Genomic DNA, 72,089 nt, shown 5'->3' on the forward strand with positions numbered 1-72,089 from the left:
CCAACTCGGGGCTTTCCTGGTGGTCCAGTGGTTAAGACTTCATGCTTCCATTGCAAGAGTCACAAGTTCATTCCCTGGTTGGGGAACTAAGATCCCACATGCCATGTAGCCAAAAAAAAAAAAAAGAATGTGCTTAGGTTTGATCCATGGTTCAGGAGGATCCCCTGTAGAAGGACATGGCTACCCACTCTGGTATTCTTGCCTGGAGAATCCCATGGACAGAGGAGGATGGCAGACCACAGTCCATGGAGTCGCAAAGAGTCAGACGCAACTGAGTGATTAAACACGACAACAAGCCATCCAGTGTGTCATATTTTGTTACGGCAACCTGAGTACACTAATACAATGGATAAATCGCAGCAAAAGCGGGAGATGGGAGAGGGGATCAGAGTGACTGCATTTTATAGAATGAGTACTCTTTGGGAGTAAAATAAAGATACAGATTATCTTCATCAAGCATATATTTTACATAGCAGAGCATACATGTTAAAGACAAAAGAGTAACTAAAAGGAAGGAAAGAATATTTTTCCTCTGATCTCAACACTTCTGACCCCAAATGTGTGCAGGTTTTTTCTCAACACTAATTCTTTGTGTTGTCTGGATGTCCCAGAATTCAATGACGATACTAACTGCCTGGAGTTCGTGCAGGCTATATAGGTTAAGGGCTCAGTTCTTCAAGACTGCCTCTGCTTCAGATGCCAATCACGGTCTCAGGTTGACACCCAAAGATCTCTGATTTACTTGGCTACTAATGGGGGTTCCCACAACCTTCTCCTCAGGCTTAATAATTTGCTATAGGGAAACACATTTATCAATTTATTATGAAGGATATAATAATGGATACAGATGAACAGTCAGATAAGTAAGTACATAAGGTGAGAACCAGAAATGTTCCAGGGGCAGTGGAATTGGGATGAGCCACCCTCTTGGCACACGGATATGTTTCCCAACTCACTCCTTTTTAATTAATTTTGGCTGTGCTGGGTCTTTGCTGCTGTGTGGGCCTTTCTCTAGTTATGGCAAGTTGGGGCTACTCTAGTTGCGATGTGTGGATCCTGGACCAGGGGTCAAACCTGTGTCTCCTACAGTGGCAGGTGGATTCTTTACCAATGAGCCACCAGAGAAGTCCCTATGATTGATGATTAATCAATCTGCAGTCCCTCTCCTCCCAGGAGGATGGCAGGGGCTGAAAGTTCCAAGCTTCTAGTCAAGTTTGACCTTCCTGGTGACCAGCCACCCATGAGTCTAGCAAGACTTGTCTCATTAGCACAAAAGATGTTTCTATCACCTAGGAACTTCCAAGGGATTTAGGAACTCTGTGTCAGGAACCAAGAGCAGGGACCAAATATATATTTCTTACTACATCACAGTAACCAACAGAAGAATAAAAATAGAATGTATATATTCAAAACTGGTGAATGGAAAACAAGGGAATAAAGAAAACTCAATTTGGAAAGGCAGGAAAGAGGGGGAAAAGAAGCAAAGACAAAGAGATAAAGCACAGAAAATGAAGATCAGTAAATAAGATGATAGAAAATAAACAAACATGAATCAGCAGTTACAAATTTACCTTAAACATGGAGTGGTTTTAAAAAGCACATAAAACCTGCATCCCAGCAGAATCCAGATAAGATGGCTTAGGGACAAACCACGTAGGGAGGTGGAATTCAGGAAATAAATAGGCAAGAAAAACAGAGAGAAGCTGCTGCTACTCTCAGGAGGAATAAGTTTTGTCAGACCCCAGAGTATGCTTGAACCCCAAGGCGAGATCTCCATCAGCCATGGAGGAACATGGCTTCCACCAGATAATGTAGCTTAGATGGAGGAGGGTGGACCAAGAAATATTTGACCTCTTTCTTCTCCATTCTACAACTCCTGCCTCCCACTGGTGACCTAACCACAAGGCAGCTGGCAAGAGAGCTTGGCTGATGCAGTCTGTGGGCCAGAGCGGGGAAGAGAAAGCGGGGAACGTATCTGGAGTCGGGGCAAATGGCATGGCAATCTTCATACTGGATAGGAAGGACTTTAAGACAGTAAACATTATTAGGGATAAAGAGGAATTTTGCTTAATGGTAACAGGAACAAGTCACTTGGAAGATATAACAATCCTGTAGCTGTATGAAACTAACAGCATAGGCTTCTCATATAAAAATAAAACACCACAGGGGTTATAAGGAGATAACAGCAAATATACTCTCATGTGGGAGGTTTTAAAATATCTCTCCCAGAAAGTGACAGACCCAACAGACGACATTTTCTAAGTCTATAGAAAATCTGAACAACACAAAAAGCTTCATATAATGGATGTATATCATCTTCTACTCCCAATAATTTAAAACACACAGTGTTACTGAAAATCTTACAAATGTCCTTCAGCTGGTGAATGGATAAACAGACTGTGGAATATCCATACAATGAAATACAATCCGGCAATAAAAATGCATGAATTATTGACACATGCAACCATGTGGATGAACCTCAAATGCATTATGCGACATAAAAGTAGTCGGACTTAACAAGTCACATAGTTTATGATTTTATTTACATGACATTCTGCTGCTGCTGCTGCTAAGTCGCTTCAGTCGCGTCCGACTCTGTGAGACCCCACAGACAGCAGCCCACCAGGCTCCACCGTCCTTGGGATTCTCCAGGCAAGAACACTGGAGTGGGTTGCCATTTCCTTCTCCACTGCATGAAAGTGAAAAGTGAAAGTGAAGTTCTTAGAGAAAGCAAAATGAAAGGAGCCGAAGACAGATTAGAGATTGCCAGGTGCTGTGGCGGTGAGGGAAGAGGTTGGCTACAAAAGAGCAGTAGAGGCTGCTAGAATGGCTCTGGTTCTATTGTGGTAGGCAGTCACTGGACTCTGCTCACTTGCTAAAACTTAAAAACTATACTCCAAAACCAGGAACATTATGCATATAAACATTTTCCAACTGAATCCTAAAAGCATTAGTCTATTCATGCTAAGTTGCTTCAGTCATGTCTGACTCTTTGCAACCCTATGGACTGTAGTCTGCCAGGATCCTCTGTCCATGGAACTCTCCAAGCAAGAATACTGGAGTGGATTGCCATGCTCTACTCCAGGGGATCTACCTGACCCAGGGATCAAACCTGCGTCTCTTATGTCTCCTGCATTGGCAGGCAGGTTCTTTACACTAGTGCCATTGGGAGTCCGATAAATTATCTACACTTTTGACAAAGTACGTGATCACAAAGGCAATATTAAAACTATCATGCACACTAAATTCACTAACTACAGTATAATATAAACTCTAAAGCAATTATAAAAATTTTGCTCCCAGGGAATTTGGGGGAGAATGGATACATGTATATGTATGGCTGAGTCCCTTTGCTGTTCACCTGGAACTATCACAGCATTGTTAAGCTGCTATACCCCAGTACAAAATAAAAAGTTTAAAAAAAGAAAAATTTTGCTCCCAAACCTCATACTTTTGGAAACTAAGAAAAGACATTTTTAAAAAATCAGTGGATCAAAGAATATCATAATATAAATCACAAAATATTTAGCACTGAATAATAACAAAAATGTTCTTTATGAAAACTTGCGGAACGTAGCTGAAGTGGCATTTGTAGTAAAGAGCGTAGCCTTGGAATGTAATCACAGATATATTTATATAGAAGACAGGAATTTTACAAAATAATAAGCTAACTATTTTGCTCAAGAAGTTAAAAAGGATAACAAAAATTTTTAAGTAGAAAGGAGGAATTCTTTTTTAAAAATTAGCTGTAACTGTAAATAAAGGCACCTTGTACAGAAGACTGTTAATAAAATAACAATAGAACTGTGGCTATAGCCAAACAAGAAAACTATGAGAATAATGTAGGAGCCAATCAAGCAGGGAAAAAGATAATTTAAAGCCGGTCAAGCGAAGAAGGAAGTTAGGCATATTCCCACAAGGAGTGTAGAATTTCATTCCCCTAAATCAGGTGATAAAAAATGGAAAGAGATTGCAATCAAAATTGGTGCCCAAAGGGACAAGTGAAGCACTTGTTTATAAATCTTACCCCACCTGAAAGGTTTTGACTGGGCTGCCCACGCCTGCCCAGTCCCTGGCATAGACTAAAGGGCCAGTCTAAAGGATATTTAGTATGGGCCAATCTATGACTCAGACAGAACTGGCCTAGAACACAAGTTCCTCAGACCCCAAAGAGGTTTTATTTTTCAGGGGTTTTAACTACCATGGTTAGATAGCATCACTGACTCAATGGATATAAATTTGAGCAAACCCCAGGAGATAGTGGAGAACAAAGGAGCCTGGCGTGTTACAGTGTATGGGGTCACAAAGAGTCAGACATGACTTATCCATAAACAACAACAACAAAATAGATAACAACATGGATAAACCTCAGGGGGGAAAATCTTTTGAATGAAAAAGGCAAGTGGCAAAAGAATAGTGTATACAATGTCAGTAAATTTTTTGAGGCAGAAAAAAAATTAATTGGCAGAAACAGATCTTTGAATGCCAGGCTGACAGACATTTCAGTAGGCAGTGAGAATTGATTGTTGAATGAATGAGTCATCAAAAGATTTTGAGCCAGAAACCGACAGTTGTGCTATAAGAATTATCCAGCAGGTTCTTAAACTGGAGTCCACAGACAAAACTCAGGGGGCTTACGTCCTTGCATGGGGCAGGGGGGTATACTTTTTTATCTTCAGGAAATGGAGTGCTTCCTTCAATTATGAATATAGTCAACAAAGCATAATGGTATTGGCAAGACCTGTGATTTTGTCACCAAGAGAAATCACAGATATTTTCATGTCACATTACCTCATCACACTTTGAAATTAAACCAGGCATTAGATCTGCTACTAATGAGCAGACTCATGACTTAATGAGCTAATAAAGAAGTACATACAACACAAGTCTGATTTTTAAAACATTTTAAAAATGCATTTCAACATAAAGATTTCTTTGCAATTCTATGTGCTTCATTTATACATTAAAAAAAAAAAACGATTCTGAGAATGTCCATCAGCTTCACCAGACTGCAAAAAGCATCCATGATTGCAAAAAAAAAAAAAGTGAAAACTAAGTAAGATGGCTAAGAGGGGAAGGTGGGGCAGATCCTTGGAGGCTGGGAAAAAGTCTGAACCAGTGATAAGAGAGCTGGAATGAGAGGGTGAAGGACAGGAGTGAACTCAATCCGCCAGGTGTCACTCATTTCCTGCCCAGACCCAGCACCTTGAACAGTGCTTGGAACATGAGGCCACTAAGTCAAATTTTTTAAATGAATGGAAAATGGAAGTGGCGTGGAGGCAATTGTGAGGTGGAATATACTGGGCTGGTCCACTGAGTGGGCTTATGAGTGTAGAAGAAAGAAGGGTCAAAGGCGTAGAAGGTGTTGCACGAAAGCTGGGGCATTCAGTGAGGTCTGGCACTGGAGTAGGTGTAGCAGGTTGGAGACTAGCAGTGAGCTACCACAGGGGAAGGATTTATTCATCTTCTGAGCCTCCACATCACCTGGAATCACGCACTGATCTTAAGTTTTAATTTCACCCATCTGGTTCTAAATTGCTTTTCTCCTTTACAAATGAGACTCTAGAGCCATTGTCCCAAAGCACATTTGTCAATCTTCCTGAATGTCTTCCACAAAAGCATGTTGGAACGAAGTTTTTCTAGCCCAGAACACTTAATGCAAGGCATGACTTGCCCTATATGATACCACCCAGGCAAGTCTTGGATCCGGGACCAGAATCATAAAATTTAACAAGAGGCAATTGGCTTTCATAATGGTTACTTTTGTGTGTTAGCTTGACTGGATCTTCAAATGCTCAGCTGGTTAAACAAATACTGGCAGAATGGGGACAGTGTACTTTCTGCATGACTGTCTTAGAGCTGGGACATTAGTCTTCTCCTATCTTCAGACATGGACTCAAACTGAAACATCGAAATTACACCATCAGCTCTCCTGGTTCTCAGGCCTTCAGCCTCAGACTAGAAGTACAGCATTGGTTCTCCTGGGTTTCTAACTTGTCAAAAACAGCAGATCCTGGGACCTCTCAGCCTTCCTAACCACATGAGCCAATTCCTCACAATAACTCCAACTATATATATATATATATATATATATATATATATATATATACTCTAAATCATCCACATAAAAATGTTACATACCATAAGTTCAGAGAAAAACTCTGAACTTTAATTCATTAGAGCAGCAAAAGAACATTAAGAAACATGAGGTGATGCACTGCAGTGGGATTTAAGTTTGGTTCAAACAGTGAAGGTGAGGACTGCTTTAGAAGAGAGCAGGAATTAAGGTCATCTGGGGCATATGCCCACACACACCTGTTCCACTTCCTCCTTAACCATTCTTCATGACCTCTGGCAATTTGGCTTCCACCGTGAGGCTCCATTATTAAACCTTTACTCCTGGTCATCTCTAGTCTCTCCAAACTCCAACCATTCCCATCCACTAATGATGTATATCTCTAGCCTTAAGCTTTCAAAAATAATGGAATCATAGACAGATGATAACTACTGTCCCCATTTCACAAGTTAAAAACAACAACAACAACAACAACCTGAGGATCCAGGAAGTCTAGAGATGTGTTCAGGGTCATGTACCTGCTGGTAATTAGAGCTGAGACTAAGAAGTCAGGTTTCCTAAATATTAGTTTAACATTCCTTTGGATAACCCAGTTGTCCCTCTGGTCTATGAGCAACTATGAACTATCTCCAATTAGATATGCTTTGTTCAACTCAAAGACTTCAAGCTGCAACATGCAGTCAGAAAGACAGCAGTAGCTTGTAAAAATGCTGAGTCTTCAATGGAAAACTGGGGAAAAGTATGTGTCATATAAGACAATCAAAGGGTTAATATCCTCCATTTGTAAGACAGCATTCTGTCCATTCTGTCCATTATATTTATTGAGAATTTACTAGCTGCTTGACTGTGGTAGACACTAAGAATATCATGGTGAGTAAAAATAGCATGGTTTTTACTTGCATGGGATTTACCATCAAGTTGGCAGAGACAGACTCATCAGAAATCATTGTTGCGGAAGACAGTCACATGCAGCTTCCTGCCTCCTGCCTGGAAGGGTTGCCCTGGGCCTGGAACACTTCCTTACAAAGAGAGAAAAAGCCCTACAGCCTGTACCAGTCATACTTCTTTGTTTTGGAACATCTTCCCCTGTTCCAGGTTTGATGTGTACTTTTTTGTTCTGCTTGGGCATCTGGCTCATTGGCCCTCAGGCATGTCCCCACCTTTTTGAATTTCAAACCCATGTGTGGGAGAGGGTGTCCTTCACCTGCAGCAGAAAAGGGGTCCATGCACCATCTCCCTGTCTTACTCTGGGCTGTGGAGTGAGACCCGCTGACCACAGAGGATGGATGCCGGCTATTAAAGCTGCTCTTGTTCTGTCTCTTTGCGGGGGGAAAGCATTGTTCCATCCAGAGCCTGTGTAAGTTCTCTCTTTCTTGGCGACCCTGACACCTGCAAACCATGCAGTGGGTTGACACCCTGGTACTGCTGCTCCTGGTGGGAGGCAACAGGTGTCACTTGCTCCACAACTGCCATAATGAAACCACAGCTGAAGGAAAGAAAAGCCCACTTGAGGGAGCATGTAACTGAAGGGTGGATGCGACTGAGCTGAGAATGGAAGTATAAACCAGAACTAGTTAGGGAAAAATAAAAGAAGAGGCAGACACTACCCTGTCCCTTAGGCAAAGGCAAAGGAAATTATGTGCAACTGGCCTATGGCAGGAGGAAATACATTCGAAAAACTGGAGATTTCCCTGGTGGGCCAATGGCTAAGACTCCACATTCCCAATGCAAGGGGTCCAGGTTCAATCCCTGGGCAGGGAACTAGATCCCACATGCCACAACTAAGCGTTTGCACACTGCAACTAAAGATCCCGTATGCCACAACTAAGACCCCGTCCAGCCACATTAACAAATTTAAAGAAAGCTGGTGTGCCCTTGGGGCATAAAGTAAGAAGAAGAATGAGACTAAAAGAGGCAGAGAAAGGAAGGCTGGGACCAGACAGAGCAGGACCTTTTAGGTTATATTGAGGATTTGAGTCTGTATTGGTTGAGAAATGGCTGGCACACAAGTGTCTGTTAAGGGCGGGGCTGACACAGTGAGATTTGTCTTTTGAAAAGAGGAGGGTGGCAGCGATGGGAAAATGGATCGGAAAGGAAGAAAGTGAGACCACTGCCCATGTTCAGGAGAGAGACAAGGGTAGCTTAGGCCAGTGGTTCTCAAACTGAGAAATTTTACCCCTTAGAAAACACTTGGCAATGTCTGGAGACATTTTTGGTTGTTCCACTATGTGTGGATGGATGTCACTGGCATTTAGTGGGTGAAGATCAGGGATGTTACTAAATTATGATACACAGAACTGACTCCACAACAAAGGATTATCTGGCCTGAAATACAAATAGTGCCAAAGACCGGGAAACCCTTGCTCAGACTGTGGTGGTGGTGAAGATAGAGTACATATTGCAGAGATAATTAAGAGGTTAATATACACAGTAATTAGTGGCTGATTATGAGGAATGAGGGAAAGATTATCTAAGATAACCCTCAGGTTGCTGGCTTGCCCAAGTGGATGAGCAGGAGTGGCATCCACTGAAATAAGAAAATTTTGGAGGTGGTGATGATCTGGTAGGAGAAGGAATTCAGCTTGAAGCCTCATAAACTGAGATGCCTTAAAAAGACATCCAAAGAAGTCAAACAGCCAGTTCTCTAAGTCTACAGCTCAAGGTGGGAATCCTGAGCAGGAGACATGTATTGGAGGGGCTTTTGTGAATAGAAGAGAAGGTGTGGGCATGGATGAGATTACCTAAGAAGGGAGTACAGAGTGAGGAGGAAAGAGGGCCCAGGACTACTTGTTGAGAAATTCCTGGGAGAAGAGCACAAACTAGCAAAAACTTTGAGGAGGTGGGAACAAAACCAGGGCATGTCACATCCCAGAAGCTTCAAAAAGGCCTGTTTTCCCCACAGCTTCTCCAACATGGAGTGTCACTGATCTTTTTTGGTGGTGGTGTTATATTCATTAGTTTGTTGTATTTTTAGATTTTATATATAAGTGATATCAACAGTACTTTGTTTCTCTCGGACTTATTTCACTAACCACAATGCTCTCCAAGTCCATCCATTTGCTGCAAATGGCAAAATTTTGTTCTTTTTATGGGTAATACTATACACACACCCATACACATCACCGTTTCCTTAACCATCCATCTGCCGATGGACACTGAGGTAGCTTCCATATCTTGGTTATTATAAGTAGTGCTGCTATGAACATTGGGGTGCATGTATCCTTTCCAACTTAGGGAAACTGCTGGATCTTATGGTAGCTTTATTTTTAGCTTTTATGAAGAACCTCCATACTGTTTTCCACAGTAGCTGCACCAGTTTACATTCCTATCAACCATGTATGAGGGTTCCCTTTTCTCCACATCCTCACCAACATTTGTTTTTGTGCTCTTGTTGATGAAAGTCATCCACAGATAGTTTTAGCTTTGCTATTACTTGGCTTAAAAAGTCTAATTTAAAGATACCAAAGTTTTAGGCCCAGGAAACTCTTCTCAGCTGCTGGGAAAACCTAGGGGATGTTAAGGTCAGTTAGTCATCCCTGTGAGCCAGTGTTGACCTCAGGTCTAGGGGCAGCGTCAGCAGCTGTTTGTGGGTTTATGACCCCCTGGGTGCAGAGAGTCCTTCATCTTTCAGTCCTAAGCCTTGTGTTTCATTGACACACAGCTTTCAATGAAAAGAAGCCTTGCAATTCAGCAAGTATTCACTGAATGCCCCACTCTAGACTCTGTTCAAATCCTGTTCAACAGTCCATGTCCATCAGATTTAGGTGAATGACTGGTGCCCTTGCATGCTCTGTGTGTGTGTGCACCCACATACACACACCCAGCTTGGGACCCTCATCTTTGGGCTCAAAAGTCTCAAAAAACAGGGGTACTGTTCTCTGAAGGCCCTTTTCTCTCATGAAGGGTTTGGCCCTACCTGCATAGGACAGAAAACTAGTGGCGCACAGGACCTAGCTCTCAAGGACACTGTCGAGGTCTCAGCAATTCCTTTCAAAAATTCAGAAGCCACAAAGAGGGATGATTCAACAGAAGCCTGCTTATTAAGCATCTTGCTGGGATCATTCCAAGAGTCCTTGGGGGTCACTCAGAGGGGCCACAAGGCTACCTGCTGGTGCATTAAAAACAGACTCCTGGGGCATGTGAATGGCTGCATCTTTGTCACTTTTCCTATTTGGCCTCTTCTAAGAAGTGCTTGGACTGAATTTTGGCCTACAAAATGCAGTGAGTGAGAGCATTGCTCAGTAACTAGTGAGAATGTCCCTGGGCATAGTGAAGGCAGTTCTGCTAAACTAAGAGGGAAGGACTCATTACTTTGCTCTCCTGGTCCAAGTGACCCAGGGGCCAGTCTGCTTACCTGTCTCACCCCCACCATTACAGGTGTTTACAGGTGTCCTCGACGTCGCGGAAAGATGACGCACACCCACAGAGTGCCTAGTCTCTGCCCTGCCCTGACCCCACTTCCCCTCTACTGAGGCTTGGGGTAATAGTGAAAGAAACTAACAGATAAGTCAAAAGGCTCTTGGCCTTGACATCAAAGAGGGCAGCACGTAGAAGACATCACCCCCGCCCCACTTTTCCCAGGTAGGCCCGGGCGGGATCGCTAGTGAAGAGCCAAGGCCCCGCTGCGGTTCCCAAACCTCCCCGCCCCCTCTCCGCATGATAGTGAACTAGAAGAGGGAAGGTGAAGAGGTGCTTGGCCAGGACCAGGGGGCGGGCCTAGGACACGGAAGCCCCGCCCCGCCCCGCCCTCGCCCCGCCTCCGCAGCAGCCCCTGGCGCTCTGGCTGCCGGCTAGCACTGCAGCAGCGCCAGTCGCCTTCCTCCGGTCGTCTACGCACAGGTGAGGAGAGGACCCCGCGTCTGAGCCGCTGCAGGAGTGGGAAGCTTCGTGGGGCTGAAATCTGGAAGGGAAGGAAACGGAATCGAAATCCTCAGGGGGCCGGAGGGAGGGACAGAAGTACGCGTGCCCCACGTCCTCGGGCCGTGGGGAGGTGATCCATGCGGCCCCCGGAGAGGTGGACGCATCTTTAACCGAGCGCTTCTTCGAGTCCAAAGGAGAGCCGGGAGCTTGTATGCCTTGACTGTTGTGGGGATTCAGTCCAGAGTGGGGCCTCCTAGATCCTGGGGCGCTGGATGCCGGGGACCCGACATCCTCTTGCAATGGTCGCCAGCCAGCAGCGACAGATACTCGTCCTGGATCTTGAAAGGGCGACCTCGGGCTCGCAAGCCGCGAACACACAAAGAAACCTCCCTTGCTGGCGTGCTTTGAAAAACAGCCCTGCCTCAGACTGTGAATGTTGATAATAGGTTGAAGATTTGTTCTGCCCCAGGAGGTGTGTACAGGTGGGAAAATCTGCAGAAGAAGCTCGACTTCTTCGAAAATTTTTTGAATTTAAATTTTCAGCAAGTCCGTTCTTCCTTTTTGCATGGGGGGAGGTGGGGGCTGGCGAGAGATGACTCTAGAATATAAGCCCAGCCTTGGGTCTGCCTGGGAAGTTCTAGGTTCATCTGACCCCCAGAAGGCTTTCCTTTGGAAAAAGTGAAGTGGGTTTGTGCTTTAACGCGGTGCAAGTTTTCGGAACTTCTTAAGTCAGGGACCAAGTTCGCGCAGTCATTCTATGTTCTCTCACCTGCAGCTGGAAGGAGAGATGTTCACGGTGCTGACCCGCCAACCTTGTGAACAAGCAGGTCAGTATCACTCAGCAGGCAGCGAGTATGATTTTGTCGCATCACGCAAGAATCCCAGCTTCAGCCCACAGGCTCTTTCATCCACGTCCCCGGCAAATGACGGTTTAACTTCTTTGGTGGAAGACTTAGTCTCCACCGGGCTTTTACCACCGGCATTCCACAGATAAAAGTAATTCTTTTCGTCAAAGCGACACAAAACCAGGACTAGCATGCTTGTTTCGCTTAAATGGTTTTTCCGGTTTGCATAATCCATTAATTTGGCCCTTGTGGTTTCCCTTACCCAGCTGTGTGTAAGGTCTGCTTTAGAATATTGTTGATTTTGTGATGAACTGTAAAGTACTTGGAGCTTGCCTCTCTTTCCATCCAAGTTACTGCTGGCCTGGCGCCTACAGCATCCCTTACCCCTCCGCCCGCCTCCCGCCCCCCGCCCCGCCCCCGCCCCCGTGGTCAGCGTTGTTACCACCTTTTACTGCAGGCACATGAGTAGAATTTGCACACACACGCACACACACATACACACACACTTCTGAGCTTGTCCTGCCTGCCTCTGGAGCACATTTTGCAGTTGCTCTGTGTGGAAGCCTAGAAGGCTCTGGCCTCTCCACTCTTGGGAGGCACCTGGTAATTACAGTGTTTGTCCAGCCCTAATGACAGCACAGCTCTAGGCTGCAGTTCCCTAAATGAATGAGACCTGGTCTAGTCCACTTTGGTCTACGATAGGCTTTTCTGCTGGAGCAAGGGTTTGCTTAAAGTAATCACAGCTTTTTACCTGAAAACTGCTGAAGCGCAGAAGACTGAGGAGGCTAGGCTCGTGGCTGTGGTCAGGAGACTGCTTACGTATCACCCCCAGTTCGGCCCCATGGGCAGATGTTCTTTAGTGGTGCCCCTAAATTGGTATTCAAAACACTTTGATAGTTTAACACATATACTGTAACATCACACATGCAGACTAACTTGTTACATTCCTTCCAAAGGACAAGTTTAACTTGGTAGATTAAACTCCTACCTTGTCTTGTATATAACTGACCTGGCATACACACTGTTTAACAGTTGATGCAAAAATTTGCCTCTGTGGATAAAACGGTTTCTGTCTGGGTCACATCCTTTGATCTGGAATCACAGAAAAGTGAGCCAAGACCCCTTCAGAGGCTCTGAAGGTTAACTCCACAGTAGCTGGCCTCCCTCCAGGTGCTATGACAAACGATTCCGCAGTGAGTAACTTGGTGTACAAGTCATTTAACACACTTGGGACCAGTTCTGTAGAATAAATTCCCAGAAGTGGGATTGTGAGGCAGATGGTATACACACTTGCAATTTTGATACATGCTGACAAATTCCCCTCCAGTTCACTCCCAGTGACAAGGTAGGAAAATTAAGGCACCTTGGACATCAGGATGTGTCTGCGGCAGTATTGATACTGCAGGGGAATCAGGTGAGGTAGTTAAGAGGTGGCTCTTCTGAGATATTGAGACCCACTGCATGACTGACCTCCCCAAGTAATGAGCACTGTGATGCGACTGGATATTGAGGCTGAATCTAACTCTATATGGTAGTAAATACATGCTCTTTTTTTTTCTTCCAAGAAAATATCTCCTAGATATAATGTAAATAATAGCTTATGATTATCTAAAAGTAGATGTTCCAGAATAGGACAGGTTCTACCCCATTGCTGTTCAACAGAACTTTCTGTGATGGTAGAAATGTTCTGTAATTATACTGTCCAATATGGTAGCCACTTTTGACTATTGAACACTTAGAAAGTGGCTAGTGCAACTGAAACTGAATTTTTAAATTTTATTTACTTTTAATTAATTTAGATACTCAATTGGTGACACATATTTGGATTCTCTGAATTCATTGCTCTTCCTGTTATGCTAGTGTTTATCATAGTTCAGCCATTTGAGTCTCACCACCTATGTTTATGCTATAATAGTTCTACCAAGACTATTATTTAGTCAATATTTTACTTTAATGTCTTTATATCTTTAAAAAAATTAGGTATAAGTTATATATATAGTGATAGGTAGTGGTGGTGGTTTAGTCGCTCAGTCGTGTCCGACTCTTTGCAACCACACGGACTGTAGCCCACCAGGCTCCTCTGTCCATGGGATTTCCCAGGCAAGAATACTGGGGTGGGTTGCCATGCCCTCCTCCAGGGGATCTTGGGACCCAGGGATCGAACTCGGGTCTCCACATTGCAGGTGGATTCTTTATGCTGGTAAATGCAGGAGACCCACGTTTGATTCCTGGGTCAGGAAGATCCCCTGGAAAAGGGATAGGTTACCCACACCAGTATTCCTGGGCTTCCCTTGTGGCTCAGACGGTAAAGAATCTGCCTGCAATGTGGGAGACCTGGGTCTGACACGATTGAGTGACTTTCACTTCTTTCATATATAGTGAAATGGATAGATCTTAAGTTGTGTCCCTAAATTTGGTATTCTCGCCTTCTGGAAGGATTATGTTTTTAGCAAATAGACAATTTATAAGAATATTTTTTAAGGGAAATTGTATCTAAAGGAGCTGGTTTGCTGTGATTTTCAGTTTTTTTCCAAAGGACCTTGGAAAGTTTGATAAATTTTGAAAAATGCATAAACTCATATACCCCACAATCCTATTTAGATATAAGAGCCTTTTCACTTCCCTAGAAAGTGCCTGCCCTAAACCCCTGTGCAATCACTGTTCTGATTTCTATCACCTGCTTGTTTTAGAGCTTAACATAAATGGAATCATTTCAGAAAGTTTCTTTCCTTCTTTTCTTTTTTTAAAAATAAACATATTTGCTACTTTATTTATGAAATTTTCATTAGCCCGCACTGGTATGTTAAGACCCAAGTAAATATTTGCTCATAATCATCTGGTTAGGAAATATTAGCTTAAATTTAATAAGTAGAAATAGTCCATTATGATATATTATATATAATCATATATTACATATAATTATCTTTACTTAGAGGCTATATATTTAGTTGACAACTCATATGCTACATTTTTTTCTTTTGCATTTACATGTTATGATTAAAATATAAAATATAAACCCCAGAGATTACATGACCCCTTTGGGAGGGAACATGTGGATTGGGGTCTACTTACTCTTCATCTGTAAAGATGTCTGTGTCTTTACTATAGACACAGGGAAAATGACTGAGATTGAATTCTTACTGGGCACCCACACATCTTCGGAATTCAGACACATTACCATTTGTTTGACAATGTCACCACGTACTAAACTTTATAATCATTGATTGTATCTGAAATACAATAGGAATTTCTTATTTATCTGAGGTTATTTTTAAATGGAATATTATATCACCTGCTTTAATAGAAAACTCATAATTTTCAAGTGTACATTGAAATAAATGTTGCTGGAAATCATCTCAGGGACAACCAGTAATATGCATAACACACTTTGGGAAATACCAGAGAGCTAGCATATGCACACCCTCCTTGCAAATGCTGTTTTAGTCCACTCTTTGGAGGAAAGATACTCAAATGGGTATTTGAGCCCAGTTGTAGTTCTAAATGTTTGGGTCTCAAAAAAGCCAGAGGAAGTGACTTATGCATGCAGCTAAGCACCCAATTAAGCACCCAATTCACAGATTCTACAAAGAAGGGCAGGGCCCTGCTCCTGATTCCCCCTCACGTGTCTTCTGGGTTTCCTCATTTTAGGCCTCAAGGTCCTCTCCCGAACTCCAGCCATCATCGCCTTGGTGGTCTTGTTTTTGAGCATTGTGGTGCTTATGGCTATCACACTTATCCAGACACACCAGAAAGAGGTCCTCTTTCCAGGACCAAAGGTAGGTGTGAAGGGGTTGGCACTGAAAGGAAGAAATGGGCTCTGGCATCAATGACTCTCAAGCTATGAGTTAGAAGAGAAGAAAATTCTTGCCCTTCCTCACCTCCAGCTGGAGCCAGGGAAAGGTGGGGTAAGGCCCAGGGAGAAAGACTGGACATGCTAGGTTTGTGCTGTTTGAGGTGACAGATTGATAGTGGTGACACCTTCTCCTAGGATGATGTGGTCTTGCTTTGACTCCTGACTGTTGGAACCAAAGCCAGACTTTGTCACCAAGAATTATGGATGGCTACCAAAGATTTACCAGCTTGTCAGTCTCCCCAGATGACCCAACCCTGCTCATGAGCGGAGACCAGGAGACTCAGGCTCTTCTTCTGGCCTAGCCTGGGTAAACAAAGCCAAGGACCTGAAAAGTCTCCTTGATCTGTGCTGTGCTACCTCTCTTAAGTCTAGAAGTATGCCATGATCCCTCTGACTCCTCCCCCAACTGAAATTACTCAGGACCTTATGCTAAGTTCCAGAGACCTCTGTCAGCCCTCGATAAAACCATCCCCGAATGGATGGACTCTGGGAGACAGAACTGTACACAGCCTCTCCCTTGGCTGTAAGGGTGACAGGAGGTGATCCCCTGAGGGACTGTCAAGTGAAAGGTGAAGAGAATCAGTGAGTCCTTCAATTATTCTGAGTATAAGTCAGCAAACTTCCTCCATAAAGAGCCAGACAGTACATATTTTAGGTTTTGAGAACCATTTATAGTCTCTATTGCATATCTTTTCTTTTTCTCTTCTTATGACTCTTTAAAGCTATGAAAACCACTCTTAGATGGAGGGCCATAGGAACCACATTATTTGAATCTCATTTAGAATTTATCTTTGACCTTGGGTCTTTTCTATATCTTCCTGCTGTTAGGGATTGTTCATAGGCTATATTTGATATAGAGGTTTTTAAAAGATAAAAAGAACCATTTTTGCCTTGACTCTGTGGTTGAGTTTGATCTACCATCCAGAGTCCACTTTGCTAAAGGATTAGAGGAAAATCTGTTTCTTTCTTTCTGTCTGTCTGCCTTTAAATTAGTTAATTAAATTTTTTCTGGCTGCAAAAAGAAGCTTGTGGGATCTTAATTCCCCAACTAGGGATCCAACCCAGGGCCCCAGCAGTAAGAATGCTGAGTCCTAACCACTGGACTGCCAGAGAATTTCCTAAAATCTTTCCTAGATAATAGAACTTTGTTCTTTTATATTTTACTTAAGAATCTCATCCTCCCATGAATAACATGAATAAAAAAGAAAAAGAAAAGCCTCATGCAGCTGTCCTGTGGTGAGAGGAAAACAAATTATCTGGCTGTCCAAAGACATTAGCTAAGGCCTAGAGAAGCTGTTTTCCCAAGCTCCAGGCACTGCCTTCTTCTATAAACTGTATAAAATCAGGAGTGCAACTAGAGGAAATACCATCTCCTTACTCTTTGTAAATTGCTAGTCAGTTGAGTGAGCATTTTTCCCTGAATTATCTCACTGAAATCTTGTGCCAACTATGGAAGATAGTCAAGCCCTGTCACCACCATTTTGCAAGTGAGGAAACATAGGTCTGCTCAGTGGATGAGCAACATTCCTTTGCCCACCACCAGGGCTCTCTTCATTTACTTCCGACTGTTCCTTGATCCTAAGTTCTGAACAGGGAGCCCAGAAGAAGATACTGTCCTCTGATAGGAAAACATGTCCTCCTTTGCACAGGAGGGGAGGAGCAGAGGACGGGCACAGAGACAGGAAGGTGCTGAATTACAGGAGCAACTTGGGGGGCAAGTAACCATTCTCAGACCCTAGTGCCACCCTGTGCGTGCGTGATCAGTTGCTTCAGTCGTGTCTGACTCTGCAACCCTATGGGCCATACCCCACCAGGCTCCTCTGTCCATGGGATTTCCCAGGCAAGAATACTGGAGAGGGGTTCCATTTCCTCCTTCAGGGGATCTTCCCAACCCAGAGATTGAACCCATGTCTCTTACATCTCCTGCATTGGCAGGCAGGTTCTTTACCACTAACGCCACCTGGGAAGCCCAGTACCATCCTTAGACCCCATAAATCAAAGGAACCAGCTCTAGCTGCACTCTGGGTACACCTCTCCACGGGACAAGGGAATGTGCCCACCAAGAGCCATGCTTCCCCTTCTAGAACATGCTTAGGACCCCAGAACCCAGGGTCTGTGTGGGCCTTCCTGAGAGCAGACCTCACCACTGATCTGAGGGGTGGCAAAGGGGCAGCTGCTTGCAGGGAGACTAGACAGAGCGTGGGCATGGTCTACAGTCTGAGCTAGCCCACCTTCTACAGTCAATGTACAGGTGCATGAGGCTGTTCACACTGTGGATTTGCCTGTGGACGAGAAGAAGACAGGTGGCGGGGTAGGGGAGGGGGCAGGACAGGGCAGAAGTCTTCATTTATAAAAAAGTGTCCCTTGGGCCCTTCAAATGTGAGGGATAAGCTGGTTAAGACAGTTGTTTGGGGAGATGAGAGGTCAGTTCAAACTGGAGGGACATGGAGAAATTAGAAGACCTGAAGAGTAAACTGAGTAGAGAAAAGTGGGTCCCCAAGCAGTGTGGAGCGTGCTATTGAAGGAGACCATGTTTAGTTCCACTGTTCAGAGGGGTTTCCCTAGTCAAAGGTGCCTGTGCGAGATAGGCATCTGGGGGTGACCCCAGGAAGCACTGTGCAGCGTAGAAGTGAGACAGAAGGGAAGGGGCTTCTGTCCCAATGGAGGGGCTGATACCCAGCAGGTTACCACTGTGGGCAGCTGGGACTGCCCTGGGAGCCAGTGCAGAACTCACCTCAGGGATGAAATCTGTCACGGGCATACAGAACACCTGGCTCGGTCATCCGAGTCCAGGGCGTATTTACACACCAGCTTCCATTAGTCATCGGTTGAGGGCTGCTCCCTGGGGGACATAAGCCCTTTAGTATTTCTGGCATATTGTGCGCTTAGGTTGGCTGGGCCAATGGAGACGGCCTTCAGGCAGGTAGAAAGTGCATACATAAGTGGACATCACAGGGGTGAGGGAACCCTGTGACTGTCACCCCGTAGGTAGACTATTTTCATTCCAACTTTGAAAACGAGAAAACAGAGGAACAGAAAGGGCAAACAGCTTCCTGCGATTATACAGATTAGAAATAACATAATTGGCATAGAAGGAAGAAAAAAAGCAGAGAGCAAAGGCCTTAGGCAAGAGTTTGGAAGGATCGGTATGTATATCCTCATTAGCAGACACAGCTCAGAGAGGGGATTTTTAATTTCTTCAGCCCCCGCTGTAGGAGAATGAGTTCTATGACATCAGAATATTGGCTCAGGGGCTCATCCTGTTTCCCTGAGAGAGTTAGGTGTGAGAAAAGACAGATGTTGTGGCCAGCTGACGTGGAGTGGAATGACAGCTTGGAAGGGGGCCCTTCACATGCAGCTTTTCTCAGGCTGTCCAGAGACCTGTCCTTCTGTTGTGCAATGTATGCTGGGAGTGGGAAGGGCAGTGTGGAGGTGGAGGCAGTGAATATTAAAAAAAAAGAAAAAATATATAAATTTTTCATTGTCTGTGTTTTCATACCTTGCCTCATCTTGCCTTTGTGTGCAGCTGGTGGTTCTGAGGGGCCAGCTCCATGGTGGTCTGCCTATATAGGGGGCCCTGGAATGTTCCTCAAGACCCATATGAGAGGTCAAGATATCTGGCTATTAAATCCAATGTTGGCCCACCTGACCTTATTTTATCTAAGTGTTCCATTCAGTTCAGTTCAGTTGCTCAGTCATGTCCAACTCTTTGTGACCCCATGGACTGCAGCACGCCAGCCCTCCCTGTCCATCACCAACTCCCAGAGTTCACCCAAACTCATGTCCATTGAGTCAGTGATGCCATCCAACCATCTCCTCCTCTGTCGTCCCCTTCTCCTCCTGCCTTCAATCTTTCCCAGCATCAGGGTCTTTTCAAATGAGTCATCTCTTTGCATCAGGTGGCCAAAGTATTGGAGTTTCAGCTTCAATATCAGTCCTTCCAATGAACACTCAGGACTGATCTCATACAGTGGAACTATTAAAATTTAGGCAGTGATGGAAATATCCCCAGTCCCTTTATCACTGTTACTGGTTTGACCTGCTCTATCAGCTTGAAGAGTAAACATGACAACGTTGCCTTTGTTTTCCACCTACCCTGGCGCTTTATTATCATTAAGTCTGATATCTGCCTCTTGAGGCTTTACCCTCCCAACGCCGTCACAGTTGCTGAGAAGCCCTGAAGCCTCTCAATCCCATCTGATCAATATCCCAGCGCCACTGCCACTGCCGCTTGCACCCACATGGTGTCACTGTTGAAGAAGGGCATGCAGAGTCCCAGGTTTCAGGGACACTGCTTTTCTGCCATGACCTGCTCAGGTCACATTAGAGCCCAGGTTGGGTCACACAACTCTCCAAAGCACAACAACTGGACTGGGCTGTGTTAAAACCATCTCTTTCTAACCCCCATCCATTCTCAGTCATCAGCCTGGGTATCAGGTGCCCTGTGGCCCACCCTGGTTTACCTCTTGGAAAACAAGAGTTGGGTAATTGGTTTCTTCCTTTCTAGAAAGCCCTGGCTCCTTATACACATTGGTCATTCTCCTCTCCACCCAGATCTGCACACCACTTAACTAAGAGTTTGCTTTCAAGGGTCTTTTGTCTGAACAAAGTCTACCATACCATACCAGGCACCTTCTTACTAATCAGTCACCCTGTTAAGACTTGTTTTTCTTCAACAAATATCATATATTAATGCATCTCTATGGAACCTAGAAAGATGGTACTGCTGAACATATCTGCAAGGCAGCAATGGAGACACGAACAAAGAGAACAGATTTGTGAGCACAGAGTGGGAAGGAGAGGGTGGGACGAATGGAGAGAGTAGCAAGGAAACATACACATTACCATAGGTAAAGTAGAGAGCCAGCGGGAATTGGCCGTAAGACTCAGGGAACTCAAACTTGGGCTCTGTGACAACCTAGAGAGGTGGGATGGGGTGGGAGGTGGGAATGAGGTTCAAGAGGGATAGGGCATATATATACGTACAGGTGATTCATGCTGACGTATGGCAGAAACCAATACAATATTGTAAAGCAATTATCCTTCAATTAAAAATACATTTTTAAGAAGACTTGTTTTTCTTAGAACTCAGGGAAAGTATAGGTGCTATGGGTACAGGTTTGAGAGTCAGACCCCAGCTTGATCCCAAGTCTGTGACCTTGACTAATTATTTACCTCTGTGAGCCTCAGTCTTCCCATCTGTCAAGTGGGGATGATGATAACACCTGCCTTATAAATGTGACACTAAGGCCCTTTCTGCACTGCCTGACATATTATAAGGGTTCAGCAAATGCTTATTACTATCCGTATTCTATTATAGTAAGAGTAATGATGATGATGATGATAAACACATCTAAGAAAGCTGATCATGTGATCTTTGCTTTTGCTTTTCCTAGAAGCTCACACAGTCCATGACCATGGGTTAATATGGAAGACTGTTTCTTTTTGGTTGACCCACTGAGTGTGTCTTCAGTTCTGCATCAGGCCAATTTTTTTTTTTTTCTGACGGTGCACTAAACAGAGGGTGACTTGCTGCTTTTCACCCAAACATCACCCACTTTATTGAACTGAATGAAATTCATTCTCCTCTTACACCTTCCTCCATGGAACCATATTGAGTTGCACTGATTTAGGCAAATGAACTCTGAAAACTGGTTAAAGACCAATTTTTCCACTTTTGAAAATGACAGTGAAAGATGGTGGGGTGGGGGTGGATTGTGTTAGTGAGAAGTAGCCCTGGGCCTCACGGCTGCTGTCAGTACATCAGCAGGTGCACAAGGGGCCGCCATCTCTCCTGCAAATCTCAGAGCAAAGTCACTGGAGGCACCCACTGTGGTGAAAGCTAAATCCCATTTTTCTGCAGTTACAGATCAAAGTGGACATTCTTCTTTCTTTCTGATCTTGGCCCAGGAACCCTAAGCGTTCTTCATGAAGGGTTGGAATAAAGAAGATTTGGGGGTAGACAGTGTGGTATTCTCTGGAGTGGTTGCCTTCTTACGCTCGCTCTCCTATCAGTGCCTGGCCTGGAGGGGCCGGTGGAGGGGTAGTGAGCAGGCTGGCAGCAGAGGGAGGGAAAGCAAGCACTGACACGGAGGCTCAGACCTCTGGAGTGCCTGATTTCCTTCAGTTCCAACCTGTGCTTTAATCTCATGGGGAGCCTCTGCCTGGAACAGATTGTGAACAATGCCTCCCTTGTTTGCCATCGAGGGGTGTCATGTCAGGATCCCAAGCAATACGCGTCATCAGACTGAAGAGCCAAGTTGAAGAGGCTGTTCAAGTTCAAATACCAGTGTACACAGGGTGTTCTAAGTCTTAATAGAATGGAGGAGCTGGAGTAACACTTTTTTATTTGCTCCTATTTCAAATGAAGCAGGTGCTCATGGCAGAGTTTAGAATCAGGGGATTGGTTAAATGAATTACTGTACATCTCACAATGTGATGAATGTCTTAAAAATCATGATGTCAGTATTTTTACTGATAGGGAGAGATGTTCTTGATATACTGTTTTAGTAAGAAAAGAGCATTGGAGAAGCTTCTGTGTAGCATAGTCCTGTGTTGATTTAAAAACATACAAAACATAAGTGTGTATGTAGTTGTATGCACAGAAGACCATTGGAAAAGATATATAACAAGGTGTTAAAACAGTAGTTGGGTTTGAAGAGTGTTATTCACTTTTCTTTCCTCTTTTTCTTGCTTTGTAATTTTATTTATTTTTCTTACTGGTTTTTCTATGTAGCCTGTATTTATTGAACAGCCAGTAAGCATCAGGCAGATGGTCTCCTATTTACTTCCGAAAGGAAGTTGTCTGAAAATGATGGAATCCAGAGAGGTTAGGTCTCTTACACAATATTGGAAAAGTAGGAATCCATCTGATTTGACCGGCCTCCAGCACCCAACGTCATCTTCCTCTCTGAGACAAGCTAGGCTAACTCAGTGGCAGAGGAATTGGGGAAAAGCTGCCACCCAGAAGCCGCTGATGCCCTGGGCTGACTCCCCCCCAGCCAGGTACTGACCTAGGTCCGCATAACTCATTCCTGTGCCCCTTGGCTGCTACGGCATGCTCTGTCCTGGGCAGGTCCGGTCCAGGGCCTGGGCTGGGCCACGCCTTCAGGCAAAGCTCTCTGGCAACTGCCCCAAGCTGGGTGAGATGGCTGGCAATACCCTCCTGTCCATTCTTCCACACATGAGTCACCAAAGTGAGATGATATATCAACAATCTTTCGTATTTTGTTTTTTCCTCCTTAAGTACTTCCTACCATGGTTTCCTATTGGTTGCTTATTCCCAGGCGGATAGTCCTGGAAGTTTGGAGAAGAAATGGTAGCAGGTGACTGACAATTCATTTTCCTCCTGAGACCCAGCTGGCTTCTGACCTCCCCCACCTCCACCCTGCGGAAGCTGGATGAAGAGAAATCAGGAGATTGTCTTTGCATGCACAGTCCTTGGGGTACTCATCTTTAATCTTGGATGCATATTGGAGTCACCGCGGGAGCTTTAAGAACTGTTTGTGCCTGGGTCGATTGACAGAGATTCTGATTTAATAAGTCTCGGGTGTAGCCTTGGCATTGGGAGCTTCAAAAGCTCCCTAAGTGATTCCACTGTGAACCAAGGCTGAGAACTGTGGCCTAGAACACCTGACCCACCTCCGCCCCACCCCTCCCTCCAGTCTACAGAAACAAAGTTGGTTTGGAGAAAATAGTTTTTTCTTCTTGGTCAGGTTCTATAAAAAGGAAGCGGTGTGAGTTAAACTCTTGGGACGACTCAGGGTTCTCAGTGGGTCTCTGGGAAAAAGGGTCCTCAGAGAGGCTGAGCCTGTAATTAACTCTCTGTCCCCCCTTTTATTCAGTATGGAATTGTACTTGATGCCGGGTCTTCCAGAACCACAATCTACGTGTATCAATGGCCAGCAGAGAAGGCGAATAATACTGGAGTGGTCAGTCAGACCTTCAAATGCAATGTGAAAGGTAAGGCCCACGGGAAGAAGGGAGAGTCCTAATGTCCTTTGGAGGCCTGCAGAAGTCCTGAAATACTGCCTGGAGGCGAGGAGTGAGCACTGGGCTGGGTGTCAGGGAAATATGAGACCTCTTGTTAGCGCTGCTACTCTTCAGTACAGTGACCTTAGGCTAGCCCCTTCCCTTCTCTGGATTTCAGATTTCTCATCTGTAAAAGGGGAGGCAGGGGTGTCAAGAACTGTGAATGGTGTGGTTCGGACGCTGGTGAAAGACCCAAAACTCCTGTCAGAAACACAGGAGAGTTTATTGCTCACACAAATGCCCAAGGATCAGCGTTTTCTTGTCCTGGTTCTCTGAGCCCCAGTTTGCACAGGGTGATGTGTAGAGAGCACCAGATGGTACCTGCTTGCACAGTGGGTTGTATTACCAAAAAGGAACCCTGAGATTAGAGAACCTGAAAGATTTATAATGGGAGGGAAACACTATCCGTATCTTCTTAGCCTGTTCATTAAGCAAATATCCCTGAACAGATAGTCCAGAACAAGAGCAGGGAGTGCCTCTGCTCATAAGACATGCAGAAATGTGAGAAACTCATGGAAAATTATACTCCAATAGGAAAGTTATACTCCAGTTGGCTGTGTATGGTGGGAGGGGAGGGTAAAAAGAGAGAGAGATGGACCATCTGTAAAGAAACCGGCTTGTGTGGCTCTGTTCCAGTAAAGCTTTCTTTATGGACCCTGAAATTCTGAATTTCCAATAATTCTCAAATGTCACAAAATATTATTAAAAAAATGTTCAACACCATCTAAAAATAATGCACGAGTATCTCAGTTCATAGGCTGTATAAAAGAACGTGGTGAACTGTATATGGCTAGGGAGCTGCCAACTCTGAAACAGAACATTATCAATGTCTTTAATGACCCTCCACGCGCTTCCTGCTTCCTCCACAATATATCCTGAATGTTATGTTGACTATTGACTTGTTCTTTTTTATAGTTTTGTCCTTATGCATTTAGTTTTTCCTGGTTTTGGAAATGGAATCAAGCGCATATTTATACAATCGGAAGCAAACCTTTATTCTGTAATTTGCTTTGTTCACTACCACTTGGTTTTTAAAATCCATCTCTGTTTGTATGAGTACCTGGTTCATTTTTCCCTGTTGAGGGATATTTGTATTTCCCTGGTTACTAATAAGGTTAAGTATCTTTTTATATATTTATGACTATTTCTGTTTCTGTGAAATGCCTGTTCATGTCTTTTGCTCATTTTTCTACTGAATTGCTTGATATTTTCCTATTGTGTTGTGGAATTGTCTTTATTCCAAATATGAATGCTCGGCTATATTATTATTATATTGTTGCTAATATCTCTCACAGTTTACAGTTTGTCTTTTTAGTTTTTCATGATGTCTTTTGACGAATAAAAGTTCTCAGTTTTTACGAAGGTACAGCTATCAGTCTTCTCCCTTTTCGTTTGCTCTTTTGTATGTTTTATTTAACAAATCCTTCCCTAACTTGAAGTCATAAAGATATTTTTCTGTCGAAAGTTTTGGACTTCCCTGGCAGTCCAGGGGTTAAGTCTCCACACTTCCACTGCAGGGGTCACAGGTTCAGGCCCTGTGGCACAATCAAAACAAAAAGGTGTCATAATAAATTTGCCTTTTACAATTAAGTCTTTAGGCCACAGAATCAAGCCCAGTTAGTGAGTGTATATGTATGTACCACCCTCTTTAGAGCACTATGACTTTGGACTTGGTCTGGATCTTCCCAATGAGTGTACAGCATAGGTTACAGGGATACCTTCAGCCCAGAGGATGAGTTAGACTCTGGGCCAGTCACCCCAAGCAACTTCCTTCATTTCCCTCAATAAGCTGCTCAAATAGAATACTCTCTTGCAGATTGTGGTATAGAAAATGTTGGGAAGCAGAATTAGCCTTTCCCGTAGAGAGACCAGGAGTTGTCTCTGGATAACCAGGGTGCATTCTGATCATCTGCCCTTCCACGGAGGGCAGCCAGGAGCTTGCTGACCCTGGGACATAGGTGTCACAGTTAGGGTCTTAAGAAGCAGATGCGCAGACAGAGGCTGGGGTGCAAGGGAGTGATGAGTGATCCATACCCGTGGAAAGGAGGCAGAAAGAGGAGGACTGCGTAGAAAGAGAAGTCAGATTGCAACTCAGGCGTAGCAGAGCTCCGGCCAATTAGAGGTGTCCTGCACTGGCTATAAATGGTCAGAAATGACTGGATGGTGATTCCTCCTGTCACTGTTAGTTATTGGATGTTGCCAGCTTGGGAAGAAAGTATTGACCAAGACAGTTTTCTGCAGCTGAAGAAAACCCTGAGGGATCTAACCTCTAGACACTAAGCCTTATTTGAAGGGGCATCTGTGCGGCACTTCTCTCGGCTCCTCACAACAGGGAACTTCCATGTCGTCTGAGCACTGCTTGCATCGTTACCTGCAGTTCACCAGCAGCAGCAGCCTTTCTGAAATTCAGCCAGAGATCCCATCTCTGTTCTCCTAACTTCTGGGCTACTTCTTCACTCTGAAGCATGAAACAGGATGCTTTTTTAGGAAAGACAGACCAGCCACTCCAAGCAGAGATGATAATGTAGGATAGTGATTAAAACATCACCCTCATCCCTACTACTAAAGCTCTGGAACCTTATCTGAGCTCTCTGCATCTTGACTCCCTTATCGCTAAAATAAAAAGCATAACAGTAGTACCCACCCCACAGAAATGATTTGGATTAAATGACATAATATGTATAAAGCAGGTCCACGGGATTTTTCAGGCAAGAATACTGGAGTGGGTTGCCATTTCTTCCTTCAGGGGATCTTCCCGAGAGCCTGGCAGGCTACAGTCGATGAGGTCATAAAGAGTCAGACACAACATAGCAACTGAGCACCAGCACATATAAAGCAGGTAGCAAAGCCCTGGCATACAGCGGGCACTCAATAATTGTTAGCTGTTAACTACGTGGCACCACACTTTAGAATTCTCAGTGGATATTCTTGCTAAAAGTCTGTTCTAACATAGCTGTCAGATCTGCCTCTAGCCCTGGGAGGACAGTTCAGCGAAGTCAGTCGTGACGGCCTCAAACTGTAGGAAGAGGTGGCACTTTCGTGGGGAGAGACCCAGGCAGTCTCTCAGGGGCACGGGCCCTTGGCCCACCCTGGATGTGATTTAGGGGAGGGGCAGGGTCATGGAGCCCACACCACATCCATAAATGGATCTTCTCTCTTTGATCACAGTAGCCTCAGGGATCCATATATATACTTGGAATGACCAGAAGACCACAAACTACAGCTCAAATAACAGAGCTGAAGTTTGGCAAGTGTCATCCACTGGAAGACAAGTAGCTTCGCCAAGCATGCTCTGGGTTTCCAGTTTCTCGGCTGCAGATTTCCCCAGGACCCCCTGCCTTGGCCAGTGTGAGGGAGTGGTGAATGTGTGCTTGCCTAACGGTGTTTCCTGAACACCCAGGGCCTTAGAAATACCTTTCTCAGGGCATTCGTGGTGGGCGTCCATCCTCAGGTGCTGCTGTTTTCTGTGAGCTCAGTGGGTGCTGCTTTAGCTCCTGCGCGCCATGCCAGTGTCTGTTACTCTGGCTGCTTATTTTTAAGCCATCCTCTGAGGGTCACTGGTTCCTTGCCTGTCCCTCATCTCTGTGCAGGATGCACTGCTCAGGCTTCCTGCTGCCTACTCTCAGAGGTGACAGTCATGTTTTCCCTTTACCCCAGCAGTTAAAAATGTTTTTCAACTCCACTGAGACTAGACTTAACCATCTTCATTGAAATACCTTAAAAAGTTGCTCTAGGAACTTTCTGGGATCACATGTACACCCGTGGTGTATTCATGTCAATGTATGGCAAAACCAATACAGTATTGTAAAGTAAAATAAAGTAAAAATTAAAATTAAAAAACAACAACAACAACAACAAAAAAAGTTGCTCTAGGGACCAGGTCGCTACAGTGTTGAAAACCATCTTTTGTTCAGAACATGTCTTTTGCTCCTGTCCCACCTCAAGTAAGTCTTATGCCAGTGTCTAGCCCTCTCCTCTCAGATTGGAATCGCAGTTTTAGCTCTTTCGTTGGAGTGCCCCAGTATTCCATGAGCCTGTGAACCCAATCTCCTTTTCCCTCTGGGAGGCTTAAGGGAACCTTATGAAAATAGGTCCCTGAGGGACATGCTCAAATACCCCACATTTCAACATGCTAGCAAGGCTCCTAACCAGTTCCTGTCCAGAGATCAGCTCTTGCAGAAATATATTTTGTTTGCTCTAGATTGAACTACACAATCCCCTTCCTATAGTGTGGTGGGCTTGATTGATTGATTCATATATTTAATAAATATTTATTTGGGTACTTGCTATTTGCCAATAACTGTTCTTGACACTGGGAATTCTAAAATAAGCAAAATGTACAAAGTCTCTACTGTTACAGAACTTACAGTCTAATGAAGGAGAGACAGCAAATAAGTGGGTATATGATGTCAGTCAGAAATGCTGTGAAGAGAAAGTAAGCCAGCTAGGTGGATAGAGAGTAATCACGCGATTTCATGGGAGAGCAAAGAAGGTGACAGCTAAGCAGAGAGCAAAGTGAGATGAGGGGGTGAGCCATGCATATGTTTGAGGGAAGAACGTGCTAGCAGAGGGCATGGCAAGAGAAAAGACCATGGGTGGCAGCGGCTCAGCATTTTCTAGGAAAAGCAAAGGGGCCAGTGTGACTGCAGCAGAACGAGTAAGAGGTTCAAGTGAGAAATGAGGCCGGAGCTGTCGCAGAGGCCAGCTCAGGGAGGACCTTGAGATGCAGTAAGGGGTTTGACTTCTACGCAAATGAATTTTGTTCAAAGTATATTGAGAAGCCATTAGGAGATTCTGACCAGGGAGCTAACATGAGATGACATCATTTTAACAGATCGCTCTGTCAACGTAGAACATGTAGTCAAGAGATCAAGATTAGAGGCAGGGAAACCAGGGTTACTAGAGCAGTGCAGGTGGGAGGTGATGTTTGGGTGGTCTAGCCTAGACGCGTGCTTCTCAATGCAGGGCAGTTTTGCCCCCCAGGGAACATTTGTGGCTATCTGGGGACATTATTTTTTTAATTATTTTTATTTATTTAATGGATTTATTTGGCTGCACCAGGTCTTAGTTGTGGCACATGGGAATCTTAGTTCCCTGACTAGGGATTGAACCCAGGCCCCCTGCATTGGGAACATGGAGTCTTAGCAACTGGACCACCAGGGAAGTCCCTCTGGGGACATTTTGGTTTCCACAACTGGAGTCTGTGGTGCTGCTGGCATCTAGTGGTAGAGAACAAGGATGCTGCTAACCATCGCACGACTTGCAGAACAGTCCCCACAACAAAGAACGATCCAGTCCAAAAGGTCACTAGTGCGGAGGCTGAGAAACACTGATTGAGAATGGTTCTGGGGAAGGAGTGAGAAGTGCTGAGATTTGAGCGGTATTTTGGAAGTAGAGCCAGCAACATTTTACGATCATTTTAATGTATGGCATCCTGGCTGATGGCACCTGAGTGTCAGTTCTGACCTGAGTGACTCTGTGCATGAAGGTACTGCCTCCTGAGAGGGGGCAACACTCAGGGTTGGGGCTGTGGCATGGATTAAGGAATCTGGTTTTGAATATATTAAGCTGGAGGTGCCAATAAATCATCGAAGTCAGGGGACAGCAAACTTTTTCTGTAAAGAGCTAGAGGATAAATATTTTTCATTTGTTGGCCACGTGATCTCTGTTGTAACCATTTAACTCTCCTACTTTAGCAGCCATAGACCATCTGGAGACAAATTAGCATGTATGTGTTTCAAGAAGACTTGATGTATGGACACTTATATATGCCTAACAGGATATACCCTAAGGACAAAAAGAACTTCAAAAAATTTAAATTGTTTTTAATAATCCTACAACTGGTGGTAGTGCTGGTATTGTCATTGTCATACGGAGACTGTTGCATGTGGATTGTGAAATAAAGCAAATGAGTTATTAAGTTGGAAGGGCTGGGGAACAGGATTTTTAGCATAGGAAAAGGAAGATAAAGATACAAGATCAGTGAATTCAAGGGAAAAATTGAAGTTCTGAATTAGAAATACCACTAAGAATTCATGACGTTTTCTCCTGAAATAAAGTTTTCTCTAGGTCTGTCTTCTGGAAAGGCTTGCAATGAGCAACTTGACTTCTAAATTTTGGATACTAGATACTATTACTCAATAAAAGAAATCAGGATTTCTTGGAGAAATGGCAGATTCCAGATCTGGGGCAGGAAGTATATAGTTCACTGATACATCTCATCATATCAGAAAGCAGAAAAGTTCTTAAAGGTTTCTGGGATCATGTCAAAAGGTCTCAGCTGCCAAACTGAAGAAAGCACCACTGGATAAAAATGGGCCATCAATAAGAATAATAACTGCAATATTACATATCAAACATATCTGTAGATTCATAAGCCCTTAAAGATATTCAACAAACAAATAAAATCCCTCATTGGTTAAGTTAAGAATATACTGGAGATGCTATTATATATATATATATATACATATATATATATATATATATATATATATAGCACATATATAAGTTTTAAAAATTTATTTGGTCACGTGGCATGGGGATATTAGTTCCCCAACCAGGGATTGAACTTCCGCCCCCTACATTGGAAGCGTGGAGTCAACCACTGGACTGCCAGGGAAATCTACAATCAATATTTTTTAAGCTGGTAAATAAAGGGAAAGAATCAAGCACATATCTATCCAGCCTTCCCTGTACAAACTGTATTATAGGATAACCAAGTAGTTAATGATGGGGAAGTTTTCTTCTTTTAAAAGCATTTTAGATGAAAAGTGAAACAAGAATGACGGAAATAAAATATCACCATTTCACAAACCCTAATAGGCTAATGGATCTAAGCAATGATCATTGATGCCTATTAACAGCACAAAGAGAGAAAACAACCAGATGCTTGTGCCTCTTATTAGAAATGCACATCCCTACAAATTACTCTTTCTGAAAAGTTCAGACCTGAATCTGATTAAGCCTCTGTGTTCAGTTACCAATTTATAGAAAACACTGAAACCAAATAACATATTAAATGAACCATGGAGATGCGGTCAGCAAATTCTAGACTTTAGGAAACTATAGGACAAATGAAATTGCAAGGGAAAAAGTGTTTAATTACAAAGAAAAATTTGAAAGAGAGGGCAGAATCTATATATTAAAGGAGACTTAATAGACATGGCAACCAATTATAATCGATGGGATTTATTTGGGCCCTAGTTCAAACAAATTAGAGGTAGAGGGAGAGAAAAAATATGAATATGCAGGAAATGTTAATCTTAATTAGATATTTAATTATATTAAGTGATTATTTTTTAAACTTTTAGATAGACTAATGAGACTATGGTTATGTTTCTTTAAAAGATCTCTTATCTTTTAATGATACATTCTGAAATATTTATAGAATGAAATGATACCATGTCTGCAGTTTGCTTCATGAGGAGAGACTGGGAGCGTGCAGATGGGGCAAGACTGATCACTGTTAAAACTGCAAGATGGGTGCATGGGTTTGTTGTACTCTTCTCTCTACTTTTATTTATATTTGAAATTTCTGTAAGGACAACCTTTTTTCAAAGCAGGTCTCAGCTCATTTTTTTTCACTTTTGTAATCCTTTCCTTCTACATTTTGGGAATTGACTCATCTGTGTGGCCACATGGAACTTAGCACATACACTGTTTTCAATCCCCTACAAAAACCCATTAATTTCCAGAGCTGATTTGCTTTATTTAAAAGTTGTATGGCTCTTGTTGGTTCCTGGGAATGCTAAGAAGTGATGAATGCTTGCTCTTCAGGCTCTGGGATCTCCAACTATGCGGAAAACCCCCAAGATGCCCCCAAAGCCTTTGAGGATTGCATGCAAAAAGTCAAGGGGCACATTCCAGCCCGTCTCCATGGATCCACCTGCGTTTACCTGGGGGCCACAGCTGGGATGCGATTACTGAGGTAAGAGCTGGAATGGCACAGAGGAGCCCATTGGACCAACACAGCCAGGAATGTGTTGAATCTTTCCAAGAATATAACTGTATTTCTGGGAAAGAATCCCATATTCTGCCATAAATTTAGGCTTTAAAAGTTGGGAAACTTTTAGTTTTAATACTCAGAAAGAAACAGTTCTATATTTGATTCCCTTCCCCATGGTGATTTTATTCAGAACTCTGAAAAAAAAGGAAAGTAACATGAAATCTAGTCATGGGATGTACCTCTAGTTTTCTTGAAAAGTAGAAACTGTTTTTGACCACCAAGGATTTCCCTGGTGGCTCAGTGGTAAAGAATCGGCCTGCCAGTGCAGGAGACCCAGGTTTGATCCCTGATCTGGGGAGGTCCCCTGGAGAAGGGCATAGCAACCCCCTCCAGTACTCCTGCCTGGGAAACTCCATGGACAGAGGAGCATGGCAGGCTACAGTCCACTGGATCATAAAAGAGTTGAACACAACTGAGCTACTAAATAACAATTTTAATACCCGTGCATTTAGTTCCACTAAATGTAAGCCACTATACTACTAAGCTATTTAGTTTCTATCCACATACAAAATGTCACCAAAATATCTGCTTTCAAATAATGGGAATTCTGCTCCTCGCCCCAAAGCCTTTGGAGTTACTATAAAAAGTAAACATCTCCTTTCATTCAATTAAGCAGTTCCTTCTAAATTTTCAGCCATGACTTTTAGCCCCATTGTATTGTTTTTGAATGTCCTTTCTCATTTTTTTTCCTCCATGAAAATATTTCCTTGACCTTGAAATAAAAGAAAAACAGTTTTTAAAAAACCCATCAAACTTAAAACTACTGAAATTAAAGGGCAGATGCTGCCCTAAACTTTGAAAATAAGGCTTTCTCCCCAAAAGATGACACTCATTTGGTTGCAAAGTCACTTTGTCTATGATCCTAGGAATGTAAAATTACATGTATTTTCTTCACCACATGCAGAAACTTCAAAGGAACAAACAGAGTCACTTTCAGATGATAATCAAAAAGATCATGAAGCACTTTCAGTTGGATTGAGCCTTTTTCTTGTAGTTTTTCTCTCATTTTTTTTCTATTCCTATGTCCTGGTTGACCAAGTAGAATGTGGAAGGAAGTCAGGTTTCTTTCCTTACTCTTGGATTCTGCAGTATGTTTTCAAGATTACTGTGTTTACCTGAAATTGAAATGATATAAAAATCCCTTCCTTCTGTCTTTTCTTTCTAATGGAAGCAAAGAACTCAACTTTGTCAACTTTGTCTTGGTTGCTTTTTTCTCCCAGTCCTCTCAGTGAGAAATCATTCAAACGCTCTGTAATTTATAGCCATGAAAAAAAAACAACAACATGGAATAGAAAGTTTGCCACTTAGCGAGAAGGTGAATGTTACGCTTGAACTGACGCTTCTTTGTGAACTTTTTCACAACTTCCTGATGGTGATCCATTTCTTCTGAGGAACTAGTTGATATTTTACTTGCTAGAAAAGTCAAATATAGAAAAAACAATAATTTGAGTCCCTGGGATGGGAACTAATAAAACCAGGAAAATTATTCATTATTGTCCAAGCGGTGATAAATTGCTACTGAACTGGAATGAACTTCAGCTTGCGGCACTGCTCTTTCTTCTTCAGCCAAGAGTAAGCCAGTGTACCCCGACTTTCTTTAACCCACTGATGAAAGGGAAAAGAGTGTCCCAAGTGAGCCTTCTTCCATAAAATGGCACAGATGAATGATACAAATACACTATGTCACGGGTGACATGAATGCTATGTCACCACTCCTGCGTGGGTCAGCACACTAAAGGATTTCAATTCAGGGGCAGCCATGATGGCCATCATATCCCCTCATGCCAAAGCTCTCCCAAAGAGCAAAGCAGGGACAGCGAAAACCCCCTCTTCCTTTCCACCTCCCTCCTAAGCTCCCCATCCTTCTGGCCTGATGAGGGTTTCTTTGTATAGTGCCCCAAGCGAATACTTACGCTACTCCTATGCCTTCACTAATCTCCTTTCCTCTGCTGATCTGAGACAGAGCAACAGTGATTGAGTAGGAGGCCCTTCAGCTGGTTGCTAGACAGCAGAATAGGAACAGGTAAGGGAGGAGAGAACAAGTGATATTTTTACTGGTAGCTATTTCCCTGCTTGGCAGTTTGACAGGTAACCAGTGCAGCCTGACTTCATGGTTGCCTGGGAAGCTTCAATTTGCAGAGGGGGGTTCCTGTGTCTTACCTACATCTGGAAAACGGTCCCTGCCTGTGGGAGTGGGGAGGTTATTTTAAGACTGTTGTCTGGGCACTCAGCCTTTTGTGTTCTGTGCCTTGCATAGGTTGCAAAACGAAACAGCAGCTAATGAAATCCTTGAGAGCATTGAAAACTACTTCGAGTCTCAGCCCTTTGATTTTAGGGATGCTCAAATCATTTCTGGGCAAGAGGAAGGGATATATGGATGGATTACAGCCAACTATTTAATGGGAAATTTCCTGCAGGTGTGTGAAAACAAATGCATGGTTTTTAATCTCGCTGTTTATTCTGTCCCTGGGGTTGGTAGCTTAAGCAGAGGTGCATGCTGACAGGGCCATCTGTCCTGCATCATTTCTTTAGGGAAACAGCAGTGACACAAGAAAAGACATGTATAGCTGCGACAAAGCCTTGGATCCTAAATAAGACAAATGCATGGGGGAGGGGGAATATCATTTTACCAACCAACAAGAAATGTGAGGGGGGAGGGAGGATCTAAATCTTGCAGTAGGCCATGAGTCTTTTGAAATACAACTAGAGAATGACCCTTCCAAGAAGTCCTCTGGCCGTCAGGAATTTACAGAGCCCTCAGGCAGCCTTCTGCCCATTCACTCTGTGTCCTCAGGTCTCCTCACACTCCGCTCTCCACACTCCCTGCTCCTCTGGGGCAGAGGAAAGCTGACGCGGAAAAATAATCACCGTGTCACAGAGGGTGTAAACTGAGGATGCCTACCATGTCCAGCCCAAGACCTGTTTTCTTCTCCCTTGAATATATTTTTAGAAGTTAATTAATTTAGTTAATATTTTGGAAAATTCACATAGAAATCCATGATTCTAGCTTCTTCTGGACTCCCTCACTCCCTAAAAGTTGGAAGAGCCAGTCACAGCAGACTCACATTCCTGCATGCCAGCAACCAACTGGAACAGAGTCGATCTCTCATGCATTCCCCAGATGGCCACAGTCCTCACCATTCCCTGTTGTGTACACCTAATCTACTCACTCATTTATGTTGCCTGTCCAGTCCCTGAAAGCATTTGAGTTCACCACCCGTGAAACAAAGGAGAGGTCTGGCCCTGAATGCACCCCATGTCATACTTCTTAACAATAAGAGATGGATCCTGGGTGATGAACCCTGGCCAATCAGAGATGGCACCTTTGGTCTTTTTTCTTGCTTCTTTTTCCAACTGTGTAGAAGAGCCTATGGCATATGTGGGTGCATCCGAGTGGAAAGGAGACCACAGGTGCCCTGGATTTGGGTGGTGCCTCCACCCAAATATCCTTCGCAGCAGAAGAGAAGGTGGGGCTGAACACCAGTGACATCATGAAGGTGACCCTGTATGGCTATGAATACACGCTCTACACACACAGCTTCCAGTGCTATGGGCGGAACGAGGCTGAGAAGAGGTTTCTGGCAACCCTCCTTCAGGTACCTGAGCCAGGGGGCAACAGGTGTTCCCTTGGGGGTCTTGGCTGAGGGGAAGATGCCTTGCCTTCTGGGGTCTGTCCTTTCCATTCCAGTTAGAAGGTGGATGGAAACAGCAGCATTTTCCTGTTAACTTGTAGGGGTCCAAGCACTTTCTTTCTCTCTCTCTCTCTGATACGTTGACCATTTCCAGTGTATCTGAGTCAGAAGTCCAGGGTAATTCCAGAGCCCCAGAGGTTTTATAAATGATTCAGGACTTGGAATCCCTTTATGGACACAAACTGCTTTAAACTAGTAGCTAAAGAAGCCGGAGATTGCAGAGACTCCCCTTAGTGCAGACAAAATAATAAACCTGGTCACAGGAGAAATACTTGCTGACAACAGAGAGGGTAGAGGACCTCCCCAGGCTCAGGCTTCTTTTAGATGAGCCTGTATTAGGCAGATTTAATGCACTTTATATGGTGGGATCTTAGAGCAACCGAATTCCATCACATTGATCAGTAATTTTTACGGTAACTGAATATGATGGCTACTTCAGACATCAGTTAGGCTGTCACTAATATAAAGTTGACATGAGTACTGTTTGTGGCAGCGAGAGCACTAGCACCATGGATGTGCCCCTGGGCCCCAAACTCCAGTGGTCAGGGGACACCCATCTCATCCATGGCTGAAAAGGGAAGATGAAGATGAAAGGAGAATGAAGGGAAGGAATCTTGACCTCCTGTAGGGGCATGAGGCCAACCGGAGGCCACAGGTCCGAGGGGACCCGGGGCAGGGCACAGGGGCTGAGTCAGCCTCTGAATGTAGTGGACACAGCATCAGTAGCAGCTTACTCTGGTCATGAGGAAGGAAGCAGTATTTCCCAGCTACTAGCTGTAGAAAAATTGGGTTGGTTTACAAAGAGTCATCACTGGAACTCACATCTTCAGATCCCTGCATTTACTGAGTATTCATGCAGGGTGGATTGTGAGAATTCACCCTCCAGGTCTGGCCCTCTTCCCAAAACTCCTCTTTCAGCCTCACAGGAAAGGCTGGAGCCCCAGCACACATGTATGCCACATGTATTTTGGGGAGGGGCTGGGCACTCCTGGGAAAGACAGAGCAGGGGCCCTGCAGGCAGCCCTGAGCTACTTCTCCATGGCTCAGGAGACTCAGTGCCCAGGCCAAACCAAACCCTGCAGGGAGCTTGGTCAACCCTCTCTAACTGGGCTCCTCTTTTCTCTCTCCTTTTATTTCTAGCAATAGTTAAGGCCCCTTCCTCCAGCTCTGGCCCTAGAAGGGGTGCAGGGTAGGGCAGGGAGGGCAGGGCTCCTCTTAACTTCAGATGGGAGAAGGGAGGCAGGGGAAATCACCCTTTTCCCAGGGTGAATCCAGGTTTGAGAAGCTAACCTCTTAAATTTGGCTGGCCATGAGGGCGTGTGTATGTATATTTGTGCACACACTCCTACAGGATTTATTAAAGAATGACTGTCTATGTATCCAACAGTCTACAGTAGAGAAGTGAATATTCCACCTGGGTGAGGTTTCATTTGAACTTGAGAATGCAGGTCTCAAGGTGTAAGCCCAGGTCTGGGGGCAGAGGTGGGACACCCCTGCCTCTCACTGTATATAGTCAACTCACAGGGACAGAGGGCATCTTCAACTTGCCTGATAACATGTGGCTGCCTGAGAGAGTGGCTTTGCCCTCTGAGCCTTCTGACTCATATGTGGGGAGGGATCCTGGTGTGATGAGGATCACCCACAAATGCATGTCCTGACCTGCCTAGCCAATATTTTCATGTTCCAAAGATGTGATGCCAAGCCCCAACTTAAAGCTTCCCAAAGCTTATTGCATTATGAACGCTGCCTGAGTAATTGCTTCCAGTCCAGGTCTCAGTTCCTGGACTGAAATATAAATGGCTACAGAGTGTGGTGAGTGTGACACCTAGATATATGAAAAAGTCAAAGTGTTAGTCAGTTGTGTCCAACTCTTTGCAACCCCATGGACTGTAGCCTGCCAGACTCCTCTGTCCATGGAATTCTCCAGGCAAGTATATTGGAGTAGGTTGCCATTTCCTACTCCAGGGGGTCTTTCTGATCCAGGGATCAAACTCAGGTCTCATGCATTGCAGGCAGATTCTTTACCATCTGAGCTACCAATATATACTTTGCAAATTATTTTCTTAATTAAGGGGTCTCCAGTGACCCCAAGACTCAAGTCTCACTCTGATAGCATGTTAGACATTAGGGACATGCATTCACTTTCTCTCCCTTGTTAAGTAAGATTTTTTTCTTCTGATTTTAAAGTAACACATATTCAGTGGAGGGAAAAAAGAAAACAGACATAAAGAATATAAATAATAAAATTTAAAAACTTGGAATTACCATCATCAACATATTATTGCATTTTATTCCAGTTTTTTTTTAATGCAAGAATATGTGTATTTACAAATTTGGCTTCATACGGTATATACACGGGCTTGCCAAGCGGTGCTAGTGGTAAAGAACCCGCCTGCCAATGCAAGAGACATAAGAGACACAGGTTTGATCTCTGGGTTGGGAAGATCCCCTGGAGGAGGAAATGACAACCCATTGCAGTATTCTTGCCTGGGAAATCCCATGAGTGGAGGAGCCAGGCCAGCTACAGTCCATGGGGGTTGCAAAGGGGCGAACACGACTGAGCGACTGAGCACAAGCACAGGCAGTATTCCAAATACATTATTTAACGAGAAAAACTACGTTGGTCATGTAGTTACAAAGGAAAGTGCATGACCCTTTCATGCTAATGCCCTGCAAAGACTAAATTCAGGGAAGATTTATTAAATGTTGAGGGACTAAGTAACTTGGCACATTGGCAAGTTTTATTTCAGGAATGCTGTAACAAATAATTCATGATCCAAAAAGAGAACTGAATTAATCTTTACCAAGCTTCTTCTGGCCAAAAAATAATTTATATTATTTTGCTTCTTCTCCAAGCCAGGCCAGAAATGACTTATTTTCATTATTTAAAAAAGTCTAAGTCAGATTTGGAGGGGGAAACTAAATGATTAGTTGTTGATTTGATTTTTTTTTCTTTCAGTGATTATTTCAGCCATAGGGTGACCATGACGTAATATGTTACAAATTAGACATAACAACTTTTGAACACCATAGATTTTTTCACGCCACTGAAGCAGAAGGGGCCCATTTGCTGCCTCCACAGTCATAGTAAGATCTTTCTGTAGGACACTCATATCAGCTGAGTGTTGGACTTCTGTAGGATTCTGCATAGAATCCTTTCATTAAAAGATTACATTATTTTGATGTGTACCTCACGTTCCTCAGCAGTAAAATAAGAGAGCTGAGCTAAGTGTTTTCTGGGCCAAGATTTTACTGTAGAGGATAAAATACACTTTAGTAGCTTCAAAATTACACAGAGTTCAAATCCAGTTCCTTGGAAAAGAGAGCCCATAAATTGAACCAAACACATTTTGGAATTTAGCATTAAATAAAGGGAACATTCTTCACCATAGATAGAAGACTGGATAATCATCTGGAGAAAGTAAAAATCAAATCCCTTCCACCATCTTAATACCAAATAAATTACAAACAGATCGAAGATTTCTATGTAACAGGGTATTTATTACATCATTGTTTCGTAATGGCACGTGATTGGAAATCAGCTAAATTTTCCTCTAGATGGGATTCCCTAAATAAAGCACAGTTTATTTGTACAGTGGAGTTCTATGTAGCCAGCATGAAAGAAGCTAGTGTAAAAAGAAGAGGTCACTCTTACATGGACAATGAAAGGAAAATCTCAAAGATAAATTCTTAAGTAAGAAATGCAAGGGACAGAACAGTGTGTATAGAGCACTACCATTTATGATTTAAAATTTAAAGAAAGAAAAAAAACGTAATTGCACATGCATAGAAGAAGTATACACAGAATCTGTCAGAATACACTGTAACTGCAATAGTGGTTACTTCCAGGGAGGGAACCTGGGTGGATAAAGTGGGTGGGAATGAGCCTTGACTTTCACAATACGTTTATTTGTGCCTTTTTAATTGTTATTTTTAGATGGATAGATAACATGCTCTTCAAAATGGTCAATTAACCTAAACATATCTTGCCTTCTCATCAAAACGGAGTTCATAAACCCTGCTTCATGGAGCTGTGCTAAGTGCCGGAGCAGAGCCTGGTATCGTGCCTGGTGCAGGGTGACAATCCCCCCTCCCCAAGTAGAGTTATCTAGACAACCTGGGACTTCCCTTCCACCGGATGCACTTTTTCCATTTCTCTGTTGGCACTGGAGGGGAACAACAGTGAGGACTTGCAAAAGGAAAGTACTTGGACCTCCACAAGAGTGATTGCTAACACCTTACTCTTGTACCTATAGGATTATACCACTGAAACCACGTTCACCAACCCTTGTTACCCTCAGAATTACATCACTACCTTCACTGAGGCACAGGTGTTTGGCAGCCTGTGTACAGAGGACCTGAGACCTGAAAGATATAATCCCAACAACATCATCACTTTTGAAGGAACTGGGGACCCATCACTGTGTAGAGAAAAGGTGGCTTCCCTATTTAACTTCAGTGCTTGCCATGATCACGAAGCTTGTTCCTTTGATGGGGTGTATCAGCCAAGAGTTAAAGGGTCATTCGTGGTAAGAGCGAAACAACAGAGATTCCTTTTCCCCCTACTGATTATTTCTCACCTTCCTGTTTTTCCTCTGCTGAGGTGTTTCCCACTTTGTTATTCCCTGCCCTGAAACGTCCATTATATCGCATTCTGAGAAATGATTTCCTTCTGTACAACTTCCTTACAGGCTTTTGCAGGATTCTACTACACAGCCAATGCTTTCAACCTTTCAGGTAGCTTTTCTCTGCACACCTTCAACTTGAGCACCTGGAATTTCTGCTCAAAGAATTGGAATCAGGTCAGTATTTAAAGAAAAAGGATCCATATTGGTACAAAACAGTAGAGCAGAGTAGATTTCATTTGCGCCTCTGTGTGTGTGTGTGTACGTGTGTGTATGTATGTTCTGAATTTGACATTTATGCTGTTCTCCTTCACCACATCTGTAAGATGGGAGTAATAAGGAACCCTACTTCACAGCTGTGTTGTGGATTATATGTTCTATTCATGGGCACAATGTTTATAACAGTGTCTGGCATGTAACAAGCACTCTATAAACTTAAGATTGCTCTTCCATGAAATTGCATGCGTGCTAAGTTGCTTCAGTCCAACTCTTTGCGACCCTATGAACTGTAGCCTACCAGGCTCCTCTGTCCATGGGATTCTCCAGGCAAGAATACTGGAGTGGGATGCCATTTCCTTCTCCAGGGGATCTTCCCAACATCGAACCTGCATCTGTTATGTCTCCTGCGTTGGCAGGCTGGTTCTTTACCACTTGGTTATGTTGTAAAGGGATTTTTTTAAAATATAGGAGACGTGGTATATACATACAATGGAATATCACTCAGCCATTAAGAAGAGTGAAATTGTGCCATTTGCAGCAACATGAGTGGACCTATTATGCTTAGTGAAATAAGTCAGATGGAGGAAGACAGATACTGTATTTTATCACGTATATGTGGAGTCTAAAAAATGAAACAAATGAACATAAAACATAGATTTTTTTGGTCATTGTATTATTTTATAGTAATTTTAATGATTAAATTCTCTGGGTGATAAGATTCTTTAAAATATGACTGCTGACCGAAGCTGTTCTGAAATGCGCGTTTTCAAACCTGACTCCTCCCTGTTTTGAACTTGCCTTCAGCTCCCAGTGCTGCTGCCCCAGTTTGATGAGCAGTATGCACGCTCCTACTGCTTCTCAGCCCACTATATCTACCATTTGCTTGTAAGTGGATACAAATTCACCGAGGAGAACTGGCCCCAAATACATTTTAAAAAGGAAGTAAGTCAAAGCACAAATTGTTTTCCTCTTCTTCCTCTCAAAAATAGATGTTTGTTTGTATGTGTGTGAAAGAAATGTAGGAGATAAGTGGGAATTGGGGATTTAAACTTGCTGAATGGGAGCCAGTGTGGCTTGATCCCTGGTGAGCTTATAAGAGATAATGGAGAATTTAGAGGAAGTGGTCATCAGAAACCTTCTGTGTGAGCTGAGGAAGCCAAGAACTGTGGACTGTAAGCTCTGTGGGGGCAGGACTTACTTGATCATCCTCACATTCCTAGCACTCACACAAGGCTGAGAACATAGAAGGCTCTTGGTAAATATTGTTGCGTGCATCCATAAATATGTTAAAGAACTGAGGCTTTTTATCCTGACAAGAAGCTTCAAATACAATAATTTTGTTAAGAGGATAGTAACTAACTGATCTCCATTTTACACAGATGTCAGAGGGAGATCTATTCTTTAGAGCACAGGGATTAAGTCAGCAGTGTTAAGTAAGAATTTGATCTTGGAATGAGTCTGAGGTCACTGTGTTCACTTTCAAGTGTCCAGAATGGTCTGACGCTGAAATGACAGCTGACTGGCGAGGCGCCTCTGTACTTTGCTTTCAGGACTCAGCCTTGCTGTTGTGTTGATCCAGCACTCTGTTCCCCAGGTTCTTGGAGGGTTTTCTCATTTCAGGAATAGCAGATGTGAAGCCTGAAGTATGTCTGGAGTCAGTCTGTTCAATATGAGCTTCAGCAGTAATTAGATTAAAGCAAGCAATATCCAGTATTAGGCTTGTGACTGTTTTACATAGAAAAAATTGAGTCAGCCGTAAAAAATAAGGATGTCTGGAGACAGATAAGGACTGCTGGTGGCATGTACTCTCCAAGCTTTGGTTCTAATTAATCTAATTACCAGGAAGGCACATTATGATTTTCCATTAAATACCAATTTGGGGAGGGGGGGTACATAATTCTAGGTTTCAAGTTCCTTTCTTTTATTTATAAAGAATTTAGTATCAGTCAAATCAGTATTCAAATGTGAGGATATAAAAAGACTTCAGGAGATTTGCCAAAGATTTATATCTAAAATATGTGCGGGATTTCCTTGGTGGCTCAGTAGATGAGAATCCACCTGCCACTGCAGGGGACATGGGTTCAATCCCTGGTCTGGGAAGATTCCACATGCCAGGGAGCACTAAGTCCATGCACCACAACTACTAAGCCTGTGCACCTTTGAGTCTGTGCTCCGCAACAAGAGAAGACGCCGCAGTGAGAGAGAGAGGATGGAAGATTACAAATGTGAAACATTTACATATTTCCAAAATGACCTAAAACCATGCAAACAAAAATTGATGGAACTACCAGATGGAACTGACACAATCTGCTTCCCAGTTAGACTGGCCTTCTTTTCCTAGAAACTGGTCCTGGGTTTGGTAAAACATGCATCACCTGTTTCTTTAGCTATAGACTCTTCTGTACCCAGGGATCGAAAAACTTCCACTGCTGTTAACTGTGCCCTCTTCACTCTGGCTGTGATGAGGCTGTGAGGATTCATTCTCTGCGGTGTTGGAGGTTGGGCACTCAAGCCTTTGTGGTCATGATGACCAGGGTTCTAGCCCAGCCTCTGCAGTTTTTGAACGTAGGCAAGTCCATTGACCTCCTTAGGCCACAGTTCCTGGGGGTATCTCAGGGGGGTGATCATGGTGTGTCCTGGGGATATAATCTGTGCCTCAAGCCCAGCCCTGAGAACTGAGCCATCTCCTCTACTCCACAGGTGGGGAACAGCAGCATAGCCTGGTCTCTCGGCTACATGCTTAGCCTGACCAACCAGATCCCAGCCGAAAGCCTGCTCATCCGCCTGCCCATCAAGCCATCTGCCTTCATGGGCACCCTCGCCTTCTTTGCAGCAGTGGCCTTGCTGTGTCTGACATATCTCATATACTTGTGTGTGTTGTCCAGGAATCAGAGGCGGTCCCAGCATGCCTTGGACAACATGGTGGACTCTGAGTGAGCCTCACAGAGTGGTTCCTAGAGCCTGAGAGCTGCCCGTAACCAGCTTGGGGGGCACCAGACAATGCAAGCAAAATGTCCATCTTCGGGAAACACAGCTAAAGTCCAATGTCTAGGTCCTGTGCCTCTCAGATACTGATTTATGTCAAAGCACCTCTTGCGAAGTCCCTCAACTGTTCAGTGCACATTCCTCTGCCAGAGACCCCGCCACCCACTAGCTGACCTATTGGGGAACAGAGGAGAGACGGGCCATCAAGGTCAGCCTCCTTATTCCAAGTGTCCCACAGGAAGAGTAAGTTGAGAAGATGACAGATGAATGTGGAAGAGTTGACCTCAGGGCTCAGTTTGCATTTTCCCTCCTTCAAAAATGCCATAGTCTTCCCAGTAGGGTTGGAAATTGGCAGGTGTCTAGTAAGCATCTGGTCCAATTAAATATCTCATTTTATGCTTCCTCTCATTGGTCCTTAACTAAGAATTTCCTTAACAACCATTAATAACATTGAGCTCCCTTAGCTTGGTAGAATATTGTATCTGGGAGAAAATCCTCCTTCACCCCCAAAGACAGTGGCTACAGCAAAGCTTCTGTCATGCAGGCAGAACCTGAAGGGCACAGGCCCACAGAACATCTACCAGAACACTACAGGCCATTCCTGAAGTAGGATTCCCTCTCAGAGCTCTGGTCATTAGATCACCACCCGTGTGTGTATCACCCTCGTCGCCTCCCCTTCCCATTGCTGTGTGCCCTTGTCAAATGTTTATTCCTAGCAAGGCTATCATGCTCCAGATCATTCTGCCTTTGCTAGGCTTTTGCTTAGGGTCGTCTTTCCATCATTAGCACCCTGTGTATATTTCACCCACCATTCCCACAGGTCCACCTGACGCTGTCACAGGTCATCCTCTTCTCTGATTTGCTTACCAATCACTTTCCTAGATGGTAGGCCTTTGTGCAGTAGCCATAGTTCCTGACTTTGAGCGGGGAAAGGAAGCTGCAGGGATATTTAACTCCAAAGTGGGAGGGGACTCTAGCAAGTCCAATGGCTACAAAGTAAAAATCCACATTCTCTCAGATTATAGCTTGTTCACTGAGTACAGAATAAAGGAGACTTATTTTATTGTGACTTGCGGTGTGTGTGTGTTTCTGCGCATATGGTACTCTTTCTCTTGAGGACCCAAGGTGGCATCTATGAAAAGAAGCTAAACAACTAAAACAAGTTTATTGAGCAAACTTTCCTAGTGTATTAAGAAAGTCATACATCAATATCACTTTTATTCTGGAGATCTCAAAGTGTTTTACTTTAATAAACCTTCAGTTCCTTGAGATAACTGAGTCCAACATTTCCTTACCTTATCTGACACTGCAAAGCTTCTGTGAGGCTACAACCTGCCACTCACATCTTGATTCCCAACCAGAAAGGCCGCTCCCATCCCAAAGTGCACCACTGTTCACAGTTTTCCCTGCCTAGACTGTGGGTTATCCTCCCACTCATCCAAACCACCATATTTCTCAAGGTGCAATCCCAGCTCTACTTCTTTCACAGAGCATTCCTTGCACACACTCATGCACGTGTGCACACACACATCATGATCTCTCTCTTGGATTACTTTTTTTTTTTTTAATTTTAAAATCTTTAATTCTTACATGCGTTCCCAAACATGAGCCCCCCTCCCACCTCCCTCCCCATAACATCTCTCTGGGTCATCCCCATGCACCAGCCCCAAGCATGCTGTATCCTGCCTCAGACATAGACTGGCGATTCGATTCTTACATGATAGTATACATGTTAGAATGCCATTCTCCCAAATCATCCCACCCTCTCCCTCTCCCTCTGAGTCCAAAAGTCCGTTATACACATCTGTGTCTTTTTTCCTGTCTTGCATACAGGGTCGTCATTGCCATCTTCCTAAATTCCATATATATGTGTTAGTATACTGTATTGGATTACTTTTTAAAAACTACATAAATTCTCATATTGTTGCTAATCATGCAACTGGACTACAAAATTCTAATCTAATCTCAACTCACAATTTCCATGACTTCTTTAAAGGCAGAGTGTTCTCTCCAGGCTTCCCTGATAGTTTAGTTAGCAAAGAATCCACCTGCAATGCAGGAGACCCCACTTCAGTTCCTGGGTCGGGAAGACCCACTGGAGAAGGGATAGGCTACCCACTCCACTATTCCTGGGCTTTCCTGGTGACTCTAATGGTAAAGAATCCTCCTGCAACACAGGAGATCTGGGTTCAATCCTTGGATTGGGAAGATCCCCTGGAGAAGGGAAAGGCTCCCCACTCGAGTATTCTAGCCTGGAGAATTCCATGGACTGCATAGTCCATGAGGTCACAGAGAGTTGGACACAAGTGAGCAACTTTCACTTTCATTTTCATTTTCCCCAGGAAAGAAAGTCATATTCAAAGCATTAGGAGGATTTGGGTAGAAATCCTCCTTAGGGCAGAAAAGGCCATAGGGCAGCCCCTAGGAACTAAGAGTGGCCCCTGGCGGACAGTCAGCATGGAGCAAGGACCTCAGTCCTACAACTGCAAGGAGTTGAATTCAGCCACCAACCTAAGTGACCTTGGAGGCAGATCTCCTCAGAGCCTCCAATCATTTCAGCCTTGTGAGTCTCTAAGCAGAGAACCCACCCAGACTTCTGACCTCCAGAATTGTGAGGTCAGAAATGGGTGTTGTTATAAGGCACTGAGTTTGTGGCCACCTGTTACACAGCCATAAAAAATTAACACGACTACAGAACTCCAAGCCCGTAAGCTCCGAACAGGGCAAGTGCTTACATGTGAAATATGTACTGATGATAAGTCACTAACTATGATTAGGTGTCACAAATTATGCCTACTCCTTTTAATAACGATGCAAGAAAAATATGGGCTCAAAGGTAAAATATCACACCAGCAAGTGTTCTTGCCTGGAGAATCCCAGGCAAGACGGGGGAGCCTAGTGGGCTGCCGTCTCTGGGGTCGCACAGAGTCAGACACGACTGAAGCGACTTAGCAGCAGCAGCAGCAGCATTACCAGCTAGTAAGAAGTTTTGGAGATGGAGATTGTGAGTTGAGAGTCTGGTTAAGTCTAAAATACATTTGGAAAAAACAAATTAAAAAAAAATGGGGCATTCCCTACATGCCCAGTGGTTAGGACTCCACACTTTGACTATAAGGAAACTATATTATGTCCATCATATTTCCCTTCACAAAGTCAATATCATGACAGTTAGGCATCTGACTTTAGAATTTTGTAGTCCAACATACCCATTCATATATAGTTGTGTGATTTATGACAGAGGTATCTCATCAGAGCGGTAGTGAAAAATGTGGGACAATTGGATTTCCACATGGAGAAATAAAGGAAATTCAACCCTTCCTCTAATATTTTCAAAAATCATTCCCAGGGACTTTCCTCATGGTCCAGGGGGTAAGACTCTGCCTTGCAAAGCAGGGAACATGGGTTCAATCCCTGGTTGGGGAACTGAGATGCCAGATGCTGCAGAGCAAGTCAGCCGACGCGCCACAACTAGTGGGCCTGTGAGCCTCGACAAAAGATCCTGCATCATACAACGAAGATCCTGTGTGCCAAAACTAAGATCTGATGCAGCCAAAGAAACAAATAAGGATTTAAAAAATATCATCCTCAGGTAGTAAGTGTGAAAGATAAACCTACAAAGGTTTTAGAATAGAATGTAGGGTGCAAAATGTAAGATCTTGAATAAGGAAAGGGTTTCTTAAACACTACACAAAAAGCATTAACCATAAAGGAATACTGGATATGATGGATCACATTAGATTAATGTGATTAATTAATCTACTTGCCAAAAGCATTAAGAATGAAAAAACAAGACTTAGCATGGGAAGAGGTATCTGCAAAGTATATAGCTGATTAATTGTATGAAGAACCACAAATCAGTGAGAAGGCAGATGACCCAGTTTTTCTCAGTGGGCAAAAGGTTTGAAAAGAAGTTTTACAAAAGAAGAAATCTAAATGTCCAATAAATATAAAAAGGTGCTCAATTTCATTAAACAGGTCAGGGCAATGCAAATTAAAACTATAAGATAGCACAATATACCCATTATTCTGGCAAATTTCAAAGTCTGACAGTATCAAGTGTTAATGAAAGTATAGAAAAATGGAATTCTCATTCACTTCTGGTGGGAAGGAAAGTTAGTGCAACCACTCTGGGAACCTGTGCTATTATCTAATAACGCTGAAGTCATGCATATCAGATGGCCAGAAAATTCCAGGCCAAGGTATATATCTTTGAGATATGTGTTCTAATGTATATCAGGATACATGCTTAGGAATGTTCTTACCAGCAACCAAGACTCCCATCTCATAAAACGGAAGAATAAATAGTAACATGTTGGTACTAGAAAATACCATACAGCATTAAAACAAAAGAACTACAAATATATACTCAATATGGATGGATCTTACAAACTTACAAACCTAATGTTGAAGTTAAAAAACAAGTCATTAGGTAGGTAGGTAGAATAATTCCATTAATATAAAGCTCAAAAACAGGTAAAACTAAACAAAGAAAGTAAAATTGGTACTTTTTGTATGGAAAGAGATAAACAGGTATTTCAGTCTGCTAGGGCTGCCACTGGAGAAGGCAATGGCACCCCACTCTAGTACTGTTGCCTGGAAAATCCCATGGACAGAGGAGCCTGGTAGGCTGCAGTCTATGGGGTTGCAAAGAGTTGGACACAACTGAGCGACTTCACTATCACTTTTCACTTTCATGCATTGGAGAAGGAAATGGCAACTCACTCCAGTGTTCTTGCCTGGAGAATCCCAGGGACGGCGGAGCCTGGTGGGCTGCCGTCTGTGGGGTAGCAGAGTCACACGACTGAAACGACTTAGCAGCAGCAGCAGCAGGGCTGCCATAATAAACTATCACAGACTGGGTGGCTTAAATAACAGAAGTTTATTTTCTCACTCTTCTGGAAGCTAAGCAGTCTGAGATTAAGGTGCTGGTCAGTTCAGTGCCTCGTGAGAGCTCTCTGCTTTGTATATGGCTACCCTCTCACTGACCTTTCCTCTGTGCTTATGCAAAAAGGGAGAGTGAGCTCTCTGTTTTTATAATCATCTCATCATGATTAGTGAACCCCCCTCATAATCTCATCTAACCCTAATTACCTCCCAAAGGTCCCATACCCAAACACTACCACATTGGGGGTTATGGTTTCAACATATGACTATTGGGGGCATACAAGCAGACAGTCCATAAAAACAGGACTTATGGAGTGACAGTTCAGTTCAGTTCAGTCACTCAGTCGTGTCTGACTCTTTGCGACCCCATGGACTGCAGCATGCCAGGCTTCCCTGTCCATCAGTGACTCCCAGCATCTGCTCAAACTCATGTCCATCTAGTCAGTGATGCCACCCAATCATCTCCGCCTCTGTCGTCCCCTTCTCCTCCTGCCTTCTATCTTGCTCGGCATCAGGGTCTTTTCAAATGAGTCAGTTCTTCGCATCCTGTGGTCAAAGTATTGGAGTTTCAGCTTCAACATCAGTCCTTCCAATGAATATTCAAGACTGATCTCCTTTAGAATGGACTGGTTGGATCTCCCTGCAGTCCAAGGGACTCTCAAGAGTCTTCTCCAACACCACAGTTCAAAAGCATCAATTCTTCGGTGCTTTCTTCATAGTTCAACTCTCACATCCATATATGACTACTGGAAAAACTATATGTTTGACTAGATGGGCCTTTGTTGGCAAAGTAATGTCTCTGCTTTTAATATGCTATCTAGGTTGGTCATAGCTTTTCTTCCAAGGAGCAAGTGTTTTTTAATTTCATGGCTGCAGTCACCATCTACAGTGATTTTTGAGCCTCCAAAAATAAAGTCTCTCACTTTTTCCATTGTTCCCCCATCTATTTGTCATGAAGAGATGGGACCAGATGCCATGATCTTAGTTTTCTGAATGTTGAGCTTTAAGCCAACTTTTTCACTCTCCTCTTTCACTTTCATCAAGAGGCTCTTTAGTTCTTCTTTGCTTTCTACCATAAGGGTGGTGTCATCTTCATATCTGAGGTTATTGATATTTCTCCCAGCAATCTTGATTCCAGCTTGTGCTTCATCCAAGCCAGCATTTCACATGATGTACTCTGCATATAAGTTAAATAAGCAGGGTGACAATATGCAGCCTTGACGTACTCCTTTCCCCATTTGGAAGCAGTCTGTTGTTCCATGCCTGACAGTGAGGTTCTACAAATGGGTAGTAGTTACAGGTATTCCCTTTTCCAACCATTTATACACTTTCTGTATGTCCTACATGACATTTAAAAATAAAATTATAGATCTGAGCTAACTCAGGATTTGCAACCTCCATGATGTTCATAAACTCTTTCAATCTCTTTGACCATTAGATTTTCTCATGTATAAAATGGAGATAATATCTACCTCCTGTTACAAATTTTAAAAAGAGAAAATGTAGCACTCAGCTAGTACCTGGCACAGAGTATAGCCAATGAATAAAAGTATAAAAAAGTATTTCCTTCACCTATTTATTCACTCATTATACATTTACCAAGGGCTTCCCAGGTGACTCAGTGGTAAAAGAATGCACCTGCCAATGCAGGAGATGCAGGAGGCTCAGGAGAGATCGGTTTGATCCCTGGGTCGGAAAAATCCCCTGGAGAAGAAAATGGCAACTTACTCCAGTATTCTTGCCTGGAGAACCCCACAGATAGAGGAGCGTGACAGGCTACAGTCCAGTGGGTCACAAAGAGTCAGATATGACTAAGCACGCATGCACTAACATTTTCTATCAGGTGCTAAATCTCTCACTGGGCTGAAAGACTAAGGCTGGAAGAGAAAAGAACCAACTTTCCTCTTGAAACATGTGAGACACTAACACCCCCTACTGGAGCTATGGAGAAAACTCTTCCTGGTTATGCACTTTTTTCCTCTTTAATTAAAGATGCTTAAAAAAAACAGAATTCAAAAATATTTTTAATTTTATAACATAATGAGACAATTGGAAATTTAAACATTTGGTAATATCAAGGAATTTCTGTTAATTTTTGTTTAGGTGAAATAATGGTATTGTGCATTTCTTTTTCAAGAATAATCCTTACTGTTTACCTACCACTTATGAAAATAAAAACAAAAATAAACAAATGGGACCTAATCAAACTTAAAATCTTTTGCACCACAAAGGAAACCATAAACAAATGAAAAGACAACCCTCAGAATTGGAGAAAATATTTGCCAATGAAACAATTGACAAGAGATTTATACACAAACAGGTCAATATCAAAAAAATAAACAACACGATTTAAAAATGGGCAAAAGACTTAAATAGACATTTCACCAAAGAAGATGTACAGACGGCCAACAAACACTAGAAAAGATACTCAACATCACTATTACCAAAGTGCAAATGAAAACTACGATGAAAAAAGAAACTGTGATGAAGTATCACCTCACACCAGTCAGCATGGCCATCATCAAAACAATCTACAAGCAATAAATGCTGGAGAGGGTGTGAAGAAAAGGGAACCCTCTTGCACTGTTGGGAATGTAAACTGATAAAGCCACTATGGAAAAGGGTATGGAGGTTCCTTAAAAAATTAATAATATGACCCAGCAATCACACTCCTGGACTATACCTAGGGAAAACCATAATTCGAGAGACACATGTACTCCGGTGTTCACTGCAGCACGATTTACAATAGCAAGGACTCATGTCAAGCAAGGACTCATGTCAAGCAACCTAAATGTCCATTGACAGAGGCAAATGGATAAAGAAGATGCAGTACACATATAAAATAGAATATTACTCTGCCATAAAAAGGGATGAAATAGTGCCATTTGCAGAGATATGGAAGGACCTAGAGATTGTCATGGACTTCGCAGGTGGCGCTAGTAATAACCTGCCTGCCAGTGTAGGAGACGTGAGACTCAAATTCTATCCCTAAGTGGGGAAGATCCCCTGGAGGAGGGCATGGCAACCTACTCCTGGACAATCTTGCCTGGACAAGCCCCAAGCTCCACAGAGGAGCTTGGCAAGCTACAGTCCATAGGGTCACACAAAATCAGACATGACTGAAACGACTTAGCACGTACCCAGAGATTGTCAAAAAGAGTGAAGTCAGAAAAAGAAAAACAAATATCCTATAATATCACTTACATGTGGAATATAGAAAAATGATACAGATAAACTTATTTGCAAAGCAGAAAGAGAGTCACAGATGTAGAGAACAAATGTACAGTTATCAAGGGGGAAGAGGAGTTGGAGGAATTGGGAGATTGAGATCGACATATATACACTTCTACGTACGCGATAGATACTCAGTGAGAACCTCCATAGCACAGGGAACTCTGCTCAATAATCTGTGGTGACCTAAATGGGAAGGAAATCTTAAAAAGAGAGAATATATGTATACATATAACTGATTCACTTTGGTGTACAGCAGAAACTAACACAACATTATAAAACATTATAAAACAGCTATACTCCAATAAAAATTGAAAGAAAAAAGAATCTTTACCATTTAGAAACTTTAAACTATTTCAGATGAACTGATATGTCTATTATAGCAATTAGGATTTAACCCATGAAATAGAACAAGTAGGAGATACACTGATACACACAATTTCAATTTCACGAGGAATTGCTTTTGTTAGTAACTGATGTGATTGTAGAGGCTATCGAGGCAAGTCTGAAACCCACAGGACAGCCTCAGCTAGATTACCTAGGATAATTCCCTATACTTAAAAACAACTGATTATGGTTTTAGTCACTTTAGATTGATAAATAACACAGGACTGTAGCCTAGCCACGGTGACACGTAAAACTGACCACATTTGTGAATTGATTCAAAATAACATAGAAGGGAGAATGCAGACGGAATAGGACAGGCCCATGGTGGGTTTCTGAGTGATTTAAAGTATATTTTAAAACTCTCTTATTGTAGAAAATTGTGACGTACACAGAGCAGACAGAACTATAGCAAACGGGTACATGGAGGTTTGCTATAGTTCTGTCTGCTCTGTGTACGTCACAATTTTCTACAATAAGAGAGTTTTAAAATATACTTTAAATCACTCAGAAACCCACTGCTTTATATTTGGTATTTTTATTTCTGGATATTTTTCTCTACATTTTTCACATAGTTAAGATCATACTGGAGTTACAACTTTATATCTACTTCTTTTAGAGCATGTCACTACTTATTTCATTAGCACTTTCATACCTCATTAAAAATTCTTCCCAAATATTAAACAAAAGGATTAATAATTCAGGCACTGACATCACACAAACCTGGTTTGAATCCCGGTTTTTCTACTCACTGCTGAGTGACCCTGGCCTACACTTCTTAGGCGCTCTCTATACCTCAGTTTCTTTTAATATAGTCATCCGTTTGTTCAACTAATACTGTGAGTATCCTCTGAACCAGATCCTGTTCTTTTTTTCTTTTTTAAGGATAATTGCTTTATAGAATTTGTTGTTTTGAACCAGATCCTGTTCTTGATGCTGTGGCTACACAAATTAAAAAAAACAGACAAAGTCTCTGCTCTCATGGAACTAACATTACTGGAGGAAACAGACATTAAGTACATATTGTGCAGGGGATTACAACTAATCCAGAGAAAAATGAGGCATAGTAAAGGGGATAGGGAGTGCAGGGATTGCTACTTCACACAAGTCAGGAAAGTCTTGTCTGATGAGGTGACATTTGAACAAAGACTTGAAGGAAGTGAAGGAGTCAGCCGTTTGAAATTATTTGGTAGAAGAGCATGCTAAGCAAAGGAAATAGCATATGCAAGTAGGAGCGCATTCAAGGTACAGAAAGAGGCCAGAGTGACTGGAGGAGAACGAACAACTAGAAGATGTCGGAAATGGGGTCAGAGTTAACAGGAAACAGTCTGTGCAAAACGGAGTCATGAAGTGGTTTTAAACAAAGGAGGGACATTTGGCTTCTGGTTTAGAGGGTTTACTCTCTAGCTGCAGTGATAAAAATAAAGCGAAAGGGGCAAGGGGAGAAACAGGAAAATCAACTGGTAGTCAATTAGAAACATACCGACAAAAATTGCTAGTGGCAAGGACCAGGCTGGTAGTGCTAGAGACTCTGAGCGATAGTCAGAGCCCCAAGATTTGCTGTTGTATTTATTAACATGTGGGGTGAGAGAGAGGAGGAGCCTAGGGTTATTCTAAAATTTTAGCCTGCTGCTGCTGCTGCTGCTAAGTCGCTTCAGTTGTGTCTGACTCTGTGCGACCCCACAGATGGCAGCTCACTGGGCACCTCCATCCCTGGGATTCTCCAGGCAAGAATACTGGAGTGGCTTGCCATTTCCTTCTCCAAAACTTTAGCCTAAGCAACTAGAAATATGGGGTTGCCATTAACTGAGCAGTGAATGCATCAGAGAAAGTTAACTCAGCATTGTACCAGCACAAATCCACAAGTATGGAAAAGAGGAGAAAAGAAAACAGCAACAACAGCTTTGGCACCTGAATAGCTGATGGCCCAGGGTTAATGGCTTAGCTATCCAAGAAAGCCTAATCCTAACTCAGTGAGGAAACTGAGAATCAACGTGTTTAAACAGTAGCATCTTTAAAAAGTTCAGGAGTTCATGGTATCATGTACAGCTGGAAGCTGAGTTCGTGGGTATAAAATAAAGATGGTTAAAAGGTTAAAACAGTTTAAAGCTGTTTAAGAATGTAGCTCCCTAATCCCTTCTCCTATTCTGCTAAAAATGATTATCTCTCCCCAACACAGGCAGAGGACTGGACAGCACAAGTCACAGCTGAAGTTAGAGGTATCATACCCAGAACAGCAGGATTTAGAGAACCAGACAGAGCACACACACTGTTTAGATCTTAAGTCCATCCCTTGGGTTCTGTGTAACTCTCCCTCCAGACAGGACTTTGGAAAAGTTTTCCATTATGGGAAACCCAAACAGCCCAGGAAAAAGGACAAAATGTGCTGACATTTGGAGTTCCCCAGTCAGATCACTCTATAGTGAAACTTGAGTCAAGAACTTAGAACTTACATCAGCTTTTCATCCTATTCACCAACATCCACGCTCAAAAATGAGATGATAAACAAGGATTGCCAAGTATCTAGGCAGAGCCTCATTGTACTTTTACTGGAGTGTCAGGAAGGAATGCAATTAGATGTTGGTGTTCTATCAGACATCTTTACCCAGAGTCTGTCTTATTTCTACCTCCCCACTATCTTTTCTCCTTTGCCCTATTCTTTCCTAAAAAAAAAAGAAAGAAAAGGAAAACAAAGTAATATTCCAAGAGGCCCCTGGTTTTGTTGCTTTGTTCTTATCTGCCTAAAACTCACCGCTGAATCATCTTAGAACTTGACCTTTCTTCAGGATGAAAGTCTCATTGCCTTTCTCTGGATTTCAGAAACCTAGTAAAAATACACTGTACGGAGTGATGTGGGCCGCATCAAGCAGTCCTGATGGTGTGTAAATTGGTGTCAACTTTCTGGAGAATTATTGGTAATGTGCTGTAAGATTTTGAATGAGCAATCCAACAATCTAATTTCCAGAAATTTATACTAAGGAAAAATTGTAATGTGAATACTATTAGTAGTAATACAAACTGAAGTGCTTATGAATATACTGATACAATGTCTAAAACTTGCTTCAGAATAATCATATGTAGTGGGTATATTTATATTTTCTCATATGAAAGCCACTATATAATAGTCGCATTATAGTGTGCTATAAATATATAATACACACTGGATTTTGAAGACTTAATGCCAAAAAGAAAAAGTGAAATATGTCATTAATAACTTGAATATGGGACATCTATTAAAATAATATATTGGATATACTGAAAAAAAGAAAATGTATCATTAAAATTAATTTCACCTATTTCTTTTCTCTTTGTGAAATGAATGACTAGAGAAGTTTACATCACATTTAAGTAACATTTTTAATTATAAAGGTGGCTTGTGTTAATATTTGTGGTTTACATTATGTTTCTATTGGACAGCACTGGTATAGAGTCTATAAACCATCAGTCTGACATATCTGCAGGCTTCACATTCTTCGGATTCAACCAATCTCAGATCAAAAATATTCAGGGAAAACAAAATTCTAGAAAGTTCCAAAAGGAAAAAACTTGAATTTGCCATATGCTATAAACTATTTAGAGCAGTTGACCCAGTTGACTCTTCAACAACACTACGGTTAAGGGTGCCAACTCTCTCAACAACAAAAATGGAAAGAGTTGGCCCTTCATATCCATGAGTTTTCTATATTCAAGGTCACCAGTTATAGATTCAACCAACTGCGGATCATGTAGTATTGTAGTATTTACTATTAAAAAAAATCTGAATATAAGTGGACGCTTGCAGTTCAAACCCAGGTCAACTGTATTTACAACTATTTATATAGCTTTTATATTGTATTATGTATTATGAGTAATCTAGGGATAACTTAAAGTATACATACAGGAAGATGTGTGTGGGTTACATGTAAACAGTAAGTCGTTTTATATAAGGTACTTGAGCCTTTGCAGATTTTGGTATCTATGGAGATCCTGGAACCAATCCTCCATGGATACCAAGGGATGACTCTATTCCTATCAATAAAACAAAATTTTGCATTAAACATGAATATGTTTGAATGATTGACCATAAATGGGTAATTATTGAAATTAGGTTATGGGTTCAGTTCAGTTCAGTCACTCAGTTGTGTCCAACTCTTTGCGACCCCATGAATCGCAGCACACCAGGCCTCCCTGTCCATCACCAACTCCCGCAGTTCACTCAGACTCACGTCCATTGAGTCAGTGATGCCACCCAGCCATCTCATCCTCTGTCGTCCCCTTCTCCTCCTGCCCCCAATCCCTCCCAGCATCAGAGTCTTTTCCAATGAGTCAACTCTTCACATGAGGTGGCCAAAGTACTGGAATTTCAGCTTTAGTATCATTCCCTCCAAAGAAATCCCAGGGCTGATCTTCAGAATGGACTGGTTGGATCTCCTTGCAGTCCAAGGGACTCTCAAGAGTCTTCTCCAACACCACAGTTCAAAAGCATCAATTCTTCAGCGCTCAGCCTTCTTCACAGCCCAACTCTCACATCCATACATGACCACAGGAAAAACCATAGCCCTGACTAGACGGACCTTTGTTGGCAAAGTAATGTCTCTGCTTTTCAATATGCTATCTAGGTTGGTCATAACTTTTCTTCCAAGGAGTAAGCGTCTTTTAATTTCATGCCTGCGATCACCATCTGCAGTGATTTTGGAGCCCCCCAAAATAAAGTCTGACACTGTTTCCACTGTTTCCCATCTATCATGAAGTGATGGGACCAGATGCCATGATCTTCATTTTTTGAATGTTGAGCTTTAAGCCAACTTTTTCACTCTCCTCTTTCACTTTCATCAAGAGGCTTTTTAGTTCCTCTTCACTTTCTGCCATAAGGGTGGTAGGAATTCATTATATCACATTCTCTACTTTTGTAATTTTCCATAAAAAATGTTTTAAATATATGAATAAAGCTGTTTTCAAGAACGTGTTCATTCCTGTTTATACAACAGTAAAAAGTGAGAAAAAATGTCTAGTACTTATAACAGTAAGATCAGTTCAGTCACTCAGTCATGTCCAACACTTTGCAATCCCATGGACTGAAGCACGCCAGGCTTCCCTGTCATTCACCATCTCCCAGAGCTTGCTCAGACTCATGCCCATTGAGTCTGTAATGCCATCCAACCATCTCATTCTCTGTCATCCCCTTATCCTCCTGACTTGAATCTTTCCCAGCATCAGTGTCTTTTCCAATGAGTCAACTCTTCTCATGAGGTGGCCAAAGTATTGGAGTTTCAGCTTCAGCATCAGTCCATCCAATGAATATTTGGGACTGATTTCCTTTAGGATGGACTGGTTGGATCTCCTTGCTGCCCAAGGGACTCTCAAGAGTCTTCTCCAACACCACAGTTCAAAAGCATCAATTCTTCAGCACTCAGCTTTCTTTACAGTCTAACTCTCACATCCATACATGACTACTGGAAAAACCAAAGCTTTGACTAGACAGACCTTTGCTGGCAAAGTAATATGCTTTCTAGGTTTGTCATAGCTAGGAGCAAGTATCTTTTAATTTCATGGCTGCAGTCACCATCTGCAGTGATTTTGGAGCCCAAGAAAATGAAGTCTGTCACTGTTTCCATTGTTTCTCCATCTATTTCCCATGAAGTGATGGGACTGGATGCCATGATCTTAGTTTTCTGAATGTTGAGTTTTAAGCCACCTTTTTTACTCTCCTTTTTCACTTTCACTAAGAGACACTTTGGAAACAGTATCAGACTTTATTTTGGGGGGCTCCAAAATCACTGCAGATGGTGACTGCAGCCATGAAATTAAAAAGATGCTTACTCCTTGGAAGGAAAGTTATGACCAACCTAGATAGCATATTGAAAAGCAGAGACATTACTTTGCCAACAAAGGTCCGTCTAGTCAGGGCTATGGTGAGTCTGAGTGAACTCTGGGAGTTGGTGATGGACAGGGAGGCCTGGCGTGCTGCAATTTATGGGGTCGCAAAGAGTCAGACATGACTGAGCGACTGAACTGAACTGAACTGAATGCACACTTCAGTTCTTCATAACAATAAAGGAATGGTTAAATTAATTATGTTCACTCATGTGCTGCATGCAATCACTAAATAGTAAAAGTAATATCTAACATTTGAATTCTAATTATATTCCCAGCTTTGTGCTAAACAAATTATATCATTATATCATTTCACAGTCACAATAGTCACGTAGTCACAATAAGGTAGACAAACTTCATACTCTGACCTCTTTCCTTCACCCCAGATTTATATATCTAATAGCCTGCCAAGTGGCATCTATTAGCTGGAATATAAGGGTAAAGAACAAAGCAAATCAACAGGAAGAAGTGGACTGGAAGAAACAGAAACTATCTACAGAAGAGAAAAAAATTGTTTAAAAAGGAGGTTTTGATTAATTAAATTAGTTAAATCTACAGGCCCATATCACTGATGAACATGGATGCAAGAATCCTCAACAAAATTCTAGCAAACGGAATTCAACAACATATTAAAAAGCTCATACTCCATGATCAAGCTCAGTTTATTCCAGGGATACAAAGATTCTTCAATATATGCAAATCAACCACTGTGATACAACATATTAACAAACTGAAAGATAAAAACCATATGATCATCTCAACAGATGCAGAAAAAGCCTTTGACAAAATTCAGCACCCATTTATGATTAAACCTCTTCAAAAAAATGGGCATAGAAGGGACTTACCTCAACATAGTAAAGGCCATATATAATAAACCCACAGCAAACATTATTCTCAATGGTGAAAAACTGAAAGCATTCCCCCTAAGATCAGGAACAAGACAAGGGTGTCTACTCTCAACACTGTTATTCAATGCAGTTTTGGAAGTCCTAGCTATAGCAATCAGATAAGAAAAAGAAATGAAAGGAATCCAAATTGGAAAAGAAGAAGCAAAACACTCACTGTTTGCAGATGACATGATACTTTACATAGAAAACCCTAAAGATACTACCAGAAAATTATTAGAGCTAGTCAGTAAATTTAGCAAAGTCACAGGATACAAAATCAATACACAGAAATCACTTGCATTCCTATATACTAACAATGAAAAATGAGAAAGAGAAATTAAGGAATCAATCCTTTACTACTGCAACAAGAAGAATAAAATACCTAGGAATAAACCTACATACGGAGACAAAAGAACTGTACACAGAAAATTATAAGACACTGAGGAAAGAAAGCAAAGATGACATAAACAGATGGAGAGATATTTCATGTTTCTGGGTAGGAAGAATCAATATTGTGAAAATGACTATACTACCAAATGCAATCTACAGATTCAATGCGATCCCTATCAAATTACCAATGGCATTTTTCACAGAACTAGAACAAAAAAATTTCACAATTCATATGGAAATACAAAAGACTCCAAATAGCCAAAGCAGTCCTGAGAAAGAAGAATGGAGCTGGAGGAATCAACCTTCCTGACTTCAGACTATACTACAAAGCTACAGTCATCAAGACAGTATGGTACTGGCACAAAAACAGAAATATAGACCAATGGAACAAGACAGAAAGCCCAGAGATAAACCTATGCACCCCTAGATACCTTGTTTTGACAAAGGAGGCAAGAATATACAATGGGGCAAGGACAGTCTTTTCAATAAGTGCTGCTGGGAAAACTGGACAGCTACATGTAAAAGCATGAAATTACACACTTCCTAACACCATACACGAAGAGAAATTCAAAATCAATTAAAGACCTAAATGTAAGACCAGAAGCTATAAAAACTCTTAGAGGAAAACATAGGTAGAACACTTGATGACACAAAGCAAGATCCTCTATGACCCACCTCCTAGAGTAATGGAAATAAAAACAAAAGTATACAAATGGGACCTGTCTGATTAAACTTAAACACTTTTGCATAGCAAAGCAAACTATAAGCAAAGTGAAAAGTCAATCCTCAGAATGGGAGAAAATAATAGCAAATGAAACAACTGACAGAGGATTAATTTCCAAAATATACTGTCAATGGACATCTCAGACATCTATTGTTCATCTGTCAATGGACATCTAGCTTGCTTCCATGTTCTAGCTATTGTAAATAGTGCTGCAATGAACATTGTGGTACATGTGTCTGTTTCAATTTTGGTTTCCTCAGGGTATATGCCTAGGAGTGGGATTGCTGGCTCACATGGTGGTTTTATCCCTAGTTTTTTAAGAAATCTCCGTACTGTCTTCCATAATGGCTGTTCCATTTATTGAGCTTATACTACTCAATACCAGAAAAACAAACAATCCAATCAAAAAGTGTGGAAAACATGCAGATGGCTAACAAACACATGAAAAGATGCTCAACACTGCTCATTATTAGAGAAATGCAAATCAAAACTACAATGAGATATCACCTCACACCAATCAGAATGGCCATCATCAGAAAGTCTACAAACAAAAACTGCTGGAGAGGGTGTGAAGAAGAGGGAGCCCTCGTGCACTATTGGTGGGAACGTAAATTGATACAGTCATTATGGAAGACAGTATAGAGATTCCTTAAAAAAGTAGGAATAAAACCACCATATGACCCAGCAATCCCACTCCTAGGCATATATCCTGAGGAAGCCAAACTGAAAAAGACACATGTATCCCAATGTTCATTGCAGCACTATTTACAATAGCTAGAACATGGAAGCAACCTAGATGTCCATTGACAGAAGGATGGATAAAGAAGTTGCGGTACATATACACAATGGAAAATTACTCAGCCATAAAAAGAAATGCATTTGAGTCAGTTCTAATGAGGTGGATGAACCCAGAACCTATTATACAGAATGAAGTCAGTCAGAAAGAAAAAGATAAATATCGAATACTAACACACATATACAGAATCTAGAAAGATGGTACCAAAGAATTTATTTGCAGGGCAGCAATGGAGAAACAGACATAAACAGACCTATGGACATAGGGAGAGGGGAGGAGAGGGTAAGATGTATGGAGAGAGTAACATGGAAACTTACATTACCATATGTAAAACAGATAGCCAATGGGAACTTGCTGTATGTCTCAGGGAACTCAAACAGGGGGTCTGAATCAACCTAGAGGGTGGGATGGGGAGAGAGATGGGAGGGAAGTCCCGGCGGGGGGGCATATATGTATACCTATGGCTCATTCATGTTGAGGTTTGACAGAAAATAACAAAATTCTGTAAAGCAACTATCCTTCAATTAAAAAATAAATAATTTTTAAAAGGAAGTTTTGATTAATATTCAAGAGAGATAATAGAAGATATTGCTTCGATGAGACAACAACACTTTTTTTTTTAATGCAGGCGGGATTAAGAAGAAATAACTTGAAAATTAATAACCTAATAGCAGACATTAAAAACTAGAAGGGTTAGAAGATGACATTTCATCAAACCCTCAGAAAGTAGTGAAAAGACAAACGTATGGGCTCACACCAGTCAGAATCAGTTCAGTTCAGTCGCTTAGTCGTGTCCGACTCTTTGCGACCCCATGAACCGCAGCACGCCAGGCCTCCCTGTCCATCACCAAAGTTTACATCACAGAGTTTACCCAAACTCATGTCCATTGAGTTGGTGATGCCATCTAACCATCTCATCCTCTATCGTCCCCTTCTCCTCCTGCCTTCAATCTTTCCCAACATCAGGGTCTTTTCAAATGAGTCAGCTCTTCGCATCAGGTGGCCAAAATATTGGAGTTTCAGCTTCAACATCAGTCCTTCCAATGAATACCCAAGACTGATCCCCTTTAGGATGGACTGGTTGGATCTCCTTGCAGTCCAAGGGAGTCTCAAGAGTCTTCTCCAACACCACAGATCAAAAGCATCAATTCTTCGGCACTCAGCTTTCTTTATAATCCAACTCTCACATCCATACCTGACTACTGGAAAAACCATAGCCTTGACTAGAAAGACCTTTGTTGACAAAGTAATGTCTCTGCTTTTCAATATGCTGTCTAGGTTGGTCATAACTTTCCTTCCAAGGAGTAAGTAAGCATCTTATAATTTCATGGCTACAATCACCATCTGCAGTGATTTGGGGGCCCCCAAAATAAAGTCAGCCACTGTTTCCACTGTTCCCATCTAATTGCCATGAAGTGATGGGACCAGATGCCATGATCTTAGTTTTTTGAATGTTGAGCTTTAAACCAACTTTTTGACTCTCCTCTTTCACTTTCATCAAGAGGCTTTTTAGTTCTTCTTCACTTTCTGCCACAAGGGTGGTGTCATCTGCGTATCTGAGGTTATTGATATTTCTCCCAGCAATCTTAATTCCAGCTTGTGCCTCATCCAGCCCAGCATTTCTCATGATGTACTCTGCTTATAAGTTAAATAAGCAGGGTGACAATATACAGCCTTGCCGTACTCCTTTTCCTATTTGGAACTAGTCTGTTGTTCCATGTCCAGTTCGAACTGTTGCTTCCCGACCTGCATACAAGTTTCCCAAGAGGCAGGTCAGGTGGTCTGGAATTCCTATCTCTTTCAGAATTTTCCACAGTTTATTATGATCCACACAGTCAAAATTATCATCATTAAAACCTCTACAAATAACAAATGCTGGAGATGATGTAGAACAAAGGGAATCCTCCTACACTGTTGGTGGGAATGTAACTTGGTAAAGTCACTATGGAAAACAGTATATAGGTTCCTCAGAAAACCAAAAACAGAATTAGCATATGATCCAGCCATCCCATTCCTGGGCATATATCCAAACAAAACTCTAAGCCAAAAAGATAACATGCACCCACATGTTCACAGTAGCACTATTCACTATAGCCAAAACATGGAAACAATCTATATGCTCACAGAGAGATGAAGGGATAGAGAAGATGTGGTACATGTATACAATGGAACACTACTCAGCCATAAAAAGAACAAAGTAATCCCATTTGCAGCAAATGGATGCAACTAAAGATTACCATACTAAGTGAAGCAAGCCATACAGAGAAAGACAAATATCATATGATATCACTTATTTATGGACTCTAAAAATATGACACAAAGGAACCTGTCTATGAAACAGAAACAGACTCATGGACGTAGACAATAGACTTGTGGTTGCCAAGGGGATGGGAGTTGGGGGTGACGGAGTGGGAGGTTGGGGTTAGCAGATGTAAGCAATTATATACACAATGGATAAACAAGGTCCTACTGTATAGCACAGAGAATTATATTCAATATCCTATGATAAACCATAAAGGAAAAGAATATTTTAAGAAGAATGTACATGTATGTGTAACAAAACCACTTTGCTGTACAGCAGAAATCAACACAACATTGTAAATCAAACTATATTTCAATTAAAAAAAAAAGGGGGGGGGAGACAAAGGAATGAGGAAAAGGAAAAGATTTTAAAGTCAAAAGAATTCTAAAACCAGTCCTCGAAGGTCCCCATTTGCATAACACAAAATCAAGGAAGACTTCCTACTAGTCTGCTAATCCTCCCATCCAGCGTCCAGCAAGAATCTGATCTCTTTTTTATTTACCGGAAGACAAGGAAGCCCATAGCTCTTAGAACATTCACCTGCCACACGCTTAAATATTGAATACATTATTACAGAGACTAACTGAAGATGGATTCTGTGATAGATTAAGGACTTTATCTATACAAACGGGTTGGCAAAGGATGGTCAATTCTAGCTACTGCCTGTTTTGGTAAATAAAGTTTATTGGAGCAGAGCCACATCCATTCATTTTTGTGTTATCTGTGGCTGCTTTTCCACTAAAACAAATGAGATCAATAATTGTGGCTGAGATTCTATGGCCACAAAATCCAATACATTTACTATAACGCCCTTTACAAAAAAAAAAGTTTGCTGATTTCTCATATAGAGTATTCCTTTTAGACCTAACAGTCCTTGGAAGTTGATGTTTTTCATCCTTATTTTACCATGAGGGAAGCTGAGGTTTAGAGAAGGCAAATGGCATGCCCAGATTTGCCGGGGGCCAGCGTGAGGAACTCCGCCCATGGCAAAGGTCATGAAGAAGGAGGCCTGGCATATGCAAAGGTGTGATCAAGCCTCAGGAAACCCCCTGTTCCCGAGCACCTACCCCCAAAACCGGAGTACTTTACGGGGAGCTCTCCCCCATAACCATTTCTCTCAGAGGAGTTAACTTGCAGCTCCAAGTTAATAAAAATTCCTGGGCGTGACAAGAGTGTTTCAACTTATGAACTCTGAAGGTTCTCTGGCCTGCCAGATCAGGCTCGTCCAGCCACATGTGATTGTTTACAGCCTCCCAACCTTGAGAGGCACCAGATGCTTTAAAACTTTCTAAATACAGACTCTTTTGAGAAGTTAGAAAATTACTATAGTATAGTGGGTTGATTAGAAATTATATTGGTAAAGGGTTTTTTCATTTGTCCTGACAATAATCACTGCTAATTACCTGCCCTGGGTGTGACAAGGATGTCTCAGGTCAAACCTCTCTACTGACAGACTAGCTTGTGTGACAACCTCTCAACCATAAACAGCACAGAGAGTTTGGAGTATTAGCGTAGGGCTTTTTTCATTGATGAGTCAATGATTGCCATCAGGCCTCCATATCCTTAGGCACCTGGGAATATATTAATCAATGTATTTGGAATATAGAAAAGGAAATATAGTAGTTTTTTGATGTTAGCAATACTAGACTTTTTGAGTTAATGAATTTTCTCTTTTGTTATAGATCACTGTACTTTGTTATAAATCACTATGCTATGTAAAAATGTAACTTTATCACTATCTTAAGACAAAATAGATCTTAAGGGGAACATTGGTGAAGGGTTTACATTTGTTGAGCCAATATTTGCTGCTAAATCTCCATATTCCTGCCCTTATAATGAATATAACTAGCATATAGGAGAAATAAGTATTAACCTTTAAGATTAATCATGTTAAACCTTAGGTTAAGTAAATTCCTTTCTTGATTGTAACTCACTACACCCTCACCCTATAGGAATGCAACTTTATTTGGAGGGTGGCGCCTGATTTAAGAAAAAATCACCCCTGGAAAAATAAGTTTTCTGGTTAACTGACCCGTATCAGAAAGGGCCATAAAATGTCAGCAGACCTCATGGCTAGAAGATGATGTAAAAACCCATAAGACCTTTGTATAATTTTATATGAAGCACCTGATTGTGACAAGGGTCAGGTCTGCTGACCCCCGCGTGACTCTGTATTCATCCCTATGTATAACAAAAAGGTACATAAACAAACCTGAAAGATAAAGAAATTGGATCAGTTTCTGGAAAGACTGATTCCCCCGTGTCATTTCTTTCTCGCTCCCCGTTTTCCTGGTTGAATTCCCATCTGGTAGAAGGGTACGCACCAAGCCTACTGACTTTGCCGGGGCTTCTAAGATCGGACCAGGGAGGCCTCAGTGCCTCCTCTCCCTCGGGAGAACGGAAAGACGCCTGTGGCCTTCGTAGGTGGTGATTACTATTCCACGTAAACCAGTTATTCAGCCTCCTTTTCTCCATTAATTCTCCTACTACACCATCTGTTTCTAATCTCCCTCTATATCTGTAATTAAATAAGTTTTTTCCAGGACGCCGATTTCGTCCCCACCTTCGAATTACCCTGGATTGACCTGGGCTGGACCCGGGCACAGATTCAGATAGTAAGTATTGGGAACATGATAAAACTGTCTTTTGACAATCACATACTGTCTCCTATTGGAGTAATTTCCCCACCTAATGGGACATTTGTCTCATAAGAAATCAATGAGAGGACACAGTAGGTCACAGAACTCCGATATTGAGGTATCAAGTGAAGTGAAGTTGCTCAGTCGTGTCCAACTCTTTGCAACCCCATGGACTGTAGCCTACCAGGCTCCTCTGTCCATGGGATTTTCCAGGCAATAGTCCTGGATTGGATTGCCATTTCCTTCTCCAAGGGATCTTCCCAACCCAGGGATCAAACCCAGGTCTCCCGCATTGTAGACAGACACTTTACCATCTGAGCCACCAGGGAAGTCTATTGAGGTATCAAGCCAGCCAAGATAACATGAGCATTCTTGCTGGAGCTGAAGGCCATCCCATGTGCCTCTGTCCTTTTACTTTTTCAGAAGTGACCCTGTCCACTGATGTAGGAGCACCAGCCTTGTTCTAGTATTCCAACCAACCCTCTACTTTTGTTGTTTTTCAATCACTAAGTCATGTCTGACTCTTTGTGACCCCATGGACTACAGCACACCAGGCTTCCTGGTCCTTCACAATCTCCCAGTTTGCTCAAATTCTTGTCCATTGAGTCAGTGATGCTAACTATCTCATCATCTGTGGCCTATTTCTTCTTCTGCCCTCAATCTTTCCCTGCATCAGAACCTTTTCCAATGAGTCGGCTCTTCACATCAGGTTGCCAAATATTTGAGCTTAAACTTCAGCATCAATCCTTCCAATGAATATTCAGGGTTGATTTTCTTTAGAATTGCCTGGTTTGATCGCCTTACTGTCCAAGGGACTTTCAAGAGTATTCTCCAACACCACAGTTCAAAAGCATGAATTCTTTAGTGCCCAGCTTTCTTTATGGTCCAACTCTCACATCCATACATGACTACTGGAAAAACCATAGCTTTGATTATATGGACTTTTGTCTGTAAAGTGACATCTCTGCTTTTTAATATGCTGTCTAGGTTTGTTATAGATTTTCTTCCAAGGAGCAAGCATCTTTTAATTTCATGGCTGCAGTCACCATCTGCAGTGATTTTGGAGCCCAAGAAAATAAAGTCTGTCACTGTTTCCATTGTTTCCCCATCTATTTGCCATGAAGTGATAGGACCAGATGCCATGATCTTCATTTTTTGAACGTTGAGTTTTAAGCCAGCTTTTTCATTCTCCTCTTTCACTTTCATCAAGAGGCTCTTAAGCTCTTCTTCACTCTATCCCATAAGGGTGGTGTCATCTTCGTATCTGAGGTTATTGATATTTCTCCCGGCAATCTTGATTCCAGCTTGTGCTTCATTCAGCCCAGCATTTCGCATGATGTACTCTGCATATAAGTTAAATAAGCAGGGTAATAAAATATAGCCTGACATACTCCTTTCCCAATTTGTAACCAGTTCATTGTTCCATGTCCAGTTCTAATTGTTGCTTCTTGACCTGCATACAGATTTCTCAGGAGGCAGGTAAGGTGGTCTGGTATTCCCATCTCTTGAAGAATTTTCCAGTCTGTTGTGATCTGCACACTCAAAGGCTTTAGCGTAGTCAATGAAGCAGATGTTTTTCTGAAATTCTCTTGCTTTTTCAATGATCCAGCAGATGTTGGCAATTTGATCTCTGGTTTCTCTGCCTTTTCTAAATCCAGCTTGAACATCTCAAAGTTCTCAGTTTACATGGTATTGAAGCCTTGCTTTGAGAATTTTGAGCATTACTTGCTAGCGTGTGGGATGAGTGCAATTGTGCGGTAGTTTGAACATTCTTTGGCATTGCTTTTCTTTGAATGAAAACTGACCTTTTCCAGTGCTGTGGCCACTGCTGAGCCTTCCAAATTTACTGGCATATTGAGTGCAGCATTTTAACAGCATCATCTTTTAGGATTTAAAATAGCTCAGCTGGTGTTCCATCACCTCTACGAGGTTTGTTGGTAGTGATGCATCCTAAGGCCCATTTGACTTCACATTCTAGGATGTCTGGCTCTAGGTTAGTGATCACACCATGTGGTTATCTGGGTCATATTTGTATAGTTCTTCTGTGTATGCTTGTCACCTCTTCTTAGTATCTTCTGCTTCTGTTAGGTCCATACCATTTCTGTCCTTTATTGTGCCCATTTTTGCATGAAATGTTCCCTTGGTATATGTAATTTTCTTGAAGAGATCTCTAGTCTTTCTTATTCTATTGCTTTCCTCTATTTCTTTGCAAATGGGTCTCACTTGGGTGCTTATGGGTAAGCTCCTGCACACTAAGAGAAAAGTTATATAACCTAAAGCTGTCAAACAACTTGTTAAATAACACAGGACACAGGGACGGATCACCACTGTAAAAAACTCAACACTATGCATTGCAGTCCTGCTTCTGGTTTCCATTTGGCCTGCTCTCCTTTTCTGGAAGCATACTTTTGCTTTTTTTAAACTAAAACTCTGGCTGTTTAAAACTGTGCTGTCTGTTGATTGAATCATTTTCTTTGGGAGCACAAGAACAAAAGTATTGCCATTTTGCTGGTAACACTACTTCCTCCGGTACAAGTACAAACTCCATTTGCACTGGAAATTCATTTTAACACAATTTTTTTCTCCTGGTTGTGCCATGCAGCTTGTGAGATCTTAGATCCCTGACCAGGGATTGAACTCAGCCACAGTAGGGAAAGTGCTGAGTCCTAACCACTAGACCACAGGGAATTTCCTAAAACGATCTTATAAAACAGATAGCAAATCTCAGAAACATGCTCAGCAGACACATTTGCCCTGAGGCAAGTTCCAAGTACCCATGTAGTTCAGCAACTCAGAAAACATTCCAGCCACTGTCAGTGCCCATAAAGCAGAAGTAAATGTTTTTCTGGCACTCTCTTGCTTTTTTGATGTGTGAATCATAACAAACTGTGGAAAATTCTTTAAGAGATGGGAATACCATACCAGTTTACCTGCCTCCTGAGAAATCTGTATGCAGGTCAAGAAGCAACAATTAGAACTGGACGTGGAACAACAGACTGTTTTTAAATCGGGAAAGGAACACGTCAAGGCTGTATACTGTCACCCTGCTTACTTAACTTATATGTAGAGTACATCATGTGAAATGCTGGGCTGGATGAAACACAAACTGGAATCAACATTGCAGGAGAAATATCAATAACCTCAGACATGCAGATGACACCACCCTTATGGCAGAAAGTGAAGAAGAACTAAAGAGCCTCTTGATGAAAGTGAAAGAGGAGAGTGAAAAAGTTGGCTTAAAATTCAACATTCAGAAAACTAAGATCATGGCATCTGGTCCCATTACTTCATGGCAAATAGATGAGGAAACAGAAGAAACAGGCTTTATTTTCGGAGGCTCCAAAATCACTGCAGATGGTGACTGCAGCCATGAAATTAAAAGACACTTGCTCCTCAGAAGAAAAGTTATGACCAACCTAGATAGCATATTAAAAAGCAGAGATATTACTTTGCCAACAAAAATATGTCTAGTCAAAGCTCTGTTTTTTCTAGTAGTCATGTATGGATGTGAGAGTTGGACTAAAAAGAAAGCTGACTGCTGAAGAATTAATGTTTTTGAACTATGGTGTTGGAGAAGACTCTTGAGAGTTCCTTGGACAGTAAGGAGATCCAACCAGTCCATCCTAAAGGAAATCAGTTCTGAATAATCACTGGACGGACTGATACTGAAGCTGAAACTCCAATACTTTGGCCACCTGATGTGAAGAGCTGACTCATTTGAAAAGACCCTGATGCTGGGCAAGATTGAAGTCAGGAGAAGGGGATGACAGAGGATGAGACAGTTGGATGGCATCACCGACTCAACAGATATGAATTTGAGTAAACTCTGGGAGTTGGTGATGGACAGGGAGGCCTGGTGTGCTTCAGTCCATGGAGTCGCAGAGTCGGACGTGACTGAGCAACCGAACTGAACTGGTCAGTGTAAATACAGGTCAAAGTCATTCAAGACCTTATGCATATTAGGTGTCCTGAGGAATACCCGTTAGGGGCAGCCGAAGCTCTTGCTTCCTTCCAGAATGCCTCTGACAGATTCTGATCCTTTCCACCCCCAGGTGGGACATGGACAAGTATAAGAAAAAGTGAAAGTTAGTCGCAAAGTCGTGTCCGACTCTTTGCAGTTCCATGAACTGCAGCCTGTCCTGCTTCTCTATCCGTGGAATTCTCTAGGCAAGAGTACCGGAGTGGGTTGCCATTTCCTTCTCCAGGGGATCTTCCTGGCCTGGGGATGGAACCCAGATCTCCTGCATTGCAGGCAGATTCTTTACCAACTGAGCCACTAGGAAAGCCCATAGATAGGTATAGTGGCTAAAATAGTGACCATAATGAAGAAGGTTATTAATGCTGGCATAGGAAACAATGGCAACTAATTCAATCTCAGACCCGTTCCCCCTCTTCCTGAAAATCAAAGGATGGAACTGAAAGTTCCAACCCTCTAATCACAGAGTTGGTTCTCCAGGCAACCGGCCCCCATACTACTTTTAAAAGTCACCTTATTAACATAACAAATACAGCTGAGTTAAAAAAAAAAAAAAAGACACCTTTGTCACTCTCAACATTTAGGAAATTCTAAGTTTTAGCCATCTGAATGACCAAATAAATATTTTCCTTATAAATCACAATGTCCCACTTCTCTTCCTCCTCCCAGTATTCACTCCATTCATTCAAGGATGCCTGCATCAAACCGAGGTGAGATGTGAAGTGCTTTGAGAATGCTTTTAGTGGTACATGACTTAGTGGTACAGTCACCAAATTGGTGACTGACTCTGCTGCACAGGACCAAATAACAGTTGAGTCCAGCTCCTGAAGCTTAGAAGCCAAGAACAAATTCTTCCAGCTGGCCACTCATGACATCACCCTCTGATCATCAAAACCCCACAGTAACTCCTTTGCTAAACCCCAGGCTGCTATTCTCTACAAGAAGCATTAGGTTGGGAGATTCTGTCATGTCAATAACCTCTACAAAGTCAATTAGATATTAACAAAGCTCCACTTACCTTCCTTACTCTGGTGAAAACAGCACACAAAGAGGGGGAGATTTTCTTTGGAAGAGATTCTGATCACACTCAAGAATTCAGCTGCTTTTACCTGCTCCGGGAGCTTGTTCTGGATTTGAAGGCTTATTAGTTTATCAGTTCATTCTGTATTTATTCACTTATTCCCAGAGCACTGTGCAGTACATAGCTAATGTTCTCTTTCAATACTGGGTCTAATCCTGTAATACAATGTGAGAGTGCATATTTAATCCTGATGTTAGTGAGCCTTCTATGCGACAGAATATTCTATCTCCCACAGAAAGTGAGTTCAATGGTCTACTTTAGATCATGACACCTTTTGTCAACAACTTCTAATACTCAGGGGCAACAAAAGCCTCCAGCTTTGCTGTGGCCTTACTATGTTCTGATATGTTTCCCCAAGTATAGATCTGATATGTTTCCCAAGTATTTTTTTTGAAATTTATTTTACTGAAGTATAGTTGATTTAGCGTTAATTTCTGCTGCACAGCAAAGCAATTCAGTTACACACGTGTGTGTGTGCATGTGTGTATGTGTAATAATAAGGTCCTACTGTAGAGCACAGGGAACTATATTTAATATCCTATGGCAAACTATAATGAAAAAGAATACATATATTTTTTTCAATATCCTGTGGTAAACTATGACATATATATAAACTATACTAAAATATAGTATAAATAAAAGAATATATATATCAATATAGATTATAGCTTACCACAGGATATTGAACGTAGTTCCCTGTGCTATACAGTAGGTGCTTATTATTTATCCATTCTATGCATAATAGTTTGCAAATGCCAATCCCCTTGATCAATCACCATATTTTCCCAAGTAATTTCTTGACACTGGACCAGTCTGTATTGGCACAGAAACCAATACTACCTCCTTGGTTGTTAAACAGAACAGACAGACCAAAAATACTCCATTCAGACATTTGGAGTATTGGAGGAACTTGTAGTACTGAAAAACAAAACGAAACTGGGCATTACATCCCAAGAGTCCTGACCCACTTCAGAGCCTGTTGGCTTCTTTGTGAACTGGAAGTCAGAAGTGAAGAACCACTGGGTAAGTAAGTAAGCTTCATCTGATACTACTTAGGTTCTTGTGATTAATAGGCCAATGTCCTCCTCATGATGGACATTTTATTCATCCATGGATGTGTAATTTCCTGTGGTTTGTGAGTTTACCTCCTGCTTTGCAACAGAAAAGATTTAAAACTTCCCCATGGATGAAACCCTCAGGAAATCTTCCTGTATATCATCAACATTCCTGTTAATTAAAAATTAGCTGTTTCAGAAAGTAAAATCTACATGACTATTCATTGTGCAGGAAAATCAGATACAAGTAAATAGGAAAACAGTACTTCTGCCAATGAATGCCACATCTGTGAAGAGTCATGTTAACTTTCTTCTTTAAGTGACTACTGCTTTCTTACTCATTGAGAAACTTTGTTGTCTAAAATCAAAGCATCTGGAAAATCTTGTGCTTTATATTTTATCAGTACGAATGAAACCATTTCAATTTACTTTCCAGGGATAAAGCTTCAGAAAGGGTGTTTCTGGACAACAGTTTAATAAAAACAGGATCATGAATCTGTTTTGTTGTCTTAGGGCTGATGTTTTCTGCTCTGCTTTGTCAAAGCAATATTTCATTTGTACTTCAACTAAACTTCATGTCCCCACAATCCTATAACCCTACCTCATTCTTTGTTCAGTTATAAGTCCCATAACATCTCTGGTGGGCAGTGTCCTTCACTGTAATTTTATCAAGAGATCTGGCTTTGCTGTACTACA

At 42.3% G+C, this 72,089-nt stretch overlaps 1 protein-coding gene across 1 annotated transcript; it reads left to right on the top strand.

Moving 5' to 3' along the window:
* The first annotated feature begins 10,553 nt into the window (after positions 1-10,553).
* Positions 10,554-44,260, top strand: ENTPD3 (ectonucleoside triphosphate diphosphohydrolase 3). The gene is made up of 11 exons (XM_069561139.1): positions 10,554-10,915; positions 11,712-11,763; positions 15,430-15,557; positions 23,479-23,596; positions 31,442-31,592; positions 33,928-34,087; positions 35,033-35,266; positions 39,619-39,891; positions 40,054-40,164; positions 41,011-41,148; positions 42,907-44,260. Exons 2-11 carry the CDS (start codon positions 11,724-11,726, stop codon positions 43,141-43,143), a joined length of 1,590 nt encoding a protein of 529 aa, XP_069417240.1. The 5' UTR covers positions 10,554-10,915; positions 11,712-11,723; the 3' UTR covers positions 43,144-44,260.
* The last annotated feature ends 27,829 nt before the right edge of the window (positions 44,261-72,089 follow it).

Source organism: Ovis canadensis, chromosome 19 (assembly GCF_042477335.2).
Source record: "Ovis canadensis isolate MfBH-ARS-UI-01 breed Bighorn chromosome 19, ARS-UI_OviCan_v2, whole genome shotgun sequence".
Taxonomy (NCBI): domain Eukaryota; kingdom Metazoa; phylum Chordata; class Mammalia; order Artiodactyla; family Bovidae; genus Ovis; species Ovis canadensis.

Excerpts from the sequence above, each read along its gene's own strand:
- ENTPD3 (XM_069561139.1), top strand. The coding sequence starts at position 11,724 with ATGTTCACGGTGCTGACCCGCCAACCTTGTGAACAAGCAG. Across the intron at positions 23,597-31,441 it reads CTTCAAATGCAATGTGAAAG|GCTCTGGGATCTCCAACTAT; the intron begins GTAAGGCCCACG and ends CTTGCTCTTCAG. Across the intron at positions 31,593-33,927 it reads GCTGGGATGCGATTACTGAG|GTTGCAAAACGAAACAGCAG; the intron begins GTAAGAGCTGGA and ends TGCCTTGCATAG.